Source organism: Notolepis coatsorum (genome assembly GCF_963971535.1).
Source record: "Notolepis coatsorum genome assembly, chromosome: 18".
Lineage (NCBI taxonomy): Eukaryota > Metazoa > Chordata > Actinopteri > Aulopiformes > Paralepididae > Notolepis > Notolepis coatsorum.
In genome coordinates, this window is record NC_140182.1 from 3,011,058 (window position 1) to 3,083,146 (window position 72,089).

A 72,089-nucleotide genomic window follows, 5' to 3' on the forward strand; every position below is an offset into this window, starting at 1 on the left:
GTGATTTACTTAATAATTAATAAAGTGCCACAGTGCAGCGTGCTGCAGGGGGGGCATTCCGATTCAGATTCAGATGACTTTTATTCACCATATTGTAGTACAAATGGAACGACGTGATTCAACGTTTACAGTACTTTTTTTTTCCACAATTTAGAACAATACAACATTAAATAAATAGTTATAAGTAAAGTGCAAGACAGGACAGAACAGTGAGACAACAATAAGACTGTAAAAAGTGCAGTGGTTGGGGACATGGATACAGTGCAGCACAGTTCAAGTCCAGAGGTCCAGCCCTAGCAGCTCGCCATAGAGGGGGGGGGGGGGGGGGGGGACCTGACTCGTTTACCAGGCGAGCCGCTGAGGGGAAGAAACTCAGTCTGCGGCGGGACTTTAGTGCCTTGGGCAGCGGGCAGCCGTAGCCGCCTGCCGTGGGCGAGCGTGGTGGTGAAGAGGTCGTGACTGATGTGAGAGGGTGATGTTTGAGATCAAGGTTTCAAGTTTCAAGTTCAAGTTTCTTTAATAGTTGTCATACAGAAGTACAGAATACTTTCATACAAAATGCTTCTTACTGTTACGCTCCAGAGACTGTGCTAGACAAGATAGTATCAAATAACATAGTATAGCATGTAATTTAGAAGAAGAAAATGAGGTCACAGTGTTCGGTATAGACATATGTACAATGTTCTGAGTTACCATATAATATACAATACTATGCAGTGTACTAATGTACAGTACTATCTAGTGCAAAGCAGAAATGGGATGAGGTACAATTTAGGTACAATTTACAGTAAGGTGTACGAGTTGTAGTGCAATCCTTCATCAATAAATATAAAGTGTGGGGAGTGGGTGCTACAGTGTGTTTGTTTAAAGTGGGTGTGTGCTATAAAGTGTGTGGAGTGGGTGCTACAGTGTGTTTGTTTAAAGTGGGTGTGTGCTATAAAGTGTGTGGAGTGGGTGCTACAGTGTGTTTGTTTAAAGTGGGTGTGTGCTATAAGTGTGTGGAGTGGGTGCTACAGTGTGTTTGTTTAAAGTGGGTGTGTGCTATAAAGTGTGTGGAGTGGGTGCTACAGTGTGTTTGTTTAAAGTGGGTGTGTGCTATAAAGTGTGTGGAGTGGGTGCTACAGTGTGTTTGTTTAAAGTGGGTGTGTGCGTGTGGATGTGTGTGCTATGTGCGTTTGGTGGTTGTTGTTGTGTAGTGTTCATTCATTGTTCGTTGAGCAGCCTGATGGCCTGGGGATAGAAGCTACTTCTGAGTCTTTCTGTGCTCGCCTTGAGACTCCTGTATCGCTTGCCTGACAGTTCCCTTCACTATTTACAACTTCAGTATTAGAGGCCCAACTCTGAGGAAAGTTAAATAAATAGTTGAGGAAAGGTCGTCTGCACTCGGGGTCTGCTTTGATGGCTTTCTTTGGGGGGGGGGGGGGGGCGGGGGGGGGGGGGGGGGGGTGCAGAACACGTTGGCAGGTTTCATGTCCGATTTAACACATGTCCTCCTCCTCACAACGGAAAGAAAGGATTCAGGTTGCAGTCGCGGCCGGGGAGGGGAGGGGGGGGGGGGGGGGGGGGGGGGCCGATGCGGTCGGATTCGGGGTGGTGTCAGCAGTGCCGGACTTAGGCCTGGCCAACACAACATGGGCAGCCGGCCCGGGCGGCATCTTGCTGAGCGCGGCATGAGGGGTGGAATAAACCAAAGCGGTTTGCTGTCGCACACATCGCACACATCGCACACATCGCACACATCGCACACATCGCACACATCGCACACATCGCACACATCGCACACATCGCACACATCGCACACACGGACCCCCCCCCCCCCCACACATCGCACACACACATCGCACACGCCCATCGCACACATCGCACACATCGCACACATCGCACAGGTCGAACAGGTGCTATTCTATCTCTCAAAATAACACACACCCCCCTATAATGCAATTCGTGAAATGGAATGGAGCAGGATTTGTCAAATGTAGAGTTAATTATGCAATAGTTTAATAATAACAACAGCTCAAAGTGCTTCACAACAGAAAAAAGACAGGCATAAAATGAGCACATTTGACAGTGCAGACATATTTATTTATTTATTTATTTATTTAACCTTTATTTAACCAGGAAGTCCCATTGAGATACAAGATCTCTTTTGCAACAAGGAGACCTGGCCAAGATGACGGCAATAACACCCGCAAACATCAGACGGCAATAAAATGTGCGGTACATCACACAAGAACATAATATAATATTATAATAAAATATAATCACAGTTTTTCACATTAGGATCTAACATCCCAACAGGCCACCTTGTTTATGGTTTGATTCAGTTTTAAAAATAGACAATAATAAAAGAGTAAGATAGAATGGACAGAGTAAAATAGTGCAATAGTGCAGTGCAATAAGTAGTAGAATAGAATAGACATAAAATGAGCACATAAAGTGCAGACATATAAAATAGTTCTGGATTACTGTTCAACAGTTCAAAGTCGTCTTTACCTTCTCTGTTTGGTCTCCACCGTTTAAAACTTAACAGTCTTCCCTCCTGTTGATACCCACTTTGACCCTTCGAACCTCCCACCCAGGGCAAACCTCTCTCTCAGGGCAAACCTCCCACCCAGGGCAAACCTCCCACCCAGGGCAAACCTCCCTCTCAGGGCAAACCTCCCACCCAGGGCAAACCTCCCTCTCAGGGTGCAGTTCTAGGCCTGGGTCCTACACATTCTTGTTTGATACCCACACAGTTTAATACCTGACCGTTTTGAATCTGTTATAAAAAGCAATAGACATAGCGCAGTGCAATAAGATAGTAATAAGGGTGTGGGGGGGGGGCTTAGCCCAGGGCGGTATATAAGATACAGGAACGCCACTGGATGTCAGAGCTGTCCATCACTTGGCTCTAGTGTTTCTGAACTATAAACTACACTATAAACATTTCCCAAGGCGCATATTGGATGACGGGTGTATTCCTCTGTATGCTATGTGTGTATGTACGTGCCCAGCCGGATGTAAACCCCCCCCCCCCCCCCATCCCCCCATAGCTGATGTCTACACCACAGACATAGCTGTCATCACACCCCCCACATCACACATCACTCCGTCACTGACCTGTCACCTGGTCGTCATGCCGATAGATTTGGTGAGGGACCTTTGTGGTCGGTGGTGGGTTGGCTGTGGTCGTGTATGAAATACATGTTTTGACCAAATTCAACGTTTGGTCCAAGACCATGCAGTGGAGGATGGACTACTTGAAGTTCTCACATGCTTTCTAACTATAACGGGCCACAGTGTGTTAGAACTGTATTTGCGTTTGCGATTCTTCGGCCTCGTCGGGGGCGTGTTCGGAGAACTTCAGAGCGTCTTGTGTTTCAGGGAACAGCTTAAGTCTCGATTAGTCCCATTTCACGCAGGAAATTTAGTTACTCCAGAGTTAAGGGGCACCTTTTACATTAATTCTCCAAGGGGACAGGTTTGACTTCTGATCAATTATCTCCTTTATTTTGATTTGTATTGCTATTCAGACTTATTATAGACATAGATATATGCATGATATACAGTTGTATTGTATTATATAAAAAGTTTTTTGTGACTGGTATACTTTTATACTTTGATAGCTCAGCTCAGTCGACTGAAAAAGCAGAGTACCAGTATATACAGACATTGGAATTGTATTTATTTAAAGATGTTTATGAATGTGGCCGGCCAGCACACTGATCGGTATTCCAGAGTATCAAATGCATGCTTATGCAGCAGGACTACTTACTACGACTATACTTACGTTATATAATAATAAACATAACATGTTATATAATACTGTACAGTATGTGTTGTTGTCACTTAAAAGCAGCAACTGATTGAACTATGCAACAACCAATGCATTATTATGGAACATTACATTTTACAAAATGAAATGTAAACAATAAAGTAAAATGTTAAAACGGTAAATTAATTTACTTTGATTAATAATAATAATAATAATAATAATAATAATAATAATAATAATAATAATAATAATAATAATAATAATAATAATAATAATAATAATAATAATAATAATAATAATAATAATAATAATAATAATAATAATAATAATAATAATAATAATAATAATAATAATAATAATAATAATAATAATAATAATAATAATAATAATAATAATAATAATAATAATAATAATAATAATAATAATAATAATAATAATAATAATAATAATAATAATAATAATACACTTTATTTGTAGAGCACCTTCCACACAGAGACTGCAGCTCAAAGTGCTTCACAACAGAAAAAAGACATAAGGCATAAAATGAGCACATAAAGTGCAGACACATAAAATCACAGTTTTTCACATTAGGATCTAACATCCCAACAGGCCACCTTGTTTATGGTTTGATTCAGTTTTAAATAGACAATAATAAAAAAAAGAGTAAGATCAAATAGACAGAGTAAAATTAGTGCAATAGTGCAGTGCAATAAAATAGTAGAATAGAATAGATAAAATCATTTTTTTTTACAGTGAGATAAAATAGTTCTGGATTACTGTTCAACAGTTCAACGTCGTCTTTACCTTCTCTGTTTGGTCTCCACAGTTTAAAACTTGACAGTCTTAAGTAAAATTGACTCCATGTAACAGTCTCTGTGTCGGTTAAACCCTGTATCCTTACCTTCCGAGTGTTTCAACATTCAGCATCGCTCACTTCCCTTTAGCTCTCCGTGAATGGAATTTTAATCAGTTGGATTAAAAGCAGAGTGTGTTTATGTATTAGCAACATGGTTAAATGAGGCCAGTCCGTGCTATGTGCTGCGCAAACGGGTCTTGATAGGTCTTGATATCATGCTCACATTTTATAAGTGAACGCGAGATGAGGGCCGTCAGGCTGCCAGCGCCAGTTAATTGCCAAAGATAATTCTAGAAGCTTTTACTGTGGGCAGAACCACCTACATCAGCGTTCTGAAGAGAAACACAAACCAAGCTAGCCTGTGATTAGTTGATATATATATAGATGATAGATATCTGAGCTTCTTGGGTAAATATTCGTTTTGGAACATTAGCTCATAAGCCCGTGGCAAAGTTCCAACCGCCCCCCCCCCCCCCCCCCCCCCCCCCTCTCTCTTTGCATTACACCTCGTTTTGTACCTATTTTCACACTTTCACACGAGGACACTGTGGCCACACATTGTTAGCAGTTTCAGATGAACGGGCAATTATGTTTGCTCTTTTTGTTACGTTTGTCGCGTCCCGGATGGGTTGTTCTCAGCCTGCGGGCTTGTCTTCTGGTGGAAGTGTTGGGTCTTTGGGGTGAAACGGCTTCCTCCTCCTCTTGTGAATTCATCACGATATTCAGATGAAAATACGTTGATAGCAGAAGTACAGAGACCGTAACAGGCTATTGATTGTGGGGTACTCATCTGTGCGCTATAGCTAATATTATGTTTGCGAGTATCAGTTGTGTGTGCAGTGTTTGGAGAAATCAAGTTCAAAGTAAATGCATGTTAGTCATGTGGGTCATGTGCTGCTCGCAGGCAGTAACTGAAGACCCGTTGACCCGTTGACCTCACTAGACTATTATGTTCCTGTTAAAGTTGTCTGCAAAGCAACAATTGCCGACAACCACAACGAGTCCTAAAGCTAGCGAGCTGCGTCCTCGCGGTGAGGGAACTCTATTTAGCGCCGGCCTAGAATTGTGATTGGTTTGAGAAATTCCATACAAACGACTCAGAAGTTTTTTCCCCCCCTAGTGCCACATCTCCTGCACCACTAACACAATGATAATGTGTCTCTGCCCTCCTCACATCTCCTGCACCACTAACACAATGATAATGTCTCTCTGCCCTCCTCACATCTCCTGCACCAACACAATGATAATGTGTCTCTCTGCCCCTCCTCACATCTCCTGCACCAGCACAATGATAATGTGTCTCTGCCCTCCTCACATCTCCTGCACCACTAACACAATGATAATGTGTCTCTCTGCCCTCCTCACATCTCCTGCACCACTAACACAATGATAATGTCTCTCTGCCCCTCCTCACATCTCCTGCACCACTAACACAATGATAATGTGTCTCTGCCCTCCTCACATCTCCTGCACCACTAACACAATGATAATGTCTCTCTGCCCTCCTCACATCTCCTGCACCACTAACACAATGATAATGTGTCTCTGCCCTCCTCACATCTCCTGCACCACTAACACAATGATAGTTTTTGTTTTAGTTCTTTTTTTTTGTGTTCGTTTTTTCTGCATTTTCGTTTTCGTTCGTTAATTTTTTTGCGTTTTTTTGTTTTCGTTTTAGTTCGTTCATTTTTTTGCGTTTTTATTTTTCGTTTTAGTTCGTTCATTTTTTTGCTTTCGTTTTTTTGCGTTTTTGTTTTAGTTCGTTCGTTTTTTTGCATCAAGACTGTAGCATCAAGACTGTAGCATCAAGACTGTTTGTTTTCGTTTTAGTTTGTTTGTTTTTTTGCGTTTTTGTTTTAGTTTGTTCGTTTTTTTTGCGTTGTTTTTTTCCGTTTGTTTTTTCGCGTTCGTTTTCGTTTTAGTTCGTTAATTTTTTTGCGTTCTTTTTTTTGCGTTTCCTTTTTAGTTTGTTCTTTTTTTTGCGTACTTTTTTTTCGTTTTGTTTTAGTTAGTAAATTTTTTTGCGTTTTTTTGTTCGTTTTTTTGCATTTTCTCGTTCTAGTTCGTTAATTTTTTTGCGTTTTTTTTCCGTTTTCGTTTTAGTTCGTTCATTTTTTGCGTTTTTTTTTTTGCGTTTTCGTTTTAGTTCGTTCATTTTTTAGGTTATAGATATAGTTTTAGATATACTAGTGTTACACTAACATGATGTCACCTATCTGAGAGAGATACTAGTGTTACCAACACAATGATAATGTCTCTCTGCCCTCCTCACATCTCCTGCACCACTAACACAATGATAATGTGTCTCTGCCCTCCTCACATCTCCTGCACCACCAACACAATGATAATGTGTCTCTGCCCTCCTCACATCTCCTGCACCACTAACACAATGATAATGTCTCTCTGCCCTCCTCACATCTCCTGCACCACTAACACAATGATAATGTCTCTCTGCCCTCCTCACATCTCCTGCACCACTAACACAATGATAATGTGTCTCTGCCCTCCTCACATCTCCTGCACCACTAACACAATGATAATGTGTCTCTGCCCTCCTCACATCTCCTGCACCACTAACACAATGATAGTTTTTGTTTTAGTTCTTTTTTTTTGTGTTCGTTTTTTCTGCATTTTCGTTTTCGTTCGTTAATTTTTTTGCGTTTTTTTGTTTTCGTTTTAGTTCGTTAATTTTTTTGCGTTTTTTATTTTTCGTTTTAGTTCGTTAATTTTTTTGCTTTCGTTTTTTTGCGTTTTTGTTTTAGTTCGTTCGTTTTTTTGCATCAAGACTGTAGCATCAAGACTGTAGCATCAAGACTGTTTGTTTTTGTTTTAGTTTGTTTGTTTTTTTGCGTTTTTGTTTTAGTTTGTTCGTTTTTTTTGCGTTATTTTTTTCCGTTTGTTTTTTCGCGTTCGTTTTCGTTTTAGTTCGTTAATTTTTTTGCATTCTTTTTTTTGCGTTTCCTTTTTAGTTTGTTCTTTTTTTTGCGTACTTTTTTTTCGTTTTGTTTTAGTTAGTAAATTTTTTTGCGTTTTTTTTGTTCGTTTTTTTGCATTTTCTCGTTCTAGTTCGTTCATTTTTTTGCGTTTTTTTTCCGTTTTCGTTTTAGTTCGTTCATTTTTTTGCGTTTTTTTTTTTGTGTTTTCGTTTTAGTTCGTTCATTTTTTAGGTTATAGATATAGTTTTAGATATACTAGTGTTACACTAACATGATGTCACCTATCTGAGAGAGATACTAGTGTTACTAACACAATGATAATGTCTCTCTGCCCTCCTCACATCTCCTGCACCACTAACACAATGATAATGTGTCTCTGCCCTCCTCACATCTCCTGCACCACTAACACAATGATAATGTCTCTCTGCCCCTCCTCACATCTCCTGCACCAACACAATGATAATGTGTCTCTCTGCCCTCCTCACATCTCCTGCACCACTAACACAATGATAATGTGTCTCTGCCCTCCTCACATCTCCTGCACCACCAACACAATGATAATGTCTCTCTGCCCTCCTCACATCTCCTGCACCACTAACACAATGATAATGTCTCTCTGCCCTCCTCACATCTCCTGCACCACTAACACAATGATAATGTGTCTCTGCCCTCCTCACATCTCCTGCACCACTAACACAATGATAATGTGTCTCTGCCCTCCTCACATCTCCTGCACCACTAACACAATGATAATGTGTCTCTGCCCTCCTCACATCTCCTGCACCACTAACACAATGATAATGTGTCTCTCTGCCCTCCTCACATCTCCTGCACCAACACAATGATAATGTCTCTCTGCCCTCCTCACATCTCCTGCACTACCAACACAATGATAATGTGTCTCTGCCCTCCTCACATCTCCTGCACCAGTCATCACACACATAATAAACCTCTCCATAAAACAGGGACACGTCCCCAAGGACTTCAAAATAGCGAGAGTAACACCCCTGCACAAAAAGGGCAGCAAATTAAACCCAGGCAACTACCGCCTTGTTTCTATCCTTACATCCATCTCGAAAGTCATGGAAAAAATAGTATACGAACAGGTCGAAAAGTACCTTACGGATAAAAATCTAATCTACGAATTCCAATCTGGCTTCAGAACATCCCACTCCACTGACACATGCCTTCTCTATTTGAACGACCACATCAAGCAAGAGGTGGACGCGGGCAAATACTGCGGCATGGTCATGCTAGACCTACAAAAGGCCTTCGACACTGTCAATCACACCATTCTGATTGACAAGCTAAAAGCAATTGGTTTTGATAGTTTATCAGTGAGCTGGATACAATCCTACCTGGAGGGGAAAGAACAGATGGTGGAGGTAAACGGTACCCTATCCCCCCCCCCTCACAGTGAACTGTGGTGTTCCACAAGGAAGCATACTAGGACCACTACTGTTCCTAATTTATGCAAATGACATGTCGTCAGCTTGTGACTGCAACTTGTTCCTGTTTGCGGACGACTCAGCCCTGCTGGTCTCTGACAAGAACAAGTTGCAGGTTGAAAAAGCCCTCAGCTCAGAACTAGGCAAAATCTGCATATGGCTCGCCGACAACAAACTATCATTACACATGGGCAAAACAGAGTCCATTCTCTTCGGTTCAAATAACAAACTCAGCAAAACAGACGGCTTCTCAGTTACAGTGGGTGACAATTTTGTCACAAGGAAAGATGAAATTACCTACCTGGGTTCCATCCTAGAGGCAAATCTTTCCTGTGACAAAATGGCATCCAATGTAATAAAAAAAGTCAATCAACAAACTCGATTCTTGTACCGGATCTCCTCCCTGGTAAACAAGAATACCCTGAAGACTCTGGCAGGAGCACTCATTCAAGGGTACTACGACTATGCTTGCACCTCATGGTACCAAAGCACCTCAAAGGCACTAAAAACCAAATTACAAACATCTCAAAACAAACTAGTCAGACTACTGCTTGACCTGACTCCTAGAACCCACCTCACCCCTGCACACTTTGCCAACCTAGGATGGCTTAGAGTAGACAACAGAGTACAGCAACTTGCTATGGGCCTGGTCTACAAGATACACTACACGACCAAGGTACCCATGTACATGTCAAAATACTTCCCAAAGGTCAGTGAATACCACGATCACAACACCAGAGGGAGCTCCACAAATCATGTAAAACCCAGATTCGGCTCAAACAAGGGACTAAACACGTTTCGCAATTATGCCACAACAATGTGGAACGCCCTACCCAAAGCTGTAAAGGAATGTAAATCACTACCCACCTTCAAAAACACTCTCAAAGAACACCTACGGGAGACTGCAATTCAAAACTGGCCCCTACAAATGTCCTAACCCAGTTGTACAATAAAGACCAAGCATGGCTTTGTCAGTATTCCAATGTACAGCCCCACCCAACCCCACCCCACCTACCCAACCTCCTCCAATGTACAGTTTCCATGTCAAATGTATGTCAGTATTCCAATGTACAGTGTCCCCCCCCCCCCCCCCCCTACCCAACCCCCCCCCCCCCCCCCCCCCACCTCCAATGTACAGCCCCACCCCACCTACCCAACCTCCCCCAATGCACAGTTTCTATGTCAAATGTATATACTCTTCTTCTGGATTTTTTTAGTATCACAAACAGTACTGTATTTGAAAATCTGGTACGTCATAAATGTATAGATGTAGCAGTACTGTCTATCTGTATGTCATGTGTGTCATATGATGAATTGAAAATGGGGGACCCTGATGGAAACAAGACGAAAGTCTTTCTCAGGTCTGCATCCTCTTAACAATTGTATGTATTGAGCTGTACTGTACTGTACCCATTCTGCAATCTGTTAATAAACTTTTCAATCAATCAATCAATCAATCACTAACACAATGATAACACGTAGCGTGGAGTTTCGCAATGTGAAATGATCAGTTTCACAGATTCCACCCTCGGTTAACCGTCTGTAGTGTGGCAGTGAAAGGGTTAACCTTCTGTAGTGGGGTTGTGAAAGGGTTAACCTTCTGTAGTGTGATTGTGAAAAGGGTTAACCTTCTGTAGTGTGGTAGTGAAAGGGTTAACCCTTTGTTGTGTGGCAGTGAAAAGGGTTAACCTTCTGTAGTGCCGCAGTGAAAGGGTTAACCATTTGGTAGTGTGGCAGTGAAAGGGTTAACATTATGTAGTGTGGTTGTGAAAGGGTTAACCCTTCATCGTGTGACAGTGAAAGGGTTAACCTTCTGTAGTGGGGTTGTGAAAGGGTTAACCTTCTGTAGTGTGATTGTGAAAAGGGTTAACTTTCTGTAGTGTGGTAGTGAAAGGGTTAACCCTTTGTTGTGTGGCAGTGAAAAGGGTTAACCTTCTGTAGTGCCGCAGTGAAAGGGTTAACCATTTGGTAGTGTGGCAGTGAAAGGGTTAACATTATGTAGTGTGGTTGTGAAAGGGTTAACCCTTCATCGTGTGGCAGTGAAAAGGGTTAACCTTCTGTAGTGGCACAGTGAAAGGGTTAACCCTTTGGTAGTGTGGTAGTGAAAGGGTTAAGTTAAGTCACCGTGGTGAGAGAGCAAAGGGTTTTTTAACCCTTTCACTGCCACACGACAGAAGGTTAGCCCTTTACTATCACACAACCGATGGCGATGCTCCATCATTAGCATCATTAGCTCCGCAAATGTGGAGCTAATGATGCTAATGATGGAGCATCGCCGTCGGTTGTGTGATCATATATAAACACAATGGACCCAAAGGAAGTTATCATATATAAACACAATGGACCCAAAGGAAGTTATCATATATAAACACAATGGACCCAAAGGAAGTTATCATATATAAACACAATGGACCCAAAGGAAGTTATCATATATAAACACAATGGACCCAAAGGAAGTTATCATATATAAACACAATGGACGGCACACTAAACGTCATCATGTTCACAAGGAAAGGGTACTACTGACTTAAGTATGATTTTTATGAACAATCTGCAGTGTAAGGTTCACATAATTAAAACAAAATGATCAACAATCCATCAGGATAAGTGGAAGGTGGAGATATGGAAAAAACCTAAACTTAGAAAATATGTTGTAATTAGAAATGAGTATTTTACTGAACCTCATGTAATGTTAAACTTAAAGAGAAGACGGAGGTCTCTGTGTGCCCAGTTGAGGTCTGGCACCCTGCCGCTGGCTGTGGAAGTGGGTAGATTCCAGGGTAAACCTGAGGAGGAGCGGTTGTGTGTTCTGTGTGATCTGGGAGTGGTGGAGGATGAATATCATTTTGTTTTTTATTGCCCTTTGTACACCGACTTGAGGAGGGCTTTGTTTGAGACAATTCAATTTGTAAATCCGGATTTGTTTCGGCAGTCTGAGAGTTGTATGTTGAGTTGTTTTTTTGTGGAGGACATCTTCAGTTTTGCAGGATTTTTGGAGAAAGCATGGCACTTGAGACAAAACACACTGTATCCTATATAATTGTATTTGAATTCCTCTTGTTTCTTTGTTTATATACATTGCGTACAGCTTGTGTTATATTACGTTTTATTGTATTTTCTTTTTCTTGTGGCCATCTTGGTCTATATGTCATTTGCCAAGTAATTGGTCAAGTATACTATTATATACTTATTGTTTATGTGTCTTGTAAGCCCATACGGGCTGGGCATACACCTGTATGTAAGACACGAAAATAAAAAACATCAAATCAAATCAAATCAACTTGAACTGTACTCGCCCGCACTTTACTTGAAGTGGATTTGAGCCCTTACTTACTTACTTACTTACTTACTTACTTACTTACTTACTTACTTACTTACTTACTTACTTACTTACTTACTTACTTACTTACTTACTTACTTACTTACTTACTTACTTACTTACTTACTTACTTACTTACTTACTTACTTACTTACTTACTTACTTACTTACTTACTTGCAGTCACTTGAAATGTTAGGTTGCAGGTTCCTCCAGCAGCTGTTTATCTTAATATAATATAATACTGTCGTTAAAGATGCAAGCAAAGATATAGTACCCCATAATCTGTGGCAGACTGTCCGTGTTTTGGCCTCATGTCTCACGCCTTTTCATCATAAATGAACATTCCACCAGATTACATAAGAGACTTTTTCCTTACCTTTGTTGGGGAATGTCTGGGAGTGTCGCATATTGGATTTTATGGTGGATTTTTTGTTCTTGATTTATTGTGATGTTTCTTCTTGACATGGGGGGGAATTACCTTGTGATTTCGGGCTTTTCACAAATACATTTGATTTGATTTGATTTGATTTAAGACGATGAGTTTCATTCCTCTCGTCTCAGTGTTTTTGAAAACGGACGTTTGGCGTCTTCTGCTCGAGTGTTAAGAGCCCCTGTCGTGGTTTAATGTGACAAACCCCCCCAACTTTCCTCCCCTTTGCAGCCCTGCTGCGTCATAAGGAGATATCTGATCAAGCTCCCCATCAAAGATGGTTAATTCATGAGATGACTCAGGAGGGGGTGATGTTATTTCAGGAGCTTGCTGGCCCATTGGTCAGGGGGGTTTGTCCCATCCATAAACAGGAACCCCCCAATCCTAATCTGACCCCCATATAAAACTCTGTGTGGATCCTTTTTGCTGCGACCAGCCAGTGTATTCCCCGCGAGCCACCCTCCTCATCTCTCTGTTCATATAGGTGAGATTATTAGACTTTTTTCTCCCCCTCTTTTTGCACACTTTGGTTGGAACTAGTGAGATAGAATAGTGAGACAAAGGCTGTAGTGAGATGATGTGCACGTAGTTAGTTAGTGGTGATTTAAAGGTCTATTCTTGACTTGTGTGGCAGGTGACAGAACGCATGGCTTCTGAGCTCGTTAATAAGCAACGAAGGAGATGGAAATGTGATCCAAGTCAGCAAGTATACGGCTGGAGGGGATTACTTGAGTTTGAGCTACGAGGACAGCTGTCACCGACCCCTCCTTGGGCTTACATGCTGTGTTTTTAATAAGAAAAAAGGGCTACATTAATGTTATTGATTTAAATTCAGTCTCCGCTTTGGTTACTTTGCCGTTGAAGGTTATTAATTTGTGCTGAACTGGTTGAGATTACTGGATGATCCGTCTTGAAGACCACTATATTATCAGAGCATTTATCTGTATTACTGAAAAACTGTGATTTACCTTACCTTGCTACCTCTATCTTTTTGTATAAAAATGTTTATGCTTGCTTATGCCTGTATTTTTTACTGTTGTGAAGCACTTTGAACTGCAATTTCTGTATGAAACGTGCTATACAAATAAAGTTATTATTATTATTATTATTATTATTATTATTATTATTATTATTATTATTATTATTATTATTATTATTATTATTATTATTATTATTATTATTATTATTATTATTATTATTATTATTATTATTATTATTATTATTATTATTATTATTTGTCTGAATGGGAGAGTTGAGAAGTCTGAGTTTGACTCATATAAAAACAATTCATTGAAAGATGAAATGTACTTAAATGTATTAAAATAATCCTAATACCTGTTTTTTTCTTGTTATGAACCATCATGATTGCATATTATCTTTTTCATTGTTTTAAGAGTGTAAAACACATTTATGTTTGTGAAGTGTTGTCAGAGGTATTTGGCTATAATTTGTTTGACTAATATTGTAACTGCACACCAGAATACTTAAGAACTTGCATTCCTTTGGCGATATTATACCTCCTTGTGTCCAAAGATGTTTTTTGTTGAACATCTGTAAAGTTACTTACACACATTGTTGACACATTGGAGTCCTGTCTCCAAAATTAGATCTGTCTGTACTCGACTCAGATCTCATCATCAAACATGAAATAGATCATATTCCCAAGGAGTGTCTGCATTGCTCCCAGTGATTCATTTGAGAATAAATAAAAGTTTCAAATGAAATGATATCTAAGCAGCCATTAATCTAAATCAGACGCGTCCTCAAAGCACCGCGTCTCAAACTGTCCTCTTCTTGTCCGTCAACAGGTTGTGCAGCACAGAAACATCAAAGATGTCTGAGTAAGTATTTATTATTATTATTATTTATTTTTATTTGCTATTGACTGTAATGGCTATAGAGTTAAAGTAGACAGACTTGTTGGTGTTTTATAAAATCACATTTATTTAAAATTTGTATTGATATTTACATTATTATTATTATTATTATTATATATGTTTTAATTTTATTTACTCCTTCATTTATTCTTTATATTATTTATTATTGTGTTCTGGTATGTCTTGTTATATGTTATGTAAAAAGAAAAAAGTTAAAAAAAAAAGATTTGAAAAAAAAAAAAAAAAAAAAATGATATTTACATGTTGCATTTGGTATATCTAATTCTGTTATGATGCTAACTAGTGCCTCTAATCCACCACTTGTTACAGTAAAAAGATGAACTCGAGCCGTAGGCACGCTCTGAAGGTATGTAATGCGACTCTGCAATCACTTCATTTGTGTTTACCCTAAAATGATGACCATTGCTGAAATGTGAGTGAGAGCAACTTCTGAGAGTGTGAGACGATTCCTTGCACCTCCTGGTGGCTGAAAAGGGAACAACAACAACAACACCCCTATAGTGTGCTTTGGCCCTGAGGTACAAGTGTGGTTCTACAGGCATCCTTTGCTAACTTGCACACGTGTCACATTTAAAAAAATATATATATTATTTCTTTATTAAAGAGGCATTATTTCTTTATCAAAGAGGCATTATTTATTTATCAAAGAGGCATTATTTCTTTATTAAAGAGGCATTATTTCTTTATCGAAGAGGCATTATTTCTTTATTAACCCTTTGATCGCCGGGGTTAAATTCATAATTTACCATCCCTCGCCAGCCCTATTTAATATGGAGAAGTTCCCCTTCTTTGCAGGGCTATAACTTTTTAAATTGTATTGCTAAATTGACATTAATATGGCCCATTCAAAGTCCTATATCTATTGTTCAGGGTGTAGCAACGTTATACTTTTTCATTCACATATTCATACTAAAATACGGTCTAAAGTATAAGTATGTTTTTATCGTTTTCTGCAGCTTTCTCCAGAACGTGATTTATAGCTCCAAATGCATTATATTGATGATGAAATACAGTTTGATAGCAATCGGCGCAAGATAAAAAATGTCAACTGGACGTGGTTCTAGAAGTTACTACGTATGATCTGATGTTGACCGGATGGGCGGGGGGTCGTTTATAATTCCGTGGGCAACGTTATATCATTCATCTAGTGTGGGTGATATGATCATTGGAGCAGTTAGTATAGAAGACATTACAAAATAACGCTGAAACTCACCGTAGCTTCCTCGCGCCGTTGGGAGATGAGCGTGGAACAGAATTTTTTCTATTATGGGATATAGAAATACCCGATCCATTTCCAGGTTGTATAATAGTATATACGTCCAAATCATGTTGTTTATCGAGTTATTGGCAACGGATCGATATCCATTGTGTCGAGCTCGAGTCCCGGGACCTATAGCGAGTGGTCGGACCAAATTGAAATGAGCACCAGCGTCCACTTCCCTGTTTATGCCCTGGGCGATCTGCCGATCGGCCACCAGATGGCGCTCTTGAACCGTTAGAGAGTTGACAGGGGCTCACCAGTACATATAATGTCTCCGGGGGAGAAATATGATTTCGATCACAGATTTTTGAAATATTGATATCAATGACGCTGTACAGCGTCATCGGCAGAATAAGCATGGCGGGGAATGACGCTGAAAAGCGTCAACGGCGATTAAAGAGGCAGTGTGTTATGCTACGTGGTAATAATATGAAGAAGGATATCTTTATATCTTTACGATGCATCACTGAGCACTGAGTGACAGTTACCATCTACTTTTACTTTCAAAACAACATTGTCAATATTACACTTACAGTACACTTAATGTAGATCTCTGTCTATTTTTACTGTATATTTATATTAGAATGTACATACATTACATAGGAAATGTGAATCCCGGACCGTACTTTATCTGATCTTATTATTATTATTATTATTATTATTATTATTATTATTATTATTATTATTATTATTATTATTATTATTATTAGGCTTATTATTATTAGGCTTATTGTATTCCTTATTCTTAGGCCATCTTTTGTTGTTCTTATTCGTGATTTGTTTGTCTACCTAAATGTTTACTGTGACTGTGAGCGACCTGTAGTGTCAAATTTCCCTTGGGATGATTAAAGTATTTCTATTCTATTCTATTCACGCATACTAAACCGCTCTGCGTGGTTATGCTGATGCATGCTTGAGCTCAGCTCTATTTTTATCTTTCAAAATGTTCAGTTGCTATCGCATCTGTGTTTCATTACACATATGAGTGCATGCCTACCAACTGTCTCCCCTGTTTTACTGCAACACTACCATCACCGACATCTAAGAAGGGAGATCCCCCCTTGAACGGCCCTTCTAAGGTTTCTCTCCTCCACACTGCCTGTGGTCCATTTTTTCCTATTGCTAGGTTTTAGTGAGTTTTTCCTTACCTTCGCGTGGGGTATGTCTGGGAGTGTTGCATTCATTTTGCATTTGTTTTTGGACTTTATGGTGTTTTTGTTTTGTTCTTGATTTATTGTGATGTTTCTGCTTGACTTGTTTAAAGAAGACGTGTATGTAAAATTTGATTTGATTTGATTTGAATCACATTAGGCGAGACCGGGGGCAACACCTGCATGTGCACCAAACCAAAACAAGAAGTGTGTAACTCACTCTGGACCCACTCCTTGATGGTGTCTCTTGTCTCTTGTCTCTTGTCCGCTCCTTGATGGTGTCTCTTGTCTCTTGTCCGCTCCTTGATGGTGTCTCTTGTCTCTTGTCCGCTCCTTGATGGTGTCTCTTGTCTCTTGTCCGCTCCTTGATGGTGTCTCTTGTCTCTTGTCCGCTCCTTGATGGTGTCTCTTGTCTCTTGTCCGCTCCTTGATGGTGTCTCTTGTCTCTTGTCCGCTCCTTGATGGTGTCTCTTGTCTCTTGTCCGCTCCTTGATGGTGTCTGTTGTCTCTTGTCCGCTCCTTGATGGTGTCTCTTGTCTCTTGTCCGCTCCTTGATGGTGTCTGTTGTCTCTTGTCCGCTCCTTGATGGTGTCTCTTGTCTCTTGTCCGCTCCTTGATGGTGTCTGTTGTCTCACCAAAGGTCAAACTGACGTCTTATCCTCCCATCATGTCATTTGTCTTTTACAATGATCTATTTTTAGGGTATGGAAGTGTTTTTCTTTTTTACGTCAACCTTATTTTCCTCTCGCTGTCTTGATATTTTATGAATATGAATCAGGTATGCTCTCCTCTCTCTAAATCATCGAACTGTCTAAACATTGATGTCAGTGCTGTTGCATAAATATTCTATATTCATGAATGAATGAATGAATGAAAACTTTATTTAACAGATTGCAGAATGGGTACAATACAGTACGGCTCAACACACACAATTGTTAAGGGGATGCAGACCAGAGAAAGACTTTCGTCTTGTTTACATCAGGGTCCCCCATTTTCAATTCATAGTGATTGATTCATAATTCATTGATTAATGATTGATTTCTTATTTCCATGTATAAAGTAATAATTAGATAAATAATGTGATGCATAAATAATTTGATGTGAAAAGCTAAATTCATTGGTCAACACCAGTTAAACGTGATAAGGCACAAAGTCTCGCGAGAGTATGTCACATTTAACCGCGGAAGTGACAGAGCGGGCGCGCGCTCTGATGGACGTCAGGTGAGCAGGTGTGAAACGCTGCTCGCCAAGTTTTAATAAACGACATTTTATGGACGTCTGAAGTTGAAGCAAAGACCCGTCAAAGGTATTTCATAGGACAAGGACTCAAGAACCTCTTTTCTTGACAAGCGGCCAACGAGGCATTTTATTTCTTTTTTCCGTAAATGCACTTTGTTTCATTCGCGAGCTAAGCGCCGTTGTATTTAATGACTGATGCATTTGTACCGTGTGTTCATTCAATAAATATAGTTCTTCTCGCGGCGTGAGAGGGACGAGGAGGTGTGATGATGAGCCCGAGATAATAAACGCCCGTTTATAAAGAACCGACCCGTGTCCGTGTGGCGTTGGGAAGATCACCTGACGTCCATCAGAGCGCGCGCCAGCTCTGTCACTTCCACGGTTAAATGTGACATATACTCTCGCGAGACTTTGTGCGCAAATGCGGAGCTAATGATGCTAATGATGGAGCATTGCCGTCGGTTGTGTGATAGTAAAGGGCTAACCTTCTGTCGTGTGGCAGTGAAAGGGTTAAAAAACCCTTTGCTCTCTCACCACGGTGACTTAACTTAACCCTTTCACTACCACACTACCAAAGGGTTAACCCTTTCACTACCACACTACCAAAGGGTTAACCCTTTCACTGCGACAATGCCAAAGGGTTAACCCTTTCACTGCGCCACTACAGAAGGTTAACCCTTTTCACTGCCACACAATGAATTTGCGGAGCTAATGATGCTAATGATGGAGCATCGCCGTCGGTTGTGTGATAGTAAAGGGCTAACCTTCTGTCGTGTGGCAGTGGTGTTGACCAATGAATTTAGCTTTTCACATCAAATTATTTCTGCATCACATTATTTATCTAACTATTACTGGGACCATGACATTTATACATGAAATTAAGAAATCAATCATTAATCAATGAATTATGAATATAGAATATTTATGCACTTACAGCACTTACAATTGATATCTTGGTCAAGGGTGATGACGTTCTAATCAGTGTTACTTATACAATTGCCCCCAACAGTGGTATAATGCGGATAATGCTATAGTGCATTATTTATAAAAAAAACAATACATATTCGTTTACATATCTCGTAAAAGAAAGGTACATGAGTTTTATAGATATAACATAAATCTATTACACCATGAGGTATGAATCAATATGGTATTATAACCTAGTAATCAATGCAATTGCCCTCAACATATAGGAGATTAGGCCACAAATCTCTTTGAGGAGACACTAACTTTATTCTATAATTGTAATTCAGGAAATGTTTGACTAAAAACATATTTAAAAACGAAAAACGAATTTAATCGCCTGTAGTGTGGTAGTGAAAGGGTTAACCTTCTGTAGTGTGGTAGTGAAAGGGTTAACCCTTTGTCGTTTTGCAGTGAAAGGGTTAACCTTCTGTATTGTCGCAGTGAAAGGGTTAACCCGTTGGTAGTGTGGTAGTGAAAGGGTTAATGCCTTCAGAATGAAGCTAGACTAATAATCTTAGCAGCATCCATTGCCTTTAGGAACATGTTAACTAATGTAATCTAATGTTACTACAACATTTGAATGAAGATATTACACTTGCCCCTGCATGTGAGGGCAAAATGTATTGTAACATTTGACATGTTGTTTTAGAATCAATATTGTGACCACAATGTGAGATGTAAATAGTTACTGACAAAACTGAATTAATGACAAAACAGATGCAATTGCCCTACATAAAGGTTCCTTATATAAATTCAAGATTCAACATTGTTTATTGTCATGTCACAGTTAAACAGACAGTTTGCCATACAATGAAAATCTTACTTTGCTAGTCCGCCCTTCACACAAAATCACACAATACTTAACTTAAACATATTTAAATACAAGCGAGTGCTAGAAAAAAGGAAAAAATTAGGGATGTCCGATATTATCGGCCAATATTGGCATAAAAATGTGATATCGGAAAATATCGGTATCGGTTTTCAAAAAAATATATATATATATTTTTTTTTACATTTATTTAACCTTTATTTACCCAGGCAAGCAAGTAAGAACAAATTATTATTTTATTTATTGTCAAAGTATGCATAACAAGAGATATGTAATGTTAATTACCTGAAATTATTCAGTTTTGGGGGGGGGGGGGGGACCTTGCATATATCGATATCGGTTGATATCTGTATCGGAAATTAAGAGTTGGACAATATCGGTATATCGGTATTGGTTAAAAAGCTAATATGGAGCATCCCTAGTAAAAATAGATCAATATAATGTGTACAAGGCACAGTGAGCAACACGTTCCGCTCAGTGTTTACATATAAACGCAGGTGACAGTGGGTCACAGTCTTCAGGTAACTGTGTGAACATCCAAAACGGTTTCAATTGCCCCTGGTCTCCCCCTATTGGTTGCCTCAAGTACTACATGGCTATAAACTCTCAAACTGTATTTAGAGACAGAGCTGTTGATCCTGGGGGCGTCACTTTGGGCAGCCGAACAGTGCTTCCGCGTTCGAGTTTTGCGCTCTGATTGGCCAGGTCATGTGACATGTGCGCCAATCGTGGGACAGCAAGTTCTGCGCCTATTTCCGGGTCTAACAGCCTGCAAACTATACCTGGCGTTCTATCGCCATGCTATAAGACAAACTCTAACCATAACCAACTTCGAAAGAGTGCCTAAGCTTAACCGTCGGAATCAGGGCAGGCGTTCTATCGCCACGCTCTAAGACAAGACAAACTCTAACCTTAACCGACTTCGAACGAGCGCCTGAGCCTAACCAGTGTAGAAACTTGCTGTCCCACGATTGGGCGTACATGTCACATGACCAGAAATGACCTGGCCAATCAGAGATGCGGAAACACTCTTCGGCTGCCCATAGTATTCAGGCATCCTGGGCTGATTGATTGATTGATTGATTGATTGATTGATTGATTGATTGATTGATTGATTGATTGATTGATTGAAATTTTTATTAACAGATTGCAGAATGGGTACAATACAGTACGGCTCAATACACACAATTGTTAAGGGGATGCAGACCAGAGAAAGACGTTTGTCTTGTTTACATCAGGGTCCCCCATTTTCAATTCATCATGAATGGCCTCTTTGTCAGCATTCTCAAGAGCATTACAGATGCTCGACTAGAAGAGTAACATCTGGGAGAAGAACAGCGTGTTTGTTCTGCTCCACAAAATATCTCTGGAAACGGAAATTCAGTTATGGCTTCAATCTTATTCAACAAAAAATAAATCCCACTTCATGAAAATCGTCCCATCAACTGTCTCTTGCTCTAGAATCAGCTGTAAGATGTTGTGACGACAAAGTCACAAGTTATACTGGGACTCGACTATTATTCACACGGTGAATGCACGACTATATACACTAGGGGGCGACAGTGGCTCGGGAGGTAAAAGCAGTCGTCTGGTATAATCCGGAGGTTCCCAGTTCGATTCCCGCTTGTCCAAATATGAGACAATTCAAACTGAATTATAAGGAAATGATGTTCACGAGGTACAGGGATGAGGAAGGGTCTTGATATTCACGGGTGTTTACATTTTTATTTGGTTTCTTTCATGTTTTACATATATAATTTTAGTTTTTTGTTTTGCATATATTTATATATATTTGTTTTGTAAGGTTTTAAATTAGTACACTCATTTGAGTTGTGGAAAAGGGGTAGGATTAAATACTGTAAGTGTATACTTCTTGCTACTCCTTTTCGAACATGTACATTTAGTTATGTTTTGCTTTTGTTTATTATAATTTTTTTTTCATTTCTTGAGATCAATGATTTGTTTTGATTTGATATTGTTTGTATTTATTTACATGTTCGAATCTTCGAAAATAAGAATTTAAAATCAAATCAAATCAAATGGGTAAAAAATGTGAGGAGCCTAATGTCAAAATGAAAACAGATCCCAGATGGATCAACACTCAGTGATTGTCCCTCTTGGCCTCCAGAGTCTGGTCCTGTCGGTCGCAGCCGGGATGATCGCTCAGGAGAAGAAGGACCTGATCGTCAGCAAGGCCGCCTACATGGAGGAGAACTGCCCCAACCCCGGCCACAGCGGGGACCAGGCCGCCCTCATGGTGACACTCCTACCTTTGTTTTTGTTTACTTTTGATGTATGTGAAGAGCATGGGTCCAACACAAGATGTGTAGATGATGTATAGACCTGTTCGCTGTATACGTCAGACTCAGTGTGCGCGCGCATCACCGGAGCAGAACAGCGGGGCAGACTACAATATATTTGCATTTGTTAGCCATGCTAGCTAGCGATCTAAACAATCGAGCCAGGCCAACGCTAGATATGTAAAAGGTGAAAGACTCGCACTCACAGCCATGCTGCTGATTTGGCAAAATGACATCCAGCCGTTTTAGTTTGAAACAACTTGTAGTGTCATGGTTTCTCCATAGAGCTCCATTATACTGTTAGTCAGGGGAGTGTCATGGTTTCTCCATAGAGCTCCATTATACTGTTAGTCAGGGGAGTGTCATGGTTTCTCCATAGAGCTGCATTATACTGTTAGTCAGGGGAGTGTCATGGTTTCTCCATAGAGCTCCATTATACTGTTAGTCAGGGGAGTGTCATGGTTTCTCCATAGAGCTCCATTATACTGTTAGTCAGGGGAGTGTCATGGTTTCTCCATAGAGCTCCATTATACTGTTAGTCAGGGGCGTGTCATGGTTTCTCCATAGAGCTCCATTATACTGTTAGTCAGGGGAGTGTCATGGTTTCTCCATAGAGCTCCATTATACTGTTAGTCAGGGGAGTGTCATGGTTTCTCCATAGAGCCCCATTATACTGTTAGTCAGGGGAGTGTCATGGTTTCTCCATAGAGCCCCATTATACTGTTAGTCAGGGGAGTGTCATGGCTTCTCCATAGAGCTCCATTATACTGTTAGTCAGGGGAGTGTCATGGTTTCTCCATAGAGCTCCATTATACTGGTAGTCAGGGGAGTGTCATGGTTTCTCCATAGAGCTCCATTATACTGTTAGTCAGGGGAGTATCATGGTTTCTCCATAGAGCTCCATTATACTGTTAGTCAGGGGAGTGCCATGGTTTCTCCATAGAGCTCCATTATACTGTTAGTCAGGGGAGTGTCATGGTTTCTCCATAGAGCTGCATTATACTGTTAGTCAGGGGAGTGTCATGGTTTCTCCATAGAGCTCCATTATACTGTTAGTCAGGGGAGTGCCATGGTTTCTCCATAGAGCTCCATTATACTGTTAGTCAGGGGAGTGTCATGGTTTCTCCATAGAGCTGCATTATACTGTTAGTCAGGGGAGTGTCATGGTTTCTCCATATAGCTCCATTATACTGTTAGTCAGGGGAGTGGCATGGTTTCTCCATAGAGCTCCATTATACTGTTAGTCAGGGGAGTGTCATGGTTTCTCCATACAGCTCCATTATGTCATGGTTTCTCCATAGAGCTCCATTATACTGTTAGTCAGGGTAGTGTCATGGTTTCGCCATAGAGCTCCATTATACTGTTAGTCAGGGGAGTGTCATGGTTTCTCCATAGAGCTGCATTATACTGTTAGTCAGAGGAGTGTCATGGTTTCTCCATAGAGCTCCATTATACTGTTAGTCAGGGGAGTGTCATGGTTTCTCCATAGAGCTCCATTATACTGTTAGTCAGGGGAGTGTCATGGTTTCTCCATAGAGCTCCATTATACTGTTATTCAGGGGAGTGTCATGGTTTATCCATAGAGCTCCATTATACTGTTAGTCAGGGGAGTGTCATGGTTTCTCCATAGAGCTCCATTATACTGTTATTCAGGGGAGTGTCATGGTTTATCCATAGAGCTCCATTATACTGTTAGTCAGGGGAGTGTCATGGTTTCTCCATAGAGCTCCATTATACTGTTAGTCAGGGGAGTGTCATAGTTTCTCCATAGAGCTCCATTATACTGTTAGTCAGGGGAGTGTCATGGTTTCGCCATAGAGCTCCATTATACTGTTAGTCAGGGGAGTGTCATGGTTTCTCCATAGAGCTCCATTATACTGTTAGTCAGGGGAGTGCCATGGTTTCTCCATAGAGCTCCATTATACTGTTAGTCAGGGGAGTGTCATGGTTTCTCCATACAGCTCCATTATGTCATGGTTTCTCCATAGAGCTCCATTATACTGTTAGTCAGGGTAGTGTCATGGTTTCGCCATAGAGCTCCATTATACTGTTAGTCAGGGGAGTGTCATGGTTTCTCCATAGAGCTGCATTATACTGTTAGTCAGAGGAGTGTCATGGTTTCTCCATAGAGCTCCATTATACTGTTAGTCAGGGGAGTGTCATGGTTTCTCCATAGAGCTCCATTATACTGTTAGTCAGGGGAGTGTCATGGTTTCTCCATAGAGCTCCATTATACTGTTATTCAGGGGAGTGTCATGGTTTCTCCATAGAGCTCCATTATACTGTTAGTCAGGGGAGTGTCATGGTTTCTCCATACAGCTCCATTATGTCATGGTTTCTCCATAGAGCTCCATTATACTGTTAGTCAGGGTAGTGTCATGGTTTCGCCATAGAGCTCCATTATACTGTTAGTCAGGGGAGTGTCATGGTTTCTCCATAGAGCTGCATTATACTGTTAGTCAGAGGAGTGTCATGGTTTCTCCATAGAGCTCCATTATACTGTTAGTCAGGGGAGTGTCATGGTTTCTCCATAGAGCTCCATTATACTGTTAGTCAGGGGAGTGTCATGGTTTCTCCATAGAGCTCCATTATACTGTTATTCAGGGGAGTGTCATGGTTTCTCCATAGAGCTCCATTATACTGTTAGTCAGGGGAGTGTCATGGTTTCTCCATAGAGCTCCATTATACTGTTAGTCAGGGGAGTGTCATGGTTTCTCCATAGAGCTCCATTATACTGTTAGTCAGGGGAGTGTCATGGTTTCGCCATAGAGCTCCATTATACTGTTAGTCAGGGGAGTGTCATGGTTTCTCCATAGAGCTCTATTATACTGTTAGTCAGGGGAGTGCCATGGTTTCTCCATAGAGCTCCATTATACTGTTAGTCAGGGGAGTGTCATGGTTTCTCCATAGAGCTCCATTATACTGTTAGTCAGGGGAGTGTCATTGTTTCTCCATAGAGCTCCATTATACTGTTAGTCAGGGGAGTGTCATGGTTTCTCCATAGAGCTCTATTATACTGTTAGTCAGGGGAGTGCCATGGTTTCTCCATAGAGCTCCATTATACTGTCAGTCAGGGGAGTGTCATGGTTTCTCCATAGAGCTCCATTATACTGTTAGTCAGGGGAGTGTCATGGTTTCTCCATAGAGCTCCATTATACTGTTAGTCAGGGGAGTGTCATGGTTTCTCCATAGAGCCCCGTCGTATTATCTTTTAGCGCAGCAGCTCGCGCAGGTCCGGGGCAACTTAGTCACGTGACTCAGTTGGTATCGCTGATTGGTTCTTGCTGAACAGGTTGCTAGGGGAACAGCATGTTTATTTCCTGTCAGTTACTGATAAAAAGTTGAAATTCGTCTATATTGACATTGTCTGCTAAATTGAGGCCTTTGCTTACTAGACAATAACAATATTGAAAATGCAACTGTTTTTTTTTAAATACTGAGTAATGAATGCTGTATAACATTTTCTCAGTGAAAATAATAGCTAACATTATGCTGACATGAATTTTTTTGTCTAATATTACATTACACAAGGTGCTTTATAGCACATTATACAGTAGATTCATAATCATTATTTTATTCCATATTTATTTTCATATCTTATTCCATTATTCCATATTTTCATATACAAATAATATTTTTGCTCCGTTACCTGATGTATTGTACAGCTGTGTACCAATGCATACCAATACATTGACAAAAAGTACTTCCCTCATATTTGTATAATAAACATGTCGGAAAGTGGTAAAAATGACCCCTCCAACACTTGACGGCGTACATACTGTACAAATTCCATCTAATAAAATAGGACCATGAATTGATTCCTACTTCTTGTCCCCACCATATAAGTCTCATCTGCCCACAACAGTGAAATAATAGTGTCTATTATAACGTATTATAGTGTGAATTTCTCCAGACCTCTCCTGGCAGAGCCGTATAGCAACACCCCACTATCCTATCAGAATTTTGCCTAAAGGTCACTATTTGACGGTATTACAGATTCAACCTTTAAAATATATGTATATATATTATTTTAAGTTTTTGCTGACGCTAACAATTCCAAATAAGACACTGGGTGGATTATATATAGGCATAACTTGTGAATGATATTTCTGTTCACGACAGGAAACATGCAAAAAGTTGCACGCAATCCTTGACAGAATTGATGAGGAAAGGTACGACCACGAATCCAAGGTGGGAAAGGGAAACAAAGAGGTAAGATCCCCGTCATAACGCAACACAAATAATATTGTATTTCATCATCGAGTGTAAACCGGCGTGCACTGTTGTTGTTCAACCTCAACCTCCACGACTTCCCAGATCGAGGACCTGAAGATCAAAGTGGTTGAGCTGGCTGGCGTGAAGAAGCCCGCTCTGAAGAAAGTACGCATGTCCGCCGACGACATGCTCAAAGCTCTGCTGGGCTCCAAGCACACAGTGAACATGGACCTGAGGGCCAACCTGAAACAAGTGAAGAAGGAGGTCAAAGAGGAGGTAAGAGACTCACGAAACATCCCGACGGGGTGGAGCTGTCGCAGGTGTACAGGTTGAGATATAACAACGGAGGCAAAGCAGGTGTGAAAAAATCCAAAATGTCTGACCCTTCTTGACACGTCAATTATCTATCTGTCATACAGCCTGCAGAGGCAGCGGGTGACTGGCGTAAGAACATTGAAGACAAGGCTGACAGGAAGAAGATGTTTGAGACACCCGTCTAGACAATTTAACGGTCATGCTTGTACTTTCTCTTGGGCTCTTGACACTTTTTATTTTACGTTTTTTCAAATTGAAATGCTTATTGTCTCATTAAATCTCTAAGTTTCAGCTTTGTCTTTGTATTGTACGTTTGTATCTCATGGCGGTAGAGTGTTAATTTGCCCCCTAGGTCACAGTTATTTAGAATGTCAACAGACGAGACACGCCGTTACAAAAACAGACACTTCATTTTCCCTTCTGTGTCGTTGTATCTTGCAACTCCTTTTGTGGTGTTGTTCAACTTTTTACAAATTCCCACCATTTTGTAATAAATGCATTTGTTCTCTTACATTTGCTGTCATGATATATTTTGTCGTTGACTCACTGATGGGCACAACAACAACACTACAATCAGAGTGCAGGACACACCCTTGTAATCTTATGATACCAACTCTTTGTTCAAAGCTAAAAGGAAAAATAAGTAGGGATGCTCGATATTGGCTTTTTTACCGATACCGATATTTTCCAACTCTTAATTTCCGATACCGATATCAACCGATACCGATATATGCAGGGTTAACATTAAATATATCTCTTGTTGTGGAATTAACACAACATTATGCATACTTTTGACAATAAATAAAATCAGAATTTGTTCTTACTTGCTTGCCTTGGTAAATAAAGGTTATAGAAATGTAAAAAAATATATATTTTTTTTGAAAACCGATACAGATATTTTCCGATATCACATTTTAATGCCGATATCGGCCGATAATATCGGACATCCCTAAAAATAAGTAACCAAACCGAATTCACAATATATATATTTAAAACATTTGGAATCGATTATGCAAAGCTGTGATTCAAAGAGCCAACTATACCAGCTGCTATTTACTGCATGACAATAAAAGACCGTTTGAATGGTCATTTGGACTGAATGAGACCATGTAGAAACCTTGAGGAAATGCACACATACATCCCCCTGGGTATTAATATTAACCTACCGCTGTGTCCACAAATTCAGCCTCGCTATATTCTGCAGCTCCAGAAATGTTCACACGACGACATCACAGATTAGAGCTTGTATGGCCTGTGTGTCTTCAACCATTATCTGAATAAATAAAATAAACCTCGGTCGTTAGCGGTCGTTAGTGGTTAACATATGTATTCGTTCGGTACGGTATGGTACACACTGAAACGGTTCGGTACGGATACGTGTACCTTTACACCCCTAGTACACATGGTATTCCTACTATACAACTGCAAGTTTAGTGGTCAGAGAGTTTCAAAACACAATTACATGGTTCTTCATCTGAAGGGTTATATTTAGTAATTCGGTTCTCAAAAAAAATTAAAAAAAATCAAAATACTGAATGACAAAGGGAATGGTGGGAAATCAATTGAATTCAAAAGGACAACGTTTAGTTTGTTCAAACAGGGTATAAATGAAGCACATTAAAGGCACACAGGCGACGTGTTTCGATGTGATACTGCTTGAGCGAGAGCTTCAGATGCAGTCTGTAACACACAGGAAACACGTCGACTGCGTACACTGCATTTTGACAAACAGATTTAATAAAGTCCACACACTGAGGAACTCCCTTTTATCTCACTGTATGATCACCGTACGTGCGATGGCTGGAAACATTACGTATAAGGTGATAATAAACTCAGGTGAAAGGGACTTCAATCAATCAATTCAATCAATCAATCAATCAGTTCCTCAGTGTGAGCACCTGAGCTTGACTGTGTGCCTCTCCAGCCAATATATTGAGCTCTATTCCTTTAGCCGCTCAATATGAATTAATATCAAATCAAATCAAATGTTGTAATGCGCTAATAGAAGTACTGTTTGCATCCAAATGGCTTCTCACCACACAGCCCCTTTCTTTCACATACTGTATATATGCTGCATGACTCAGATCAACCACCAGATGTCAGCAGAGATGTCTTTTTGGTCTTTCTTCACTTATTAGATTAGACTGTTTCCCATTGATTGATTGATTGATTGATTGATTGATTGATTGATTGATTGAACATTTTATTAACAGATTAGCAGAATGTGTACAATACAGTACGGCTCAATACACACAATTGTAAAGGGGATGCAGACCAGAGAAAGACTTTCGTCTTGTTTACATCAGGGTCCCCCATTTTCAATTCATGATAACATTTAGGACATACACGACATACAGATATACAGCACTGCTACATCTAGACATTTATGACATACCAGATTTACAAATACAGTACTGTTTGTGATACAAGAAGAGTCTAAAAAAGAGAGTATACATTTGACAAAGAAACTGTACATTGGAGGAGGTTGGGTAGGGGGGGGGGGGGGGGGGTAGGTTGGGTAGGTGGGGTGGGGAAACATGCACTTGTCCTAATATACTAACCTACACTGTAGCACTCAGCACTTTGATGAACATTGTTACTCAGCTGATAGAGTTGTGCCCTTCCTGATGACTTGTTGTCGTGCAGAACTTGTAAGTCGCTTTGGATAAAAGCGTTCATCTAAATGACTAAATGTAAATGTAAATGAGAAAAGCCCCCCCCCCCCCCCCCCGCCTTTGTAAACAGTTACAGTGAAGTGGTAACTTTTCAGGAAGCTATTTTAACTAGAAGGTATAGAAATATACCACAAGAAATTATTTTTCCACTTCAAAACTACATGGTGAACCTTTCAAGTATTTTCAGTGACTATGATTTGTCCTGACACGATCAATGGTTGTATAGAGGTCGTTTAGTACACTTTTCTTTTTACAGAACATTATGGCCGTTATATCAGTTATATCATATGTGATGGAAAACTATACATTCCAATCCAATCCAACTTTATTTGTATAGCACGTTTAAAAACAACATGGTTGACCAAAGTGCTTCACAGTAAAAACCATAATATAGTAAAAAAAAAAAACACACATAAACACAATACACAATTGTCCCAATCTCTACTGCAAATTATAACACGGGTTCCTCCAATAGTGAAGACATTTTTTCTCTTTTGTTCCCGTGAAGTCGTTTTTTGATCAGTAATGGAGACTTTTTTTGGAGCATGTGAAGGTGAGCACCGAATTTAACTTTCCCCTTATTTTGTTGTCAATTTGAGTCTCTACGTGAAAATAGCATTTACCAAGGCATGCTGTTGTGTTTGGCTTAGAATGTTTGTTGGGCAGAATGAAGGCCTTTGTACCCATATACATGCACGCAGCACCAAACACATGGAGGCCAGTGGAGGAGCAGGTGAGGGCTATTTCTGGTCGTTTGAGGCAATGCTGTGTGGCACTGCACTGTTACTTCTATTCTCTATTTCTGTCACGCTTTCGTGTTTTTGTAAATGACCTCTTCATCTAATTATTCTCTTTATCTCCCGTATTCCAACTTAGATCAATCACACGTTCTGGGAGCTTTGACACAGCAACTCACGGTAAGAGGTCATTTCTTAAAGTACTGTTCTTCTTATTCTTACTATTCTTGTTATGCACTCCCAAGGGAAGCGCTCCCGTTTGTCACCGTTAGACAAACAATACCACTTCATTGTCGACGGCTGTGCGTGTGTCGTGTCCCTTCGCTGCATGGCTTCGTTGTACACAAGTCGCTTTGGATAAAAGTGAATTATTATAAAATACTAAATACTAAATGTAAATGCATGGTCTCGTACGACCACTTAGGAATTGAACAAATCTATGTGTCTAGTATTTACATCTTATTGTGTCTCATGAGAGCACGAGCATCGCTCCAACCTATACGCTTTCTTGAGTATAAATGTCCAAACGTGTGTTTTGAAGAGAGCGTGATCCTTTATTGATCTCGCCTTTATTTTTTATTTTTTAGTGTGTCCCCAAGTGGCCCTTCTTGACCCTTGAACCCTGAAGCCAGTCAGCACAAAGTAGCCGTCGAGAATGGGGTGGATTTACGAGTGGGCAAAGGGATGAGGGTATTTACGGAACTCACCGGCCGATTGGCTTAAGGGCCTTTTCGTTCCCATAATGGAGGGACTCCAAATCAGCGCCAAACACCATAAATATGTGGTTCTTTAGCCGCTGACTTCTCAGTCATTAGTCTGTGCCTTCTCATCCACCCCGCGCCGCTCATCATCTCCTCCTAGGTGAGAATTGCACTCCTTTCTTTATTTTCTGCATTTGTAGTATAGTAACCAAAATAATTGTAACAGTTTAGGAAAATGTGAAATGAATTTCAATGCTCTTTAGCGTTTAGTGCTTATTCTGACACCACTGACGATGTAAACAGCGAGCAGCTTCTCGTAACATAACCTGAACATCTCTTTATATATATATATAAAATATACGTATATTTAACAGTGTAACTCAAATATGGATCCATTCATCATGGTGCGAGAATACACCGGTGTGTAGGGATGGACATGTGACAACCAACGATGAACGAGTAATATACACAATTGAAGGTGCCCTTCTTTTTTTTAATGATCTTTTACCATTACTGAATGTTTTTGGTTATTATTTGCCAATTCACCAGCACTGCCATTGGCTTTCAGTGTATCTGGAAATGTGTCTTAAATGCCACATTAACATCTTCTGTGTCCCTTGTTTTCTGAAAGGTTTTTGCCATACATTTTGTGATGTAATGCAGTATCTGAGAAAATAATTCCTCTTATTCCCTTTTAGACACTGAATTAAGGCACAATATAGCAAGAAATAAAAACCTTTCGGGAATATAAATGCACCTCACATGTTAGCGTGTTATTTCAGTCAGAGGTGGTGACTTTCAATGGTTTATGTGACGTTTTAATGATACAATGGAAGCCTATGTGATGTTTAAGACACATTTTCAGATACAATGGAAGCCTATGTGATGTTTAAGACATATTTTCAGATACAATGGAAGCCCATGGCAGTGGTGGTGACTCTGCGGAAAATAACCTCAAACATTCTTCAGTAACGGTCAAAGATTACGGACAAATAAGGGCGCCTTGGTTTTTGTATCAAGACACGAATGACATAGAACCCACACATCAAACAGACTGGTATGGTCTTTTAAAATGCCCCCTTGGTTCTTAAAGTGCAATGGTTTGGTTTAAAAATGTCCCCTTGGTTCTTAAAGTGCAATGGATTGGTGGTTTCCTCACTTGCTCCCCCTGCACCTGGTCCAGGACGTCTTGTGTCCACTTCTCCAGTGAGATCATGGCTGTAGGTCACTGGTCAGACCCCCACAGTTACCCAGATCCAGAATGACCTCTGCCTTAATTGCCTCAAAATGATCATGTTTATCAGTAATGGCTAGTTTAGTTTAGTTTACTCAGTGTATTTGATCAGGGGACAGTATACATATCAATCAACAGTTATACATTTATAAATTAATACAAATAAAAAAACTGTAAATATGCCAACATTAGCAGGGTTGCTAGTTTTCAGTTGTAGTACCTCATGGGCTGCTAGATGTTTGAGCCAGAAAAGAAACAGAAAAATAGAAGGACATTAAAGCTAATATAAAAACAGTTAAAAACATATTCTGTACATTCACTCACTAGGCATTCGTGCATCTATTAAAAAAAACAGTGTACAGGGACTAATCAAAGCCCATACATGTATATAAGCACTGAATGACTGAATGAATGAATGAATGAATGAATGAATGAATGAATGAATGAATGAATAAACGAACGAACGAACGAATGAATGAATGAATGAATGAATGAATGAATGAATGAATGAATGAATGGATGAATGGATGGATGGATGGATGGATGGATGAAGTTTATTTCGAGCCATTTAGCATGTACAAAAAAACAACACACAAATCTAATCGTAAAGGTCAGGGCTGAAGCTGGAAGCTTGTAAATGACCTGACCGAGGGCATCATCTTATATTTATCATTGATCTTGGTTTATCAACCAAAAAAACGAACAATAATAATAATTAACAACAATCAGCAATAAAAAATATTTGAACAATTGATCTAATCAATAAACCATCCACGGCATACTTCTCATGAATAAGTTGTTTGTACTTCCTTTTGAAATTAGCAGTATTTTTTTTACTTTCTTTTAACTCCTCTGGTTAAACTATTCCACAACGTCACCCCACAGACAGATATGACATGCTCTTCAGTGCAGTCGGCTGTTTTAAGTTAAATCTCCCTCTTAAGTTATATCCCCCTTCTCTAAAATCTTTATTCATTACTTGATGAATCAGTCTAAAGGCATTTGGCAGCTAAACCTGTCAGTTTGTACATGTCGTCTGAAACATGTGGTTTTCTCATACGGTGTGTGTTGCATGACAAACTACTGTACAGTATGTGCTCTGGTAGTCAAACCCGTAAACCAATATGTGAAAGGTCCTGTACACGATGGATGACTTTGCAAACAATCCACCAGCAAAGCAAATGTGTCTTCAGTCATGCAATTCTGAGTATCGCAGCCCGTATATACCCGGCTGCCCTTGGGGGGGGGGGGGGGGGGGGGGGAGGACGACGGGATGGGTTAAACGCACGCAGAGACTCAATTTCATCGGCGATTGCATGCGATTTTGTTTGTGTGCGTCGCTGCATGATAAATAAAGACTTCTTCAAAAAGTCCAGTTTATTTAGGTTTCGGTTTATAGGCTTACTTTATTTGTTCAAGGGGGGACAGCGTACATTAATAAAACATTAAAACATTTTAAAAATGCACCCGATTTATTATTATTATATTTAGAAAACCATAATGCCGAGATGAAAACAAAACAAAAAAGGCTAAACTGACTAGAGGTGTAAGTATTAGCAGGATTCCTTCTGTGTAAACGACACCTTGTTCTAATGGAACTTAGCAGCTATAGTCTTTCAATCTTTAATCCTATACTTTCTTCTTTATTCATCTATTCTCACCAGCAGGGCCTGAAACCATTAAACAGCCAAGATGTCGACGTAAGTATATGCATTTATTTAGTTTGATACTGCTAGTTATATAACACATGATAATATACAGTATGATGTGAGTAGAATCCACGAGTAGGACTATCTTGTAAAAAGCTGGCAAATTAGGATTCCAAAGGTAAATAAAAAGGCCAGATCACCACTAATTGCACCGTATTGATCTCTGATTAGGGGAAAGAGGATGACGTCGAGCCGCAAGTCTCACATCAAGGTAAGCCTTCACATCGTGTACTAATCACGTTTTTACCAAAGGCCAAATGCACAGTGTCTTATACTTGTTAAAGGAACACGCCAACATGTTGGGAAATCTTCTCCAGAGAGAGAGACAAGAAGATAGATACCAGTCTCCTCTCTGGGCGTTCAGTAGAAAGCTATCTGGCTGCACGTTAGCCTAGCTTAGCACAATGAATGGACTGTCCGCTTCCATTTATTGTGCTAAGCTAGGCTAACGTGCAGCCAGATAGCTTTCTATACTGAACGCCCAGAGAGGAGACTGGTATCTATCTTCTTGTCTCTCTCTCTGGAGAAGACGGTGAGCTAATTTCCCAAAATGTTGGCGTGTTCCTTTAAACAACTCCATCAACACACTACTCAAATGGTGGAAACACACACATGGCACACAACATGACATACAGCGTTTTACATGTACATAAGCAACACAATGCAAGAAGATATACAGTATGGAATTATATAATATGCTACAACATTTGTGTTAATGTGTTAATTAATGTGTTTTATTTTCTCAACCTGTTTTTGTTCCCCAGAGCTTGATGCTCCAGATAGCAGCGGATTGGCTGGTAAATGAGATCAAGGAGAAGGAAGCGGCCAAAGTGGTTCACATGGCTGAGTTCTGCTCCGCGCCGGACCTCAGCGGGGACCAGGCCGCCCTGATCGTAAGACGCCAGCATTATACACACACCCTAACCCTAACCATAACCCTCATCATCTCAGCATTATAGACACACCCTAACCCTAACCCTAACCCTCATCATCTCTACTCTGCCACCAATAACTCTCATGACGAAGAAATATATACGTAATCTTAAACACAACACGATACAAAAGTTACCTTGCGAGATTAAGATTGACCCCTGACTTTGGGTTTGAAGTAAATACACAGTAGACAATTCACATACATGTATAGACAAAATATTGACATTGTTCTTGGTTATTATCACACAAGTGGCTCTACTTGTCTCTCTTAAATATTGTTTCTACAATACTTCATTCTTTTTTTTTATCTACTTTTTCTCCCCCCTTTTTTCTGTATTTTTCTCCCATCCCAATTTAGTCGTTATGCCAATTCCCTTCCTGGTCATTGCTCGCATTTGCCCCCCACTTGCCGGTCTAGGGAGGGTTGATGGATACTATCACATGTCCCCTCCGATACATGTGGGGTCAGCCGGCCGCTTCTTTTCACCTGACAGCGAGGACTCTCACTGGGGGAGCGTAACGCGTGGGAGGCTCACACTACTTCCCCCAGTTCCCTTCCGCGCTGAGCAGGCGCCCCGACCGACCTGTAGGAGTCGCTGTTTACAACGACCAGGATACACACGTACCCCACCGGCTTCCCACCCGCTGACTCTGCCAATTATGTTAGTATGGACGACTGACCAAGCCGGAGGTACCGCTGACAGCTGGATTCGATACCAGTGTCTCTGCGGTGGTAGGCAGGCGCTTTGTCCGCTGCGTTACCCAGCCGCCCCACAATACTTAATTCTTGAAGTATTGTGTTGAGTCTGTTTCCCACATGTTGACTTTATTATACCATACAGGTGTTTTATCCATTATTCAAGTATAGTATACTTTTGACCTCTTAGCAAATTTGTTCACCAACGTTTTGAGATTGTATTATTATATTATATTATTTTCCATTAATGTTTATTAACAATAGAACAACCTGCATGTTTTATAGTGCATAGTATTATAAACGCTTATACATCTATGAGTTGTTATGCACACATTACTAAAGCATTGCACAACTATTTATGTAGTGTTCTTATAAGCATTGTTACAGTTAGTTATAGTGCTTTGTAAAGTTATAATGCTTTGTAAAGCATTTATAAACAAATTGCTTTCAATGACGTCTGCTTAACCCTTTCACTGCCACACGACAGAAGGTTAACCCTTTACTATCACACAACCGACGGTGGCAGTGAAAGGGTTAACCTTCTGTGTATTGTCGCAGTGAAAGGGTTAACCGTTTTGGTAGTGCGGCGGTGAAAGGGTTAACTATTTAGAGGTGTCGTTAGCTGTAATGCTCATTAAAGCCTTCTGTGAACTATTACTTTATTTATTCATATTTTCTAGAGGTTTTATTAATAGTTATAATAAGTAGTTTATGAACAAGTTAACTTAAAAAAAAAAAGGCTATATGCTGTGTTACTAGTTAGCTGGAACCAGTAAGTAACACAACTTATAATTATTATTTACATATTTAATTGTATCGTAAGATTGTGAACCCAATATCATATCGTATTGTATTGAATTGTGAGTGAATCGTCACACCCATATACATCCCAGTGATACGTATTTCTTAATGTCACGATCTGAGACATTTCACTACACACACATATGAGTGCATGCTTACCAACTGTCTCCCCTGTTTTACTGCAACACTATTATCACGACATCTAAGAAGGGAGATCCCCCCTTGAACGGCCCTTCTAAGGTTTCTCTCCTCCACATTGCCTGTGGTGCATTTTTTCCTATTGCTAGGTTTTAGTGAGTTTTGCCTTACCTTCGCGTGGGGTATGTCTGGGAGTGTTGCGTTTATTTATTTAAATTTATTTAAAATGTTTTGGACTTCATGGTGTTTTTGTTTCGTTCTTGATTTATTGCGATGTTTAAAGTGTGATGGGGACATTAAGGTGTGTTGTCGGGCCTTACAAATACATTTGATTTGATTTGATCTGAGAGGATTGGTGAGATATGGTGTTATTCTGTGTATCAATAAGACGTGTCTCAACAGGATATCTGCAAGAAGCTGGCTCAGGCCATCGATAAGGTCGACGAGGATCGGTACGACACAGAGTGCAAAGTGTATAAGACTGATAAAGAGGTACGTGATGAACACGCCGTCTTAAATACTGTATCGCGCTGCACAGTGGACCTTTAGTTAAACGTCTCTCTGATTATAGATCGAGGACCTGAACCTCAAAGTGGTGGAGCTGGCCGGAGTGAAGAAGCCCGCTCTGAAGAAGGTCCGCCTGTCCGCTGCCACCATGCTGGAGGCTCTGCTGGGAGGCCGACAGAAGGTCACCATGGACCTGAGGTCCAACCTCAAACAAGTGAAGAAGGAGGTCAAGGAGGAGGTGGGTACCGTGAAGTAGTAGCAATGTCGCGGTTTCGATTCGATTATTGTCTGAGAAAATGTCACAGTAGATATAGATTATTATTAGGATTTTTTAAAAACGTTTTAAAGACGGTTGTTTGTGTTTTCACAGAAAGTCTCCTTTCTTGCTCGTGATAACGTAGAAACGCAGAGTTTTCAGCGCACACACACAAACAAACAAAGTGACTAAGCGAGAGGAGTTTCCGTAGGGTTGCACGCAGGGCTGAATACCTTAGCTAGATGTCATCATAGCTTCTAAAAATGCTTACGGTTTTGAAAACGGTTACATCTTCTAACCACAGTTATAATGAAACTGGTTAATCCCAACATCCCCCCAGTGTTGTCTAGAGAGGAGCACTCCCCATCCCCCCACCCCCTCTAAACCATGGCCTTCGAAAATAAATACAAATTCTGAAATAAATGATTCTTTGTCGTACAGGGTGGTGAAGCGGTTGGAGACTGGCGTAAGAACGTCGAAGACAAAGCTGACAGAAAGAAGATGTTTGAAACAACCTAAAGACTTTAACATCATTCTCCCTGCTCTCATTTCCCCCCCGGGCCGCACCACAGCCAGCCATTTTCTTTCTTTAATTTTTTTTTATCACATTTCACCTTTTTCATGGAATTGGAAAAACCTGTTTACATGACCATTAAATATGTCAAAAAAGGCAATGCTCTACTGTTGCCTCACTTTATTTTTGTTAGGATTTAATGGTGAATTTGTTTGGCTATAACTATTATGGAGTTGAGGGACAGTATGACGTGCAATGCAGGTTAAGGAAATGTTCTTTCCAACCACAAGATGTCAGTAGAGGACCGTTCCTTTCTTTCCCAGCTTTACTTTCCCCTTTGTCCTTCACTGTCTCCTCACTCAAGAAATATTAACTCTTCCCAATTTATTATTATTTTACCTGAGATACAGTTAATTTACAGAAAACTGTCATCAACAGTTTGTGTGGCTATTAATATCACATTAGCTCATAATACACCATATCAATAACAGGACTAAATTCCATCCATGATAGAATAGAATAGAATAGAAATACTTTTATTATCCCGTGGGAAATTTGACCCTGCAAATCGCTCAACATTTAAACATTTAGACAGGACAGGTCACAAATTAGAATAATAACACAAATCAAATCAAGTTGCCTAGGATAAGAGTAGAGTAAAATAGAATACAATTAAATGAAATAAAATATACAGAAATAAATACAGTAAGAATATACTGAGCATGGGGGAAGCAGTGTAAACAGTTTGGTCAATATAATTATAATTTAAATTAACTAAATGAAATATGAAATATATATTCCAGTATTCACAGTGTCACAAGGTGCAGTATGCTTCAGGTAGTGTATTGTCCTCCTTGGGTTCCAATAAGACCTAGATCAATGTCTGGCAGCCGTCGCTGCCCCCTGTTGTGGAGCCTGGATGCAAATACAAATAAAAATTTTCTTCATGAAGAGAAATAACATGTAATATATAGTTAATACATAACACATTCTGATCCATTAAAGCTGCGCGCCTTAAAATGTTGTCGCAATTTCAAATGCTATAAATATTATGTCCAGATAGTATGTTTCCTGGCATATAAATACGATGCACTGAGGAATTGGCTTTTTGATTGTTGTTGCATTGGTACCTGATCTCAGGGGAGGTTACTGTACATCTGGCCATAATACCCAGAACTGACTTAACAAAAAGAGCATTAGGTTAACATGTCACATATAAGTTCTGAGGTCCTGACTGAATTTGGTCGTTAAAGAACCCAGGACGCCTATCGTAAAGAGGAGGGGGTTCCCCGACGTTCCTGGTCAAATTCCCAATCAGGTCTCTGACATCAAGGCCACCTAATCATCCCTTCCCCTTAATTGGCTGACATCAATCCCTGTCTCCTGAGCCGTTCAGCCATTGTGTAGTGTGATGTGTGCCTGGTGCCAGTGTATGGTAGTAATTGTGTAGTGTGATGTGTGCCAGGTGCCAGTGTATGGCAGCCATTGAGCCTGCATAGCCCAAGGTTGGGTGCTACCAGTGGTGGTGAAGGAGGCAATTTCAGCGCTTTGAATTAATTAATTAATGAAAAGTTTATTTTTGAACATGTAATTCTCCATTTCCTCCAAACAAATCACGGTATCTTGTTCCGTCATACCAAACAATCATAACAACAAATTAAAAAACATTTAAAAAAAAAAACATAAAAAAAAGAAAAGAAAAAGGAATTATAAACAAAAGGTCAAGTCAAAGGTCAAGCTTTGAGTGTAGAAAAGCACTATATAAATGTAATGAATTATTATTATTATAATAACCTCTTCCACGAGTGTTTAGTGCTACAGTGGATAATATGTAGATATCATCTGAAACTAGAGACCTCTGGGGATCTAAACCAGCCAACTCACCGGGAAAGAGCTCAAAACCCTATAAACCTGAAACACAGCGTTTCTGAGGCTCGATCCTGAAGCGTGTGTGAAACGGAAACCTCACCTGAAACTGTAGCCCCCGAGGAATCCATTGATATTAACCCTTACATGCTATAGCTTACCCGGAAATGGAGGATAATTTGCTGCAACATTTAAAATAATCTACACAGCCATTCACAGTACAGTCACTTGACCTCAGTATATGAACCACAGAAGTGTCACTTTTACAACCTATGTCAGATTTGGTCTAATTGCACACAACTTACAACTTACATTTAAATATATTTAGCCTATTTTTTTGCATAGAGAGTCCAGTGAGCGCAATTGTATTTACTGTATGTGTGTAGTGATGTGATGTGAGACTAAGAGATATATGCGTCATTAAAATAGTTTATGCTGGATCTACGTACAGTACATTGACAATACAGGGGGGTTTGTGAGCCATTTTCACAAATAAATGCTGGTGGCAACTTTCCGAACTCTCCGGATTGTTTTTTTCTTTGTCTTGTCGATCGGAAGAGGGGAGGGGGAGGGGGGGGGGGAGGGGGGAAGGGGGGGTACCTGTCTGAAAACTCGCCTCGGCCACTAAATGTAACGCGGCCGGCCCTGTCACTGGACATCCCGTGAGACAACGTCCAGCACTAATTTACGAGCTGAGGTGAGGAATGGGGTATGTTGGTATTTCTGGAGCCTGTCGGCCTATTGGTCTAAACTGTCTTTACTTCCATAAAGAGCCCTTGTCTTTCTGCTGAGCGGGCACTCACCACCCTATATACCCTGTTTAACCCTTTCTGTTTGTGACTTGCCACCAGTTTCTCCCCTTCCTCTCGCCAGTGTCCAGCCCTCCTCCTCTTCACGTACAGCAGGTGAGGGTTTTCTCCGTCGAGAAGCTTATTATGGATCAATAAGCGAGATCAATGTCTCATATCTTGTTTTTGTGACGAGTTGGTTCTTTTCTGCGTCCTCGACTGAGACCTCAGCGGGTGACGTGACTTGACCCACGGTGAATTGAGAGCTTCAGTGGTAACAGACAGCTGTGGAAGATTTACGATTGTGAATTTATTGTTTGTTTATGTTTTCGTCGTGATGGACACATTTATTTCAAGGGCATTTATTGTAATTGAAGATAACTTTTTAGTGATGTTGCTTATGCCAAAAAAAAGGCCTGTTCATCATTTCTTTAACCCTTGTGCTGCAGCCCTCATAACATAGGATATCATGATGCTTAATATGAGGATTTGTGATTATGTCATTTTCAGATGCACTTTGGATGCTTTGGATTGGATTGCTTTGGATTAGTGCATAGTTATAAGTGATTAGTGCATAGTTATAAGTGATTAGTGCATAGTTATAAGTGATTAGTGCATAGTTCCTATTATAAGTGATTAGTGCATAGTTATAAGTGATTAGTGCATAGTTATAAGTGATTAGTGCATAGTTATAAGTGATTAGTGCATAGTTATAAGTGATTAGTGCATAGTTCCTATTATAAGTGATTAGTGCATAGTTCCTATAAGTGATTAGTGCATAGGTTCCTATAAGTGATTAGTGCATAGTTCCTATAAGTGATTAGTGCATAGGTTCCTATAAGCCATTTCCACAGGCACTTGTCACTTTTGAGTTTTGAAAAATGTGATGATTTATATAATTGGCCAAAGATAATCTTAAGATCATTGCTGCTATAGTTCTGCTGTAATTCAACAGATGAACATATTGATTTTGGATTCTCGATATACTGAACGTCGTTAAAATCGCTATAGTGTGTCTAAATGTGGTGGCGATAGAAGTTAGTATGAGAGCTGTTAAATATGTTAAGGCTGTAATTAGTTATTTTCATTAGTCACAACTATAGTTATTGAGGCCGTGTGTTAAACTTAGAACTTTTAAACGTTAAGCTTTTCAATTTTAAAGCCTTAATGATATTGATTATAGTCATTCTGATGCGTGAGAAGTTTCAAGTTCAAGTTTCAAGTTTGTTTATTATTAGTCACAACAAAATATAGAATACTTTATGATGAAATGCTTGTTTCTGTATGAGCCCCTGAGAGTGTGCTACATACAGTAAAGAGAAAGTAAGTAAAAAAAAAAGTAATAAGAAGTAAGTCAAAAGTAAGTAAAGTCGATATACAATATACAATACAGAGTAAAATGAGTAACAGTGAGGTACAATGCAGAAATGAGATGAGGTACAAAACTTAGGGTAAGGGTGCAAATGAGGTATGAATGTGGTGCAACTCTCTTTAATAATAGATACATATAACGTGCTTTGTTGAAAGTATTTGTGGAAACAAAACAAAGAAAGTAATATGTACAAGTCGTGTTTTGCTATTTGGACGTGGTATTTGGCGTTAAGTGCTCAAGCTGTGCGCGTATGTGTTCCTCTGCTGTCGGTATTTGAATGTGACGCTTCAGTACAATGTGCGAAAGTGAATGCCAGCTCTTGAGACAGGGCATCTGCTAAGTGAGGAAGGTCCTGTCATTTGACCTAACCTCGCCAGAATTAGCTGGATTTCTGACTGATGTGACAGGTTCTCCGTGACAGGAAAATGGATCATGTTCCCTGGGAACTATAAAAGTACTTCCTTTGCCAAGTTCAATGATCAATACCAAAACATATCCTATCTAATGCGGCTTCCATCATGTCCTTGTTATCGGCTCTCGTCCTGGCATGTTTTACTAACACGTTTTCCATCTTCCAACAGGGTGTAAAACACACAAAGCAGCCAAGATGTCTGAGTAAGTATAAATTTTTTCTTGTTAAAAAGGGTGATGTATGACAACATAGAGTATTTTTTACCACACATGTGTCCAGTGCCTGCAATTCAGTTGCCCTCTGGGGTCGTGAGTAGGCTGGTAAAGATATGCCTCCTAAAGTGTGTAAACGGAAGTACAGGAAGTACCGGCTACAGGCTTTCCGCTTTCGACAAAACAATTATAGAAACGTGTGAAGTGCAACAATATTTCCTCGTTTAAGCCACTGCAACGGCTTTGCCTGAAGAGTTGACTACATGACCGTGACGTTCTATAGCTTGTTTGCCGACAGGATTCGGGCAAAGTTTGGTCCGTTCGGAGGCAGCTTCCAGGGGAAGTACATAACACCGGAAATTCTAGCCCATACACACTTTCGGCCGTAGTTCTTTACCAGGCTTCATCTCACGGAGGAGATACAACTGGGAACGAGGTTAGGTCGTATTACGAAAGAACGAGCTAATGGAGCTGAATGGACACTAATCTAATTGGACACCAATTAGAGAATGGACACTAATCTAATCTAATTGGACACCAATTAGAGAATGGACACTAATCTAATCTAATTGGACACTAATTACTCTTTGGTTACAGAGGAAAGAAGATGACCTCCAGCCGCAGGGGCCATCTGAAGGTAATTGATTTATTGATTGATTGATTGGTTGATTGATTGAAGGTAAGCCTTCACACCTCACATCTGCCCTGCTTCTTAACCTAATTAATAATAATAATAATAATAATAATAATAATAATAATAATAATAATAATAATAATAATAATAATAATAATAATAATAATAATAATAATAATAATAATAATAATAATAATAATAATAATAGTAATAATAAATGGGATTTATATAGTGCTTTTCTATAGATTGAAAAGTTACTTTACTATAAGGGGCGGGGCTAGTGAGACAAACATCAGCATACAGATGTAACGCGGGCGCACAGGGGTCTAGGGAGGGGAGGGGGGGGGGTGGTGGGGGGGGGGTCTTTGGGTTGAGTTTGGACTTGGGGGTGGACAGAAGGGGGGGGGGGGGTCTTTGGGTTGAGTTTGGACTTGGGGGTGGACAGAAGGGGGGGGGGGGTCTTTGGGTTGAGTTTGGACTTGGGGGTGGACAGAAGGGGGGGGGGGGGTCTTTGGGTTGAGTTTGGACTTGGGGGTGGACAGAAGGGGGGGGGGGGGGGGGGTTGGTAGAGGGAGGAGGTAGGTGTGATGATGGGGGGCGTTATCAGATTCCGATTATTTTATTGTCACATCTTTTTTAAACGTACATACATTCAGAAAAACGTGAGATGCTTGTTTTTCCCGGCTCCTCAGCGCGTAGTAGATTTGTAAAACATAGTACACGAGTAACACGACGAATATATTCTGTCTATAGAAACTATAACTATAAACTATAATTAAATAAACTATAAATAAACTATAAACTATAAACTAAAACTGTAAACTAAACGATAAACTAAACATAATACACAGCGTATATTCTATCGGTACAAACTATACAATACAAGGTATACATGTATAAATGTAAAAGAAAAAGATAACTGATTCTGTGTAAACGGCAGCAGTGTGTGATATGTACGTGTGCTTGTGTGGGACCAGGAGGAGGAGCTAGGCTTTAATTTAGTCCTCCCCTTTTTTAAATTATTAAAAATGTAAATGTATTATTATTATTATCAATGTTGCATTACACTAAAATGTATTAAAGGAAACAAATTAGCTAGTTTCATTTCATTTGTACATACAGAGTTAAGCAAAAAAAGGCATATCAAATCACAACAATAAGACAAGTAAGGATAACAATCAATTAAAATGTACAACTTGATTGACAAAGGTTGGAGATCAAGGTTTTAATCTCTGCAACAGAGGGGAGAATCTCAAGCTGTGAGGACTGTTGGAGTTCATTCCATGAGCTAGAGGGGCATCGTAATGAAATGCAGATTTACCCTGTTCAGAGCAAACTCAGGGACCTTAAAGGAACACTCCAACATTTCGGGAAATTAGCTTATTTGCCATCTACCCTGGAGTTAGACAAGACGATACATACAATTTTTCTTCTCTGTGCGTGCAGTAGGAGTAGGAAGACGTTGGGAACTAGGCTAATGGAGGAACCTACTTCCAGTGACTGAAGCTAAGCTAGGCTAACGGTGCGCGTCTTCCTACTCCTACTGCATGCACAGAGAAGAAGAAAAATGGTATGTATCTTCTTGTCTAACTCCAGGGTAGATGGCAAATAAGCTAATTTCCCAAAATGTTGGAGTTTTCCTTTAATAAGGACCAGCCAGTCACTAGAACGGGTTCCATAGGTTACAAAATCACATTCCAATACTGATGTAGTATAAGGAGGTAGCTTACCGTGTTTGTTGCGCCTCTCCATCAGCGAGGACCAACCCACCTTCTCATAAAGGACAGTGATGAGTGTCTCATTAGTGATGAATCTGAGGGCAGAGTGACAGACAGGCTTTAAGGGTTGAGGCCGCAGCCTATAAATTACATCACCATAGTCCAAGACTGATAAGAAAACTGCTTCAACAACTCTCTTCCTACTAATTAAAGGAAAGCTGGTTCTGTTTTCTGTATAGGAAGCCAATATTTTGTGGATTATAGCCAAGCTTTCAAACCAAGTAGAGTACATTTGATAGATGTGGCTGTTTATTCCATGGCAGCAAAAAGTTTTAGGTGATTGACTGGAAAATAAAATGGTACTTGAGCTGAAGTGTGATCTGTCTGATCACGCCCCCTAAAGGGCCAATCAGCCAATCACAGCGTAATATATCGGAGGCATAGCAGTTTGTCACACTACGAAAAAGGCATGTAGGCTACTTGAAGCCTCCAGTGCACCTTATACACTGAGAATGGACTATATGGCGAAGTAGCAGCTAACATTTATCTGCTGTTTACAGCCTCACAGCCAATCATTAATTTACAATATAAATATTTGTTCTTTATTCTCACCCGTTATGATACGTATGATTTGACTTGGGGGACCAGTGTCTGCTTTGATCGACTCTCCCGTCTACGTGCCCATGCCCAACATATAGTCCATTTATTATGATTAATTGAAAATGGGGGACCCTGATGTAAACAAGACGAAAGTCTTTCTCTGGTCTGCATCCCCTTAACAATTGTGTGTATTGAGCTGTACTGTATTGTACCCATTCTGCAATCTGTTAATACAGTTTTCAATCAATCAATCAAACCCTCTTGATAGCCGCCAGCCACTATTTCCTCTGTGATGCCTCAACTGGTGGTATTATATAAAACTTGCGATTTAGATTTTTGATTTAGTTATTAGTACAAAACGTAACACATGCAGCTCTTTGGCATCGTGATGCACTGAAGAAAATTACCCTTTGATTGTGTTTAATTTGCCGCTTTTTCCGATCCGTTTTCCGCACTAAATGAAGCGTACGGGGTAAATGTTTCCCCCGAGCCGTAGTTGCGTAGCAACAACAAACAGGAAGTTGACTTCGAGAATTATGGATTTCTCTGGGTTTGAACATTTGGGATAATGAGGTACACAACTCAACTAAATATATAACATAGGTTTAGTCGTTTTTAGACATTTTAATGTGGAATTGTTACACATTTATTAAACTGACTTTTTTTTTCAACCTCTTTGTCCTGCAGAGCTTGATGCTTCAGATCGCCGCCACATGGCTGGTGAACGAGGAGAAGGAGCTGGTGGAAGCCAAGGCCGCCTACATGGCTGAGAACTGCCCCGACCCAGAGCTCGGGGGAGACCTGGCCGCCCTGCAGGTAAGATCCAGCGCCTCCTCTACTGATGCTCACAGACCCCTCCTCCACTCGACATCATCTGGCCACCTCAGACCTCAGACCCTTGATTGGTTGATTTTTATTGTGGAGTAAAAGAGACGGCATCCAAGGGATAAAAACATGAGAAAGTGCAAGCACTTATTTCCATCATGGTTAGGGATGTCCGATATTATCGGCCTACCGATATTATTGGCCGATATCGGCATTAAAATGTGATATAGGAAAATATCGGTATCGGTTTTCAAAAAATAATAAAAAATATTTTTTTATTTTTATTTTTTTTACATTTCTATATAAATGATGTCCGATATTATCATTAAAATGTGATATCGGTTGATATCGGTATCGGAAATTAAGAGTTGGACAATATCGATATATCGGTATCGGTAAAAAAGCCAATATCGAGCATCCCTAATCATGGTCCCTGATTTTGGACATGGACAGACATCATAAAACATAGAACAGCTTCATAATAAAACATAGAGCATCATAATAAAACAGAGCATCATAATAAAACATAGAGCATCATAATAAAACATAGAGCATCATAATAAAACATAGAGCATCATAATAAAACATAGAGCATCATAATAAAACATAGAGCATCATAATAAAAACATAGAGCATCATAATAAAACAGAGCATCGTAATAAAACATAGAGCATCATAATAAAACATAGAGCATCATAATAAAACATAGAGCATCATAATAAAAACATAGAGCATCATAATAAAACAGAGCATCGTAATAAAAACATAGAGCATCATAATAAAACAGAGCATCGTAATAAAAACATAGAGCATCATAATAAAACATATAGCCACCCCATAAAACATTAACCTGTATTTCACTTCTACACATACTATCAAGAGACTAACAGATACGCCCTACCCTCTCCTTCCTAGACGTGGCTTTACTTCACTGCCATTTCTTTGCGGCACGTCTAAAGCTTCCCCCCCTCTTCGATGTTTTTCAGGGCCACTGGAAGCTCGTTCCACTCCAATGCCGCAGAATATAAAAAAGTATTTGTGTGTCCATTAGCGAGTTGAATTTTGGAAGAATAAAATCAGTACTGCTCCTTCTACACAGTACATTTTGCAGAGTACATTTGACTCAAACTGAGTACAATTTACTCTGTGAAATGTACTGTGTAGTGGAACATGAATGATTGTCACGGAAGCGATTGAAGTCATTGGATAGATATTTTTTCGGACCCGTATTTTGAACTATCTTGTGTGTGAGTCCTAATTTGATGTGAATTACCCTTTTATTGACCGGAAGCCAGTTTAGCCATATATATATATTATATCCATTTTGCAAAAATGGAAACATCAACACAACTAAATTAAATCAACATAAATAAACCCATTTTTGTATCTATCAGTCAAACTACATATTTAGGTTCATTCATTTACACACACACACACACACACACATCTATACATTTATATAATGTATTATATTATACTTCTATATACTTTTTTTTTTATCAAATATTTTTATTTTATTTTTAATTTTTTTCTCCAACATGAAACAGAACATATATCACAAACATTACAATAATAATACATAAAAAGATATATAGTATATACTTCTATATACTATATAATTTAATAATTTTTATTTTATTATAATATAACTAAATCATACTATTTATACTACACCATATTGGTATACAGTATTATACAATATTTTAATATATTATTATTCTATGTTACGCTGCTATATACTATATTACTATACTCATACTAGCCTATACTGCAATGCTATGCTATGTTATCCTGTTATGCTAAACTGCAATGTGTGTGTGTGTGTGTGTGTGTGTGTGTGTGTGTGTGTGTGTGTGTGTGTGTGTGTGTGTGTGTGTGTGTGTGTGTGTGTGTGTGTGTGTGTGTGTGTGTGTGTGTGTGTGTGTGTGTGTGTGTGTGTCGACAGGAGGCCTGCAAGAAGCTGGGGGGATTCCTTGACAAAGTTGATGAGGAGAGATACGACGTGGAGTCCAAAGTGGGGAAGGGCGATAAGGAGGTCTGTACACTACTGTAACATGTAACGCATATTATTATAAACTAAACTACCATGCGTAAGGAGGTACAGTCCACACGCTTTGTACCTTGTACCTTTTTCCTGGACTTGAGTATAATGTGCATGCTGCTCTGGGATTACGGTGTTTACTACTGTACTGATGGTAGACTGATGAAGTACATTTTGCAATAACTACAATGCCCCTGTTTTTCATAATATACAGTATTATGATATTTAAAACTGTAATGTGTTTGCAAGCTGTATTTCATGATTTTATCATACAATGGGCACATAATGGCTTCCTGGTTGCGCGCTCCCATGGATAGGAGAGAGTAGGAAAAGTATTGAGTTGATGTCAAAGAAGAACTGACAGGGTCCTGACTCTAGAGACTAACCTGTTTCGTGGTATAAAAATAACAGCGTTTCCTTCCTACCAGATTGAGGACCTGAAGCTCAAAGTGGTTGAGCTGGCCGGAGTGAAGAAGCCCGCTCTGAAGAAGGTCCGCATGTCTGCTGACGCTATGCTCCAGGCTCTGCTGGGAGGCAAACACAAGGTCACCATGGATCTGAGGTCCAACCTCAAACAAGTGAAGAAGGAGGTCAAGGAGGAGGTGAGTTTCCCGCGTAGAATCGCTCTCAGCCCCGACCGCCGATTTGTTTCAGATACGATATTGTGCTCTAACGTTGTTTCAGATACGATATTGTGCTCTAACGTTGTTTCAGATACGATATTGTGCTCTAACGTTGTTTCAGATACGATACTGTGCTCTAACGTTGTTTCAGATACGATATTGTGCTCTAACGTTGTTTCAGATACGATACTGTGCTCTAACGTTGTTTCAGATACGATACTGTGCTCTAACGTTGTTTCAGATAAGATATTGTGCTAGATACGATATTGTGCTCTAACGTTGTTTCAGATACGATACTGTGCTAGATACGATATTGTGCTCTTAACGTTGCAAATCTTCTCTCTCTCTGTCATACAGCCTGCAGAGGCAGCGGGTGACTGGCGTAAGAACATTGAAGACAAGGCTGACAGGAAGAAGATGTTCGAGACACCCTCCTAAACACCGCAGCCCGACTCTCGCCACGAGGTCAAAGAGGACTCGGTGGGTACCCGAGTGATTGATCGCACCTATTTCTTAATAGAAAATGCAAGAACGTCCCCATAATAAATAATAATAAGAATTCATTACATTTATATAGCGCTTTTCTAGACACTCAAAGCGCTCCCCACAATGTAGGGTGGAAATTGCCTCCTTCACCACCACTGGTAGCACCCAACCTTGGTCTACGCAGGCTCAATGACTGCCATACACTGGCACCCGGCACACATCACACTACATAATGACTACCATACACTGGCACCAGGCACACATCACGCTACACACTGACTACCATACACTGGCACCAGGCACAGATCACACTACACACTGACTACCATACACTGGCACCAGGCACACATCACACTACACACTGACTACCATACACTGGCACCAGGCACACATCACACTACACACTGACTACCATACACTGGCACCAGGCACACATCACACTACACACTCACTACCATACACTGGCACCAGGAACAGATCACACTACATAATGACTACCATACACTGGCACCCGGCACACATCACACTACACACTGACTACCATACACTGGCACCAGGCACACATCACACTACACACTGACTACCATACACTGGCACCAGGCACACATCACACTACACACTGACTACCATACACTGGCACCAGACACACATCACACTACACACTGACTACCATACACTGGCACCAGGCACACATCACACTACACACTGACTACCATACACTGGCACCAGACACACATCACACTACACAATGACTACCATACATTGGCACCAGGCACACATCACACTACACAGACTACCATACACTGGCACCCGGCACACATCACACTACACACTGACTACCATACACTGGCACCCGGCACACATCACACTACACACTCACTACCATACACTGGCACCAGGCACACATGGCTGAACGGCTCAGGAGACAGGGATTGATAACAGCCAATTAACACGTTCAGTGCCAGCCATTAGCCTCATTCCTGTAGTCAATGTGCCAGCTTTCCATGGCCTATTTTCACTGTGTGTCACTATGTTTGCAGAGCTATATCTATATTATAGCTATGGAGACAATACTATGGCTCATTTGACAGTCAATATCTCTCGTCCAACATGCAAAAGAGTTATCCTGTGGTGAATATTGTATAGTTTCAGAGTGATCCGGGCTAATTCCTGAAAGCTGAGTTATGGAGCGCTATGTGAATTTTGCTAAAGTCGTTCGCGTTTCTCACCTGGACATGCTACTGTTTTCAAATCAAAGGTATATACTGTAATAGGTATTATGTTTCATCATGAATGCATCAAAGGGGAGGGGGGGGGTCGTTTTTTGATGCTCTGATCGTCAGCAACGGCATTCGTTTTGAATACTACATACGTTGATCGGCTGGATTGATGTGAAATCATTGTAGGATCAAGGTGGAATTGACGTCAGATAGTCCTTACCTTTGATCAGGGTTATTCCAAAAAGAATATTCCAATTGTCTGATCGCGATTTCCAGTACTGATGTCCATCTGGTCCCCGACATAATCTGGCACAACACATGCATCGAGTGTCCTGGACGTGTTCCAATGTGCTCGGATGAACCGCTAGACTTGCCTGGGTCGAAATTCTCCGCCCGGACGACATTAGATGTGACACACAGTCTGGAACAGGGTTTCAAAAGGGTAGCCGATACTGCCACCTAGCAGGATCTGGCTGGTATTGCACTCTCTGGGTCACAGTATGGCTTTCAACGGTAACATAGAGGTCCGTGAGACTGCATAGAATATTAAAATCGAATATATATATATACGTGATTGCCACTCAACGGTTGGCGAGCAAATGCGTATATATACACGTGAATGGCACAGAACGTGTGTAGGGGAAGGGATGATTAGGTGGCCTTGATGTCAGAGACCTGATTGGGAATTTGGCCAGGAACGTCGGGGAACCCCCTACTCTTTACGATAAGCGCCCTGGGTTCTTTAACGACCGAGATTCAGTCATTACATGTTATTACAATGGATGGCTACTCTGGCAGCCCCTTGTCTGGGATGCAAGGCTGGTAACACAGCCATCGCTCTGCTCTACAGTCAACAGAGGCAGGCGACTGGCGTAAGAACATTGAGGGATAAGGATAAGCTCTTAGCCGGACCACCGATTTGTTTCAGATACGATATTGTGCTCTGACGTTGTTTCAGATACGATATTGTGCTCTAACGTTGTTTCAGATACGATATTGTGCTCTAACGTTGTTTCAGATACGATATTGTGCTCTAACGTTGTTTCAGATACGATATTGTGCTCTAACGTTGTTTCAGATACGATATTGTGCTCTAACGTTGTTTCAGATACGATATTGTGCTCTAACGTTGTTTCAGATACGATATTGTGCTCTAACGTTGTTTCAGATACGATATTGTGCTCTAACCATCAAACGCACATAGCACACACTCACTTTAAACAAACACACTGTAGCACCCACTCCCCACACTTTATATTTATTGATAAAGGATTGCACTACAACTCGTACACCTTACTGTAAATTGTACCTAAATTGTACCTCATCCCATTTCTGCTTTGCACTATATAGTATTGTATATTAGTGCATAGTATATTATATATTATATGGTAACTCAGTTACGTCTATTCTGCATCGAACATTGTACATATGTCTATACTGAACACTGTGACCTCATTTTCTACTTCTAATTTACATGCTATACTATGTTATTTGATACTTATCTTGTCTAGCACAGTCTCTGGAGCGTAACAGTAAGAAGCATTTTGTATAAATGTATTCTGTACTTCTGTATGACAACTATTAAAGAAACTTGAAACTTGAAACTAATGTTGCAAATCTTCTCTCTGTTGTGTGGCATGCAGAGGCCGGTGACTGGCGCAACGAGGAGCATCCTGCTGGCAAGGACAACAGGATATTGGAAGGATTTTTCCATCTGAGGTCGGACTGACTGACTTTGTTTGTATTTTGGAGTACGTAGGCTAGAGGGCACAGTTTAGTTTTTAGGTTATTTTGTTATACCGTTGCACCGTGAGAGATGAATGTCCATTTCGATTGAAGCAAAGCAATGTTATCAATCATCATGTAAACAGTAAGACTCTGACAAAGAGACACGTTTAAAATATGTACAGGTTTCTTGCAATTCTTCTAAATAAATGCTTTCAAGTAAAACTTATTTTGTTTGCTACTTTATCTGCATATCTAAGGAATGTTGATATTGATTGATTGATTGATTGATTGAAAACTTTATTAACAGATTGCAGAATGGGTACAATACAGTACGGCTCAATACACACAATTGTTAAGGGGATGCAGACCAGAGAAAGACTTTCGTCTCGTTTACATCAGGGTCCCCCATTTTCAATTCATAATGACATTTATGACATACACAACATACAGATATACAGTACTGTTACATTTGTGACATACAAGATATGCATACAGTACTGTTAAACAGCGATCCTAACAGAAAATATATACATACGCATTTTCACCTGATGCAACACACATTTTGAGTGACATATTTATTGATCTATCTATCTATACTATGTTATAACTTTGGACTGTATTTCCCAAAACATTCATAGCTAAATACATTCTTTGCTTGATTTGTCATGTCTTACAAAAGTACAAGCCACGCAACTTATATGTATAATATGTAAAGAGATCAAATATTTTAAAATGTGATACCTTGTACAGTAGTTCAAAAAGAGACAAAGAGCTTCGTAACCCTCTCACTGCCACACGACAAAGGGTTAACCGTCTGTAGTGTGGTAGTGAAAGGGTTAACCGTCTGTAGTGTGGTAGTGAAAGGGTTAACCTCCTGTAGTGTGGTAGTGAAAGGGTTAAGCTACAAATGCTTTAGGAAATCAGCCATGTTTTTTTCTATTGCACATTCATCAGCTAAAAGCCATTCACTTATAGTATGTTATTGTCTCATATCAATACATTTATACGTTTGAACATATGTAAAATGTATTATTTATTTATTTATTATTTATTATATATTACATATTTATTTAATTTATCACATATTTATTTATTATTTTACAATATTTTGGAATGGTAAGAGTAAGACCAATTATTGTATTATCAATATTTTAAGAGTTACTAAAACATACATCTTTAAAGATCAGTCTGTTACATTTGGATAATGGCTTTCCAAGAAAGAAAATATTTGATTTAGGAATTAATCAAATAATTCACAACACAAAAAAACGACCTAAAAATACAAGGGAGGTACACATTAGCAAGTGTTGTGCTTCGAACATCATTGAGATAATACGCTAAATCCTCAAGATGTCAGCAGAGCACTCATTTTGCTTCCCTCTTTCCAAATCTGCTTCATATATCAAATTTGGCTCAGTAGGCTACAGTTGAAATAACATTCAACCTGCTTAATATTGTTTTAATATTGCCTGGTTCTTCAAAGAGTAGCTGTATTTATAAAGTCCAATTTCCATGATCATATTACAGTACCAATGTAACAACTAGGTCGTAAACTTTACATTCACAATAATGTACCATTTATCTAGGTGTCTTTTGTTCATTATTAGAATCAGGATGGAAACGTCTTTTTTTCTTTTTTTACGAGGTGACGAGGCCATTCTTTTATTATTTACTTTATTATAGTTTTCAAGAATGTATCCTCTGTGAGAATGTCAATCACAAAACACATCAGTATTCCATTAGAAAGATGGCGATCTGAACTTCAATTGAACAGCTGAACGATTGCTATAGTATTTTTATTTGCTTACATTACGAAAAAAAACAACGTTAACATTTGATTAGACAACTTTTCCTTTGGTTCAATAAGAGCTATATTTTTTGAAAAAAACGGATACGGCATTTTGTAAAAACGAAACCCGCCCTTTCAATATCACAAGTTTAACGTTATAAGATCGTTTTACATACATTTTACATACATTGCTTACAGCTTGTTATATTACGTTTTATTGTGTTTTCTTTTTTTCGTGGCCACCTTGGTCCATATAACTTATTGTCAATGTCAAGTATACTATTATATACTTATTGTTTATGTGTCTTGTAAGCCCATACGGGCTGGGGCATACACCTGTATGTAAGACACGGGGAAAAAAAACATCAAATCAAATCAAATCAATAAGAAAAGGTTAGAAGTCCAACGCGTCACCCAGGTCTGCCTGCCACACTGTATCTCAAGCTTTAGTTCATGGTCATGTCCTCACAACATATATAGTGCGTCTGAACCTGGAGCTCTCCTGGCAGCTAATGGGAGACGTCTCGCTCCACGCTAACGTCCAGCAGACCAGTAGAGTGGGGTTGGGCCGGGTGTATTTCAGGAGCTCGGTGGCTTATTGGTCTGACTTGGAATCCACTTCCATAAAGAGGACCTGGTCGTCTGCCGAGGGGCCTGCCACGCACCATATATACCATAATTCATATTCCACGGTCTGTGGCTTTCCCAGTGGCTTCCTTTTCTTCCACCAAGTGTGTCTTCTCCTGATCCTCCTCCTCCTCTTAGGTGAGAAATACTCTACTCTTCTCTCTTCATTTCCAGCCTCTTTTACTGCTCCAAGAGTAGCATCTTTATCACGTTTTACCAGTTCCAAGAGTAGCATCTTTATCACGTTTTACCGTTCCAAGAGTAGCATTTTTATCACGTCGGGTGCCACACAAGGAAAGGAATTTCACACTTTTAATACACAACACATCGTTTAGAATGATGGGCAGCGGTTACCTGACGGTACACCAGGGCTGGGGCGGTGTGGCCAAAGTATCCTATCATCATATGTGGTTTTTTGACGGTTATAATAGCATCGGATGCATGGAATCGTTTTTTCCAGTACAAATGACAGCGGGATAGGACATCTTTATGATGTCGTTATCTTGTAATGCGATTGCCACGGGTGGTATTTCGTTCAAAATTGATTTTCCTTTCAATGCAGCTACGGGGGAATCTTTAAAAGAAAAAAACGATATTGTAAAAGCCCATCACTTTGCTTGGATACCTCCCAGCCCTACAGTTTATTAATCATTTGACCACCCTGTGCGCGTCCTGTAGATGTTTGTCTGTGACATTTGACCTTCTCCTGACAGAGCACGCTGCCCGTCGTCCACTTTAGTGTTTCATGGCCTTTTTCGAGTTTGAGTTGGGAGGTCGACAGTGACCGTGACCCCGTCACGCTCCAGGTCACGACACGTGGCAGCTTCAACCCCGTACCTCTGATTATTACTGTGATTCCATATGAGATATTTTCAGGAATTTGGGCTGTGATGTTATGGAATGTTTTGATAGTCTTGATTGTGGTCGTTTGATAGCTGCTGTTTTCTCTCGACGCCTGGGTTTGATAGAGATGTTTGATAGAGTTTTCTCTGGTGAGTGTTGACCAAGAACATTCACGGATGTATTTTATGGCACTTTTATTTATAATTGCATTATTTGAGTCATTTAACGTGCAGTTTTTAACCTTCCTTTTGTGTACAATCTCATGCCGTACAAAAGATGCCATATCTGACAGGTATCATAGCCTCGTTTGCGATTTATATACCCAAGTATCCATTAGTTATTATTAGTCAATTAGTTAACAATACACCGGAAGATTACAATATTTTTTAATTAAATTAAATGATTGGCTTGGAAAACGACCCTTCTCGTTCATAACCGTGATGGGTTGGACAGCTGTACTTTTTTTTTAACAACTATTTATAGCGCGACAGCAAAGATACTTTCGATTCCAACCCGGTGATATGAGACACATCGGGCTGTAGTTCACGCAGGCGGTGGATTTGGGTCTTTTGAGAGGTAGACGGTCCGCTCGTAAACACAGAGGCGGACACCTGACACCTGCGCTCCCAATTTAGTTTCAATCCGGCGTCGTCTCCCAGCGCTTCAGCTGTGGGACCGGATTGGGTTTCTGTAAAGAATCCGGAGCCCCCCCGCGGGCCAAGAACTTCAATCACTCTCCCGTCCGAAAACTGCTGATCTGAAGAACTTAAAACGCACACTTTCGTGTCTCTGTGATTCACGATTGGGGCGCTTGAATATAGGTCACTAAATAACTATTTTGAATATATGAATATATGTGAATATATTTGAACTGGAAGGAGGGCTGCAGTGCGTCTTTGTCGTGTGAAGCCAGTGTTTTAGAAGGTGCTCTTTGGATAAAGGTAGAGTTTGATAAAGGTAGAGTTTGATAAAGGTTGATAAGAGTCCAAGGCTGACATGTAACCCATAGTTACAAGCTGAACTAAGCAACTAATTAAAGCTTTTTTTTTATATACTATAAGAGTGCCTGGAACTTCTTTGTTTTTTCATATGTGAATATATGTTATGATTATGAATATATATTCATAATATATATACACTGTATATATTTTTTTCTTTTACACTGTGTTTCTACGTGTCTTTGTGCAGATCGTGAACCAAAAAACCTGCTAAGATGGCAGAGTAAGTCTTTTAAAAATATCCTCACACCACACAATCACCAATCACAAAATAAATGATGTCGGTACATTTTTGCCTGGACACTGTACAGTAGCATGACGCAGCGTTTCACTGTAATCATGCAGACAGGAAGACAGTATGTGCAAGTTATGTCTGACCGCATGTCAAAATCCTATTTCCCGACAGCAAAAAGATGACTTCCAGCCGCAGGGGTCACCTGAAGGTAATTGATTGATTGATTGGTTGATTGATTGATTGATTGATTGATTGAAAACTGTAATTAACAGATTGCAGAATGGGTACAATACAGTACGGCTCAATACACACAATTGTTAAGAGGATGCAGACCAGAGAAAGACTTTCGTCTTGTTTACATCACGGTCCCCCATTTTCAATTCATCAGGACATACATGACACACACGACATACAGATATACAGATATAAAAAAAATCGAATCTAATCATCTAATCTAAACTAATCATAACATGTATGACATACAGATATATATACAGTACTGTTACATTTGTGACATACAAGATATGCAAATATACACAGTACTGTTAAACAGAGATCCTGACGGTAAATATATACATACGAGGGGGAGGGAACTGTACATTAGGAGGGTGCCGTAGCCATAAGATACACTAATACTACTTACTGTAGTGAGAAAAAAGAAGGGGAAAAAAAAGACCTCTCATTATGTGTCATCATCGTGGTCCTCCAGAGCCTGGTCCTCTCCATCGGAGCCTCCCTGCTGGCGGAGGAGAAGAAGGAGCTCATCGTAGCCAAGGCCGCCTACATGGCGGAGAGCTGCCCCAACCCCGACCTCGCCGGAGACCTGGCCGCCCTGCAGGTAAGATCCCAGCGCTCGGGCCGACGACACGGCATCCGCGGCGGAGCCAAACCTATATCGACACGTTCTGTATTCTATATTTTAAACGTTTTTTTTTGTTCTTGTTATTTATTTACAGTACATACTGTATTCATTTGTTTTGAGTTTTTCTTATAAGAAGAAAAACTCAAAACAGTAGGGGGCGGCTACTTACCGTCGACATGCCTACCATTATACTTTTTTTAGCTACTTTGCTATGTTACAAAACTCTGAGCCCTGGATAACCACATACTGTACCACCGGCAGCTAAATGCCTAAAATGTACAACGAGACATCTGTAGTTTGTGAAACGACATGTTGTGTTCTTCTTCTTGCGTGGTGACAGGAATCGTGCAAAAAGCTGAGTGGAGTCATTGACAAGATTGATGAGGATAGGTATGACTGTGAGTCCAAGGTGGGCAAGGCAGACAAAGAGGTGAGTTATCACCCCCTCCCTGGAGACCACGTGGACGTGAATGAATTAATGAATGTATGAATGAATGAATTATTGTATTTCTGTCTTTTTTTTTTTTTTTTTTTTTTTTTTTTTTTTTTACAAAGCATAGTAAGTAGTAGAACTTAAAAAAAAAATTTAAATAAAATGACCGAAAAGGTGTAGGCTGAAGCCGAGGCTTATAATTGCCCTTTTTACCCTTTTTACATTACATTATTTACACAAAAAGATATACAAATAAAGAAACATAATTCAGTACATCATTTAGCAAAGGTTACAAACGTTTCATAGTTTTATGTACAAAACGTATATACAAATTTATTTATGTTTTTTTTCTATTACATTTTTTATACTTTTTTATTTTATTTTTTTATATATGTTTTTCTTTTTCTTTTTTCTTTATCCCTTTGTCACTGTTTGAATACAGTTATGTTATAGATACAATATTATTAGGATAATAATGAGGTTTTATATTTATAGACATGGAAAGGTGTTAGTTATACACGTTAGTTATACAGATAGTGACACATTGTCCCGTTGTCACATAATGCTTCCTGGTTGAGAGCTGCATGGCTGGGAGAGAGTAGGAAAAGTATTGCGTTGATGTCAAAGAAGAACTGCATTGTATGTGTTCAGTCTAAATGATCCTGTACGAATATTGGAGCCATTCTAGTAGAAACAATGGCATGATGTTTGTGAACAAAGTGAATACAAATGTTGACAAATGGAGTAGAAAACCCTTGCCATTGGTTCCCACTGTAGTTCTGCATCACAAATTAGGCAAAATGTCTGCTCTCTGTTTTTCAGACCATGGGAGAAAGTAACACAGGGTCCTAACTCTAGAGACTAACCTGTTTTTCGTGGTATAAAAATAACAGCGTTTCCTTCCTACCAGATTGAGGACCTGAAGCTCAAGGTGGTTGAGCTGGCCGGAGTGAAGAAGCCCGCTCTGAAGAAGGTCCGCATGTCTGCTGACGCTATGCTCCAGGCTCTGCTGGGAGGCAAACACAAGGTCACCATGGATCTGAGGTCCAACCTCAAGCAAGTGAAGAAGGAGGTCAAGGAGGAGGTGAGAATCGCTCTCAGCCCCGACCGCCGATTTGTTTCAGATACGATATTGTGCTCTAACGTTGTTTCAGATACGATACTGTGCTCTAACGTTGTTTCAGATACGATACTGTGCTAGATACGATATTGTGCTCTTAACGTTGCAAATCTTCTCTCTCTCTCTGTCGTACAGCCTGCAGAGGCCGCGGGTGACTGGCGTAAGAACATTGAAGACAAGGCTGACAGGAAGAAGATGTTTGAGACACCCTCCTAAACACTGCAGCCCGACTCTCGCAGTGCTTTATGTCTCTATTTATATGAACTCTGTTTATTTTTCTCTCTTGGATGAACTCTTACCGGATGGTGGTTTGGTTAAGTCCCATATGGTGGTGTTGTACAACACAAGTATGTGTGTGACCTCGTTGTCGGGGTCTCACTATAGGAGGAGGATTATGGATCAGGCACGTTGAAGGTTATCATGGACTGACTGACTGCACAGTGGCTTCTTATTCTGTCCTCAATTGTTTTATAGTGTGACGTCACTCATTAACACAATTCACAGCTTCACAATATTCATCTTGTAACATTCGGGGAACACATTCATACAAACGATAACATACAAAAAATAAAAATGAAATTATGGAAGAAAGGAAATACGTGTCGGTTGTGTTTTTTGATGAGTTTTTTCCCGCCTCTGCTTTCCACGTCCTGTTCCTCGACAGACTTCAACGGTAGTAAATATGCACGTGATTATTCATGGTCTTCTCGTGATGTGTTTTGCCATACAATTTGGCACAGTGCCACAGCTGCAGTGATGATGTAATGATAATAATCACCTGCCAGTTGATCGTCTGTTGTTTGCGACCAAGACGTCCGCAATCAAAGTCTATAAATAGGTCTATGAAGTCATTTCATTCTAGTGTGATATGAAGTATATCGTATATATATAAAATAATTATATATTGTTATTATAACAATGAATTCAGTGTTTTTATTGGCACTGATTATGTACTTTTGTGATCAGACAATATTTTTATTTAGAAAATAATAGTACACAATAGTCAACTATTGGCCTATATACTGTAGGCCTATATACTGTATATATTATAAACATAAAACAAAGTTTGGACATTTGTGTTTGGTAGATTATTTCTCTGTTGTAACAATGTTTCTTGGCAATAGATTTTATAGCGTTGGAAGGCCTTTTTATTTACCTTTTTTAAACGGTGCCCCATTTGTGAGGAACATGCCTTTGTGGGATGAGCAGCACTGCTGAGCGTGTGGGTTGCGCCCATGAAGAATGTTTACAATTCTTATTCAAACGGCTTATTCTGCTGCTTCTATTGACTCCTGTTTGGTGGATTGGATGATTGAAGTCTATCAGTAACAAGGAAGAAACGAGTCATATTGGCAATTTTACAATTGATTAAAGGGGAACTATCTTATAAATGGCCTTTTTCAGTGTTTAGCATTGTTTCCTAGCTATGTGGACTTATATTAATATGATCTATGTCTCTAATTCTCATATTGGCGCATTCTTCCAATTCTCCTCTCACAATATTCACCCTCACTGAACTGAGTCGTTTGAAAATGTGCCTATATGTGATGTCAGAGAGACACCGCTGCATGATGATGTTCAGGCGAGGCAGTGGTTTAGGAGCCCAGGCTCAAAACGGAGAGGAGAGCTTGAGGTAGAAAAATGCTGTTTTTGAGGACTTGATTAGAAATACAAAACAATGAATGAAAAAAAATTAAAAATTACAGAGGTGTTCCATAAACTCACAGGTATTGTGTAAAAGTGCCCAAATAGTGAAAGAAATAGTAAAATAGTTCCCCTTTAATTTAACAAACAGCCAGGAGCCTCAGTAGTGTGTGGAAGAACTATACACACAGCCTCAGCAGCCGGGCTCCTCCTCCTCACGCTGGACACCAGCCTGGCTCCTCCTCCTCACGCTGGACACCAGCCTGGCTCCTCCTCCTCACGCTGGACACCAGCCTGGCTCCTCCTCCTCCTCACGCTGGACACCAGCCTGGCTCCTCCTCCTCCTGCTGGACACCAGCCTGGCTCCTCCTCCTCCTCACGCTGGACACCAGCCTGGCTCCTCCTCCTCACGCTGGACGCCAGCCTGGCACCTCCTCCTCACGCTGGACCCCAGCCTGGCTCCTCCTCCTCCTCACGCTGGACACCAGCCTGGCTCCTCCTCCTCCTGCTGGACACCAGCCTGGCTCCTCCTCCTCCTCACGCTGGACACCAGCCTGGCTCCTCCTCCTCACGCTGGACGCCAGCCTGGCACCTCCTCCTCACGCTGGACCCCAGCCTGGTCACACACTGCTGTGGGACGGCATTCCACTCGTCAACCAGGATTTGTTGCAACTCTCAAGTCAGCCAACAACGTGGTTGTGTTGGTGTTGGTCACCCTAGCTGCACGAACAGCACGCCTCACCCTAGCTGCACAAACAAATCAAATCAAATCAAATGTATTTGTAAGGCCCGACAACACACGTTAATGTCCCCATGGGCCGTACAGATCTTCTTTAAACAAGTCAAGAAGAAAACATAACAATAAGTCAAGAACAGAACAAGAACACCATAAGGTGCAAACATTTTTAGATGGATGCAAATAAATGAAAGAATGCAAGCACTCCCAGACATACCCCACGCGAAGGTAAGGAAAAACTCACTAAAACCTAACAATAGGGAAAAAAAGCTCCACAGGCAGTGTGGAGGAGAGAAACCTTAGAAGGGCCATTCAAGGGGGGATCTCCCTTCTTAGATGTCGGTGATAGTAGTGTTGCAGACTGACAGTTGGTAAGCATGCACTCATGTGTGTAGTGGAACACAGATGAGTGCATGCAATAACTACTGTACATTTTGAAAAATTAAAGATAGAGCTAATAGCGATAGCAACTGAACATTTTGAAAGATTAAAGATAGAGTTGATAGCGGATCTATTTGAGGCACAGGGGCGGCGCAAAGAGGGTCGCGTCCTCCCCGTCTTAGTCAAGGGACATTTAACACTCCGGTCGTTGCTCAGGGACAGCCGGAGACAGGGAGATAGGGGGCGGCGCAGAGAGGGTCACGAACTCCCCGACATCATCGCGGGACATCCGGCACTCCGGTCACCACTACGAGACCTCCGGAGACAGGGGGGCACGCAGAGGGGGTCGCAACCTCCCGGCCTTCGTCACGGGACGTCCAACACTCCGGACAACACTCCAGGACAGCAAGTCATAGGGAGACAGGGGACATAGCGAACAGCACGCCTATAAGCTGATCCCACAAGTGTCCAGTTGGGTTGAGGTCAGGAGGACTGTTGGCAGGCCACTCCATTCTCTCTACTCCCAGATGCTGGAGGTGTAGTCTCTGATGAACCGCTCTGTGGGGGCGAGCGTCGTCCTCCCGGAGGATGGAGTTCGGCCCCAGACTGGCGATATGGGATCGCCACTGGGAGGGGGTAGGTGTGGAAAAGTGACTACAGCGTAGGAAGGTCTGATCGCGGTCCATATCTGAGGAGGTGCCAGACTGGTGTGTTGTGGCCGTGTCTGGTTCTTCCACACGCTACTGTTTGTTAAATTGTAAAATTGCCAATATGTCTCGTTTCTTCCTCGCTACTGATAGACTTCAATCATCCAATCCACCAAACAAGAGTCAATAGCAACAGCAGCAGAATAAGTTGTTTGAATAAGATGTGTCACATTTTTCATGGGCGCAACCCACATACTCAGCTGTGCTGTTCATCCCACAGATGCATGTTCCTTACAAATGGGGCACCGTTTAAAAAAAGGTAAATAAACAGGCTTTCCAACGGTATAAAATGTATTGCCAAGAAGCATTGTTACAACAGAGTAATAATCTACCAAACGCACATTTCCGAACTTTATGTTTTATGTTTATATATTCACAATTAAAGAAATGTTTAAGAAAGGATTGGACAAATCACCAAATCTGCCCTCCCATGTTTGAGATATAGCCTATTTGTTCCATGGTGACAAATCAGACATCACTTGTACAGGAACCATGCAGCATTTAATTGAATATTGCACCAGACACACCTACTGTACATTTATATTTAATATGTATATATTTATCATATTTAATATTTAACCAGCCAATCATTTCAGCTCCATGCACTCCATGATTTGACAAAAGACTTGAGGTAACAACTTAATTTTGCCAAGAGGTGTGTCATTTATATGGAGACTGCGCAGCTTACCAGGGACGTGCACAGGACTTTAGAGGGGCAGGTGCTCAAAGGCTGAAAAGGGCACTGGGCCTGTGCTATATTTGGGGGCCCTTTTTGGGCGGGGAGGGGCCTTTTTATGCTTTTTGGGGGGTTTTGGTGTTCAAGTATGGAATATTGAACTATAATAATCAGTGCAGGAGCTCACTTATCCTTGAAAGACACTTTTATCACTGACTTAAAAGGCCCATACATCTCCATAAATGTTCAGGGCGGAGGGAATAAGTGCTTACCCTACAGACCCCAAGTCTGTTAGGACAGCAGACTCGGTTGGCACTGCTCACAACTTACCTTTTTAAAATAGCTTTTAAATGAATTATTATCTTTATTTCATTGTCTTATTTTTCTTCATTTATATACATTTTATTTAAATATTTTATTATAATTTGTATCATTGTTTTATGTAGTTTTTTTAAATCATTTTACTTGTTCTTTTTTAATGTCAACATATTATTTAAATTATTCAAATGGGACTCAAACATGTTCCGTTGTGATGTCACCAGTGTTGGGCAAGTTACTTTAAAAAAGTAACTAGTTACAGTTACTAGTTACTTCTTCCAAAAAGTAACTACTCCGTTACAAATTATAAAAGTAACTAGTTACTTCAGAAAGTAACTATTGTGTTACTTTCAAGTAAATGTGTTACATAAACAACATACACAAATCTAAACTATTTTAATGTTGCTGTGGGACAAAGTGAGACTAGCCTCCAATCAAATGCCATGTATGTAGATATTATAATTACTATGTTTATATAGTGGATCATACAAATACAAACACAATAGATGTTTTGGAACTTTTGATATGTATATTGCCCCTCAACAGGCCACAACTGGGCAACATTAAATTATGCTTGTTAACACTTTGATCGCCATGGGTTAAATTCATAATTTACCATCCCTCGCCAGCCCTATTTAACATGGAGAAGTTCCCCTTCTTTGCAGGGCTATAACTTTTTAAATTCTATTGCTAAATTGCCATTATTATGGCCCATTCAATGTCCTATATGTATTGTTCAGGGTGTAGCAACGTTAAACTTTTTCATTCACATATTCATACTAAAATATGGTCTAAAGTATAAGTATGTTTTTATCATTTTCTGCAGCTTTCTCCAGAACTTGATTTATAGCTCCAAATGCATTATATTGATGATGAAATACAGTTTGATAGCAATCGGCGCGAGATAAAAAATGTCAACTGGACGTGGTTCTAGAAGTTACTACGTGTCATCTGATGATGACCGGATGGGCGGGGGATCGTTTATGATGGCTTGTCGTACAGAACTTGTAAGTCGCTTTGGATAAAAGCGTCAGCTAAATGACTAAATGTAAATGTAAATGTTTATAATTCCGTGGGCAGCGTTAGATGATTCATCCAGAGTGGGTCATATGTTCATCATAGCAGTTTATATGGAACACGTTAGAATATAACGCTGAATCTTACCGTGGCTTCCTCGCGCCGCTGGCAGATGAGCGTGGAACAGAATTTTTTCTATTATGGGATGGTTATTTCCAGGTTGTATAATAGTATATACGTCCAAATCATGTTGTTTCTTCGAGTTATTTGCACCGATCGATGTTCACTGTGTCAAGACGGAGTCTCTCTAACGATAGCGAGTGCCCGGACCACATATGGATGAGCACTTCCGGTTCAAAGGGTCATTTCCGGTTGGCGATCTGCCGATCGGCCACCAGATGGCGCCCTTGAACCGCTAGAGAGTTGAGTGGAGCTTTGCAGTGTGTCTCAGGGCTCCGGAGGGGAAATATGATTTCGATCACAGATTTTTGAAATATTGACATCAAAGACGAGTTACGTCTTAACTCGTCATCGGCGATCATAGTGTTAAGCATTATACCAAAAATAAATAACAAATATATACTGATTGATTGAACATTTTAATTAACAGATTGCAGAATGGGTAGGTACAGTACAGTACAGCTCAATACACACAATTGTTAACACATTCGGGGCCAACCACGTATATATACGTGTTCCGGATCCAACGCTTTGACGGCCAACCACGTATATATACGTGGTAAGGTTGTTTTGGCTTTCATTCCATTGTAATATCCTACTCCATGTCACCGAGCGGCACTGCAGATTTACCCTACTCTTGGAATTCGGAAAAGTGCATTACCGGCCAGATCCTTGTAGGGGCGCTGTCTCCATAGTGCAGTGTTCCCTGTTACAGACCGGTGTTTATTTTTGATTTTTTTTAATGGCATTTTCTGTTAGCCTAAAGATATGCGTGTAGCCGATGGCCTGGAATCGTTTTTGGGACGCTGAATTCAGTATGCAGTAAAGGAATATATCATCAGCCAATGGACATATGGATCTACCAGATGGCGATCGATAACTGGGAAATCCTTTTTGGGATCCAACCGGCCACAGGTAAGAGCTTTTTCACGTAAATTACATGTTGATCAGGCCTTGTTATCATACCCAACCAGCCGATCAGCGAATAAGGCTACTGAGGCTAATGCCGTTATTGGTAATCAATAATCAGAAACGACGTCCCCCGCCCCCCCCCCTTTCATGCATTCATGGTGGACCATGATACAGACAATATGCATTTTGAGTTTTAGCTCTAGCTTGTCTATAGCCGAAACGCCATTCGATTTAACGTTATTAGCTTAGCACCCTTTATCTCGCGTTCCAGGAAATACCCCAGAACATTCTGCTATAACGTTCATATTCACGACGCTATAAAATGGGAACATATTGATGAAAAAATTATTTATTTAAGGCATATTGAAGGGACGGTTTATAGTGTCAATTGACAATGAGAATGGACAGATAGCAATAATATAAAGTATAGATTTAGCTCTACAAACAGCCTCACGTACAATGAACGTTTGTTTTGATATGCTGGCCATATAGAGTGAGATTAGACGGATCCCAATGGCCCCGAATGTGTTAAGGGGATGCAGACCAGAGAGACTTTCATCTTGTTTACATCAGGGTCCCCCATTTTCAATTCATGACATTTATGACATACACAACATACAGATATAAGAATCTAATCTAATCATCTAAACTAATCTAATCATGACATTTAACACATGCATGACATACAGATATATATATATATATATATATATATATATATATATATATATATATATATATAAACTAAAAGGAGAAAACCTTCAAAGGAAAGAAGGGACCGCACACTCCACAGGACTCGTTTTTGCTTATTTATTGTTTGCACAACGCGTTTCGCTGTCGCTTGCATAGCACCTGAGGAAGCGACAGCGAAACGCGTTGTGCAAACAATAAATAAGCAAAAACGAGTCCTGTGGAGTGTGCGGTCCCTTCTTTCCTTTGAAGGTTTTCTCCTTTTAGTTTATTTATCTCTCTTGCGCTGACCTGCACCTCCAGTCGGGGTCCAACCAGATGTGCACGAGTCCTATCTAGTTTAATATATATATATATATATATATATCTGAGCACCTGCAGACTGTGCTATTAAACCAGGAAGTGCAGCACTGTTGATAAGGCTGTAGCCTCCACTACTGTAGTGCCCTGCGCTGCAACACAACTAACACAAGAGTGAACAAAAAACGCTCATGTCGTTGACTGCTCGCTTGTGTTGTTCGTTGGATTAGTTTTGGATTATTTGGGCTCGCCAAACAAACTATCAAAACATACACAGAACCGCGGTCTGTCGTTGACTGAGTCGATTGTGTTGTCGCTGTGTGTCAGACTCTGAATTCTTTCGAACACCCGCCCACCTCTACCTCTGATTGGCTTACCATGACATTTTACTCAACCTCAGCCAATCGCGCACTGCCCACTAACCAAGGAAAAAAAGTATTGCTTCTCGGCGCAGAGATCTGTCTGATGAAAAAAACAGCTTCAATTATTTACATTTACATTAACATTTAGTCATTTAGCTGACGCTACGACAGGTCATCAGGAAGGGTATAACTCTATCAGCTGAGTAACAATGTTCATCAAAGTGTTGCGTGTTACAGCGTAGGTTAGTTTATTAGGAGTGCATGACAGTAAGGTTAGTTAGGGTTAGATTATTATTTTTTTTCTTCATTATTTCAGATAATGGTTGAAGAAGTGCGTCTTTAGTCGACGGCGAAAGATTGGACGGGATTCGGCTGTCCTCCTAACTGGGGTGGGTAGTTCATTCCACCATTGTGGGGCAAGGGACTGAGAATAGGCGGCTTCTCTTTGATGACCCTCCCGGAGCTCGGATAGGAGTAGGACTGAGGCGGCCAGAAGATGCAGAGCGTAGGGGTCTTGAGGGTGTGTAGTTAGAGACCATTGACCGGAGGTAGGCGGGAGCGGTTCCCTTTGCTGCACGGTATGCTAGGTCGAGGGCCTTGAAGCGGATTCGTGCAGCAATGGGGAGCCAGTGCAGGTCCCTAAGAAGTGGGGTGACATGGGCCGACTTCGGTAGGTTTGAGATCAGACGGGCCGCTGCGTTTTGAATGAGTTGAAGAGGCTTGGTGGCAGTGGCCGGGAGGCCAGCGAGCAGTGCGTAGTCGAGGCGGGAGATGACTGTTGATTGGACGAGGAGTTGGGTGGCTTCTTTTGTCAAGAACGGGCGGAGGAGGAGCCAGGCTGGTGTCCAGTGTGAGGAGGAGGAGGAGCCAGGCTGGTGTCCAGCGTGAGGAGGAGGAGCCAGGCTGGTGTCCAGCGTGAGGAGGAGGAGCCAGGCTGGTGTCCAGCAGGAGGAGGAGGAGGAGCCAGGCTGGTGTCCAGCAGGAGGAGGAGGAGGAGCCAGGCTGGTGTCCAGCAGGAGGAGGAGGAGGAGCCAGGCTGGTGTCCAGCAGGAGGAGGAGGAGCCAGGCTGGTGTCCAGCGTGAGGAGGAGGAGGAGGAGCCAGGCTGGTGTCCAGCAGGAGGAGGAGGAGGAGCCAGGCTGGTGTCCAGCAGGAGGAGGAGGAGGAGCCAGGCTGGTGTCCAGCGTGAGGAGGAGGAGGAGCCAGGCTGGTGTCCAGCAGGAGGAGGAGGAGGAGCCAGGCTGGTGTCCAGCAGGAGGAGGAGGAGGAGCCAGGCTGGTGTCCAGCAGGAGGAGGAGGAGGAGCCAGGCTGGTGTCCAGCAGGAGGAGGAGGAGGAGCCAGGCTGGTGTCCAGCGTGAGGAGGAGGAGGAGCCAGGCTGGTGTCCAGCGTGAGGAGGAGGAGGAGCCAGGCTGGTGTCCAGCAGGAGGAGGAGGAGGAGCCAGGCTGGTGTCCAGCGTGAGGAGGAGGAGCCAGGCTGGTGTCCAGCATGAGGAGGAGGAGGAGCCAGGCTGGTGTCCAGCAGGAGGAGGAGGAGGAGCCAGGCTGGTGTCCAGCAGGAGGAGGAGGAGCCAGGCTGGTGTCCAGGAGGAGGAGGAGGAGGAGGAGCCAGGCTGGTGTCCAGCGTGAGGAGGAGGAGCCAGGCTGGTGTCCAGCAGGAGGAGGAGGAGGAGCCAGGCTGGTGTCCAGCGTGAGGAGGAGGAGGAGCCAGGCTGGTGTCCAGCAGGAGGAGGAGGAGGAGCCAGGCTGGTGTCCAGCAGGAGGAGGAGGAGCCAGGCTGGTGTCCAGCGTGAGGAGGAGGAGGAGCCAGGCTGGTGTCCAGCAGGAGGAGGAGGAGCCAGGCTGGTGTCCAGCAGGAGGAGGAGGAGGAGCCAGGCTGGTGTCCAGCAGGAGGAGGAGGAGGAGCCAGGCTGGTGTCCAGCAGGAGGAGGAGGAGGAGGAGGAGGAGGAGCCAGGCTGGTGTCCAGCGTGAGGAGGAGGAGGAGCCAGGCTGGTGTCCAGCGTGAGGAGGAGGAGGAGCCAGGCTGGTGTCCAGCAGGAGGAGGAGGAGGAGCCAGGCTGGTGTCCAGCAGGAGGAGGAGGAGGAGCCAGGCTGGTGTCCAGCAGGAGGAGGAGGAGCCAGGCTGGTGTCCAGCAGGAGGAGGAGGAGGAGCCAGGCTGGTGTCCAGCAGGAGGAGGAGGAGGAGCCAGGCTGGTGTCCAGCAGGAGGAGGAGGAGGAGCCAGGCTGGTGTCCAGCAGGAGGAGGAGGAGCCAGGCTGGTGTCCAGCAGGAGGAGGAGGAGCCAGGCTGGTGTCCAGCAGGAGGAGGAGGAGGAGCCAGGCTGGTGTCCAGCAGGAGGAGGAGGAGGAGCCAGGCTGGTGTCCAGCAGGAGGAGGAGGAGGAGCCAGGCTGGTGTCCAGCAGGAGGAGGAGGAGGAGCCAGGCTGGTGTCCAGCAGGAGGAGGAGGAGGAGCCAGGCTGGTGTCCAGCAGGAGGAGGAGGAGCCAGGCTGGTGTCCAGCAGGAGGAGGAGGAGGAGGAGCCAGGCTGGTGTCCAGCAGGAGGAGGAGGAGCCAGGCTGGTGTCCAGCAGGAGGAGGAGGAGCCAGGCTGGTGTCCAGCAGGAGGAGGAGGAGCCAGGCTGGTGTCCAGCAGGAGCAGGAGGAGGAGCCAGGCTGGTGTCCAGCAGGAGGAGGAGGAGGAGCCAGGCTGGTGTCCAGCAGGAGGAGGAGGAGCCAGGCTGGTGTCCAGCAGGAGGAGGAGGAGCCAGGCTGGTGTCCAGCAGGAGGAGGAGGAGGAGCCAGGCTGGTGTCCAGCAGGAGGAGGAGGAGGAGCCAGGCTGGTGTCCAGCAGGAGGAGGAGGAGCCAGGCTGGTGTCCAGCAGGAGGAGGAGGAGCCAGGCTGGTGTCCAGCAGGAGGAGGAGGAGGAGCCAGGCTGGTGTCCAGCGTGAGGAGGAGGAGGAGGAGCCAGGCTGGTGTCCAGCAGGAGGAGGAGGAGGAGGAGCCAGGCTGGTGTCCAGCAGGAGGAGGAGGAGCCAGGCTGGTGTCCAGCAGGAGGAGGAGGAGGAGCCAGGCTGGTGTCCAGCAGGAGGAGGAGGAGCCAGGCTGGTGTCCAGCAGGAGGAGGAGGAGGAGCCAGGCTGGTGTCCAGCAGGAGGAGGAGGAGGAGCCAGGCTGGTGTCCAGCAGGAGGAGGAGGAGGAGCCAGGCTGGTGTCCAGCAGGAGGAGGAGGAGGAGCCAGGCTGGTGTCCAGCAGGAGGAGGAGGAGGAGCCAGGCTGGTGTCCAGCAGGAGGAGGAGGAGGAGCCAGGCTGGTGTCCAGCAGGAGGAGGAGGAGGAGCCAGGCTGGTGTCCAGCAGGAGGAGGAGGAGGAGCCAGGCTGGTGTCCAGCAGGAGGAGGAGGAGGAGGAGCCAGGCTGGTGTCCAGCGTGAGGAGGAGGAGCCAGGCTGGTGTCCAGCAGGAGGAGGAGGAGGAGCCAGGCTGGTGTCCAGCAGGAGGAGGAGGAGGAGGAGCCAGGCTGGTGTCCAGCAGGAGGAGGAGGAGCCAGGCTGGTGTCCAGCAGGAGGAGGAGGAGCCAGGCTGGTGTCCAGCAGGAGGAGGAGGAGGAGCCAGGCTGGTGTCCAGCAGGAGGAGGAGGAGGAGCCAGGCTGGTGTCCAGCAGGAGGAGGAGGAGGAGCCAGGCTGGTGTCCAGCAGGAGGAGGAGGAGCCAGGCTGGTGTCCAGCAGGAGGAGGAGGAGCCAGGCTGGTGTCCAGCGTGAGGAGGAGGAGGAGCCAGGCTGGTGTCCAGCAGGAGGAGGAGGAGGAGGAGCCAGGCTGGTGTCCAGGAGGAGGAGGAGGAGCCAGGCTGGTGTCCAGCAGGAGGAGGAGGAGCCAGGCTGGTGTCCAGCGTGAGGAGGAGGAGGAGCCAGGCTGGTGTCCAGGAGGAGGAGGAGGAGCCAGGCTGGTGTCCAGCAGGAGGAGGAGGAGCCAGGCTGGTGTCCAGCGTGAGGAGGAGGAGGAGCCAGGCTGGTGTCCAGGAGGAGGAGGAGGAGCCAGGCTGGTGTCCAGCAGGAGGAGGAGGAGCCAGGCTGGTGTCCAGGAGGAGGAGGAGGAGCCAGGCTGGTGTCCAGGAGGAGGAGGAGGAGCCAGGCTGGTGTCCAGGAGGAGGAGGAGGAGCCATGCTGGTGTCCAGCAGGAGGAGGAGGAGCCAGGCTGGTGTCCAGGAGGAGGAGGAGGAGCCAGGCTGGTGTCCAGGAGGAGGAGGAGGAGCCAGGCTGGTGTCCAGCAGGATGAGGAGGAGCCAGGCTGGTGTCCAGCAGGAGGAGGAGGAGCCAGGCTGGTGTCCAGCGTGAGGAGGAGGAGGAGCCAGGCTGGTGTCCAGCGTGAGGAGGAGGAGGAGCCAGGCTGGTGTCCAGGAGGAGGAGGAGGAGCCAGGCTGGTGTCCAGGAGGAGGAGGAGGAGCCAGGCTGGTGTCCAGGAGGAGGAGGAGGAGCCAGGCTGGTGTCCAGCAGGAGGAGGAGGAGCCAGGCTGGTGTCCAGCAGGAGGAGGAGGAGCCAGGCTGGTGTCCAGCAGGAGGAGGAGGAGCCAGGCTGGTGTCCAGCAGGAGGAGGAGGAGCCAGGCTGGTGTCCAGCAGGAGGAGGAGGAGCCAGGCTGGTGTCCAGCAGGAGGAGGAGGAGGAGCCAGGCTGGTGTCCAGCAGGAGGAGGAGGAGGAGCCAGGCTGGTGTCCAGCGTGAGGAGGAGGAGGAGCCAGGCTGGTGTCCAGCAGGAGGAGGAGGAGCCAGGCTGGTGTCCAGTGTGAGGAGGAGGAGGAGCCAGGCTGGTGTCCAGCGTGAGGAGGAGGAGGAGCCAGGCTGGTGTCCAGCAGGAGGAGGAGGAGGAGCCAGGCTGGTGTCCAGCAGGAGGAGGAGGAGGAGCCAGGCTGGTGTCCAGCGTGAGGAGGAGGAGGAGCCAGGCT

The 72,089-nt window shown here is 41.9% G+C and overlaps 4 protein-coding genes across 4 annotated transcripts; all 4 read left to right on the top strand.

Moving 5' to 3' along the window:
- Positions 1-13,143: 13,143 nt before the first annotated feature.
- On the top strand, positions 13,144-27,212 carry LOC311245213 (troponin I, fast skeletal muscle-like). Its single transcript, XM_084335031.1, has 7 exons — positions 13,144-13,231; positions 14,556-14,588; positions 14,955-14,991; positions 22,220-22,348; positions 26,514-26,603; positions 26,709-26,882; positions 27,026-27,212. Exons 2-7 carry the CDS (start codon positions 14,581-14,583, stop codon positions 27,104-27,106), a joined length of 519 nt encoding a protein of 172 aa, XP_084191157.1. The 5' UTR covers positions 13,144-13,231; positions 14,556-14,580; the 3' UTR covers positions 27,107-27,212.
- Positions 27,213-33,908: 6,696 nt separating this feature from the next.
- LOC311245216 (troponin I, fast skeletal muscle-like) lies at positions 33,909-37,848 on the top strand. Its single transcript, XM_084335034.1, has 6 exons — positions 33,909-33,968; positions 34,149-34,188; positions 34,742-34,870; positions 36,949-37,038; positions 37,118-37,291; positions 37,751-37,848. The coding sequence occupies exons 1-6, from the start codon at positions 33,961-33,963 to the stop codon at positions 37,826-37,828; spliced, it is 519 nt and encodes a 172-aa protein (XP_084191160.1). The 5' UTR covers positions 33,909-33,960; the 3' UTR covers positions 37,829-37,848.
- Positions 37,849-43,080: 5,232 nt separating this feature from the next.
- Positions 43,081-49,352, top strand: LOC311244792 (troponin I, fast skeletal muscle-like; the record flags this gene model as incomplete). The annotated part of the gene is made up of 5 exons (XM_084334480.1): positions 43,081-43,110; positions 46,113-46,241; positions 48,196-48,285; positions 48,720-48,893; positions 49,272-49,352. 5 exons carry the CDS (start codon positions 43,081-43,083, stop codon positions 49,350-49,352), a joined length of 504 nt encoding a protein of 167 aa, XP_084190606.1.
- A 5,443-nt stretch (positions 49,353-54,795) lies between these two features.
- Positions 54,796-59,837, top strand: LOC311245215 (troponin I, fast skeletal muscle-like). The gene is made up of 7 exons (XM_084335033.1): positions 54,796-54,902; positions 56,796-56,828; positions 57,012-57,048; positions 57,550-57,678; positions 58,043-58,132; positions 59,046-59,219; positions 59,391-59,837. The coding sequence occupies exons 2-7, from the start codon at positions 56,821-56,823 to the stop codon at positions 59,469-59,471; spliced, it is 519 nt and encodes a 172-aa protein (XP_084191159.1). The 5' UTR covers positions 54,796-54,902; positions 56,796-56,820; the 3' UTR covers positions 59,472-59,837.
- The last annotated feature ends 12,252 nt before the right edge of the window (positions 59,838-72,089 follow it).

What these genes read in the sequence shown, in the direction of transcription:
- LOC311245216 (XM_084335034.1), top strand. An exon ending in GCCGCAAGTCTCACATCAAG is followed by an intron (nt 34,189 to 34,741) that starts GTAAGCCTTCAC and finishes TTTGTTCCCCAG; the next exon opens with AGCTTGATGCTCCAGATAGC. An exon ending in GGGACCAGGCCGCCCTGATC is followed by an intron (nt 34,871 to 36,948) that starts GTAAGACGCCAG and finishes GTGTCTCAACAG; the next exon opens with GATATCTGCAAGAAGCTGGC.
- LOC311245215 (XM_084335033.1), top strand. An exon ending in GAGACCTGGCCGCCCTGCAG is followed by an intron (nt 57,679 to 58,042) that starts GTAAGATCCCAG and finishes GCGTGGTGACAG; the next exon opens with GAATCGTGCAAAAAGCTGAG. An exon ending in TGGGCAAGGCAGACAAAGAG is followed by an intron (nt 58,133 to 59,045) that starts GTGAGTTATCAC and finishes CCTTCCTACCAG; the next exon opens with ATTGAGGACCTGAAGCTCAA.
- LOC311245213 (XM_084335031.1), top strand. An exon ending in TGGGAAAGGGAAACAAAGAG is followed by an intron (nt 26,604 to 26,708) that starts GTAAGATCCCCG and finishes ACGACTTCCCAG; the next exon opens with ATCGAGGACCTGAAGATCAA. An exon ending in AGAAGGAGGTCAAAGAGGAG is followed by an intron (nt 26,883 to 27,025) that starts GTAAGAGACTCA and finishes TCTGTCATACAG; the next exon opens with CCTGCAGAGGCAGCGGGTGA.